Source organism: Tachyglossus aculeatus, chromosome 9 (assembly GCF_015852505.1).
Source record: "Tachyglossus aculeatus isolate mTacAcu1 chromosome 9, mTacAcu1.pri, whole genome shotgun sequence".
In the NCBI taxonomy this organism is placed as follows: domain Eukaryota; kingdom Metazoa; phylum Chordata; class Mammalia; order Monotremata; family Tachyglossidae; genus Tachyglossus; species Tachyglossus aculeatus.
Window position 1 is genome coordinate 62,535,432 of NC_052074.1, and position 58,235 is coordinate 62,593,666.

Here is a 58,235-nt window from a genome sequence, read left to right on the forward strand (position 1 = left end):
ACAGCACTGTACTAAGCGCTTGGGAAGTACAAGTTGGCAACATATAGAGACGGTCCCTACCCAACAGCGGGCTCAAATGATAATAATAATAATAATGGCACTTATTAAGCGCTTACTATGTGCAAAGCACTGTTCTAAGCGCTGGGGAAGTTACAATCAATCAATCATATTTATTGAGCGCTTACTATGTGCAGAGCACTGTACTAAGCGCTCGGGAAGTACAAATTGGCAACATATAGAGACAGTCCCTACCCAACATTGGGCTCACAGTCTAAAAGGGTATTTAGGTTGTCCCACAGCGGGCTCACAGTCTTTAATCCCCATTTTACAGATGAGGTAACTGAGGCCCAGAGAAGTTAAGTGACTTGCCCACGGTCACGCCGCTGACAATCGGCGGAGCCGGGATTTGAACCCCTAATGATAATAAAGGTAAGAGGAAAGCAGAGGCTTCTTGATGAGTAGCACTGTTTATTATTATAATGTACTGTCCCAAGCGCTCAGTACAGTGTTCTGCTCACAGTAAGCACTCAATAAATACGATGGAATGAACGACAAAGTCTACGGAGCACTGCCTGTCCTCTCTATGAAGCAGCATGGCCTAATGGTTAGAGCACAGGCCTGGCAGACAGAAGGACACGGTTTCGAAACCCTGCTCCGCCACTTGTCCGCTGTGTGACCGTGGACAAGTCACTTCACTTCTCTGTTACCTCATCTGTAAAATGGGTATTAAGGCTGTGAACCGGACGCAAGACGGGGACTATCCCCGACTCGATTTGCTTGTATTCCCCCTGCTACCCAGCACTTAGTACAGTGCCTGGCACATAGCAGCGTGGCTCAGTGGAAAGAGCACAGGCTTTGGAGTCAGAGGTCATGGGTTCGAATCCCGGTACCACCACAAGTCTGCTGTGTGACCTTGGGCAAGTCACTTCACTTCTCTGAGCCTCAGTTCCCTCATCTGTAAAAAATGGGGATCAAGACTGTGAGCCCCACGTGGGACAACTTGATCACACTGTATCCCCCCCAGCGCTTAGAACAGTGCGTTGCACATAGTAAGCGCTTAACAAATGACATCATTATTATTCTTTTAGACTGTGAGCCCACTGTTGGGTAGGGACTGTCTCTGTGTGTTGCCAATTTGCGCTTCCCAGGCGCTTAAGTGCAGTGCTCTGCACATAGTAAGCGCTCAATAAATACGATTGATGATGATGATATAGTAAGAGCTTCACAAATACCCCAATTATTATGATGATGATTATTAATATCTCTAAGGTGGTCTGGAGTTCATGTCCAGCGGTGGAAAGAGCCCGGGCTTTGGAGTCAGAGTTCACGGGTTCAAGCCCCGGCTCGGCCAATTGTCAGCTGTGCGACTTTGGGCGAGTCACTTCACTTCTCTGGGCCTCAGTTCCCTCGTCTGGAAAACGGGGATTAAGACTGGGAGCCCCCCGTGGGACAATCTGATCACCTTGTAACCTCCCCAGCGCTTAGAACAGTGCTTTGCACATAGTAGGCGCTTAATAAATGCCATCATTACGTCAATTTAGGGGCCACTCCCACCCCCCACCGCCCCTCAATGCCCCTCTCCGGGAGCTGGACTCTTTTAGACTGTGAGCCCACTGTTGGGTAGGGACTGTCTCTATACGTTGCCAACTTGTACTTCCCAAGCGCTTAGTACTGCGCTCTGCACACAGTAAGCGCTCAATAAATACGATTGATTGATTGAAAAGCTGCTGTTGTGTGCGGGGGATGGTCTCTGGTGCCTCAAAATCTTGTTCACCAGGCAAGGAGAGGCTCCTTTGGTCACGAGGCCCAAGTCTGCCCTGACACAAGCCCTTCGACACGCCTAACGTCACCACGGTGAGCAAAAACGACAGTTTTCGGTTATCCGAGCCCATTTTTCCCCCCCCGGTTACGGCCTCTGCACTCCGAAAGGAGTCACTATATTTAGTGATGGATTTTTTTGTGAACCAGGAAGTCGTCCTGAGTCATGAGTTATTGTTGTCGTTATGACCCAGTCCCAGTTAACATTCGAAAACTCAGTGCTCGTATTAACCATAGTCAGACTAGTTGTACAGAAAAGGCACAGCTGATTAAACATTCTTAACAGGGAGTCAAAGTTAACTTTTAACTCCCGCTGGAGCTGCTTTTCACCCAAGGCGGCAACTCCTTATGACCGAGACAAAACAGGCCCACGACGAAGGCTAATGAAAAACTGAGAATTCACGGCAGCGGTTTTCCCCAACCCACCCGAGTGGGGCTCGCCAATCCCAGTATTTCCGATTGGGAAAACGTTCCCAAAGTCACCGGCGTCTCAGCAGGATTTACGGCACCACGGGGATTACCGGCATTTAAATTCCGCCGAGGGTGAGCCTCGATACTGTTGGATCTCTTTCCCTGCATTTAAAACTAAGCAGGGATAATAATAAACGTCTTTTCCTTGAATTCAGGCAAAACACAGAAAGAACTTTTGATGCTTCCAATCGCTTAAAGATGGGCCCGAAGAAGCCCCAAGGCCCTAGTGCCCTGGGCTGTTTTCAGTCAGTCATACTTACTGAGCACTTACCATGGGCAGAGAGCATTGTACTAAGCGCTCGGGAGGGCGCAGTATAACAATTTTCAGCTTCATCCCCATTTTACAGATGAGGTCACTGAGGCACAGAGAAGCGACTGGGCCCAAAGTCACGCAGCTGACAGTTGGCGGAGCCGGGATTCGAACCCCTGACCTCTGACTCCAAAGCCCGGGCTCTTTCCACTGAGCCCCGCTGTATGCTTAATACAATAAAATACAAAATACAAAAACAATTGGAGTAGCGGCGTGGCTCAGGGGAAAGAGCCCGGGCTTTGGAGTCACGGGTCGTGGGTTCAAATCCCAACTCCGCCAACTGTCAGCTGTGCGACTTTGGGCAAGTCACTTCACTTCTCTGGGCCTCAGTTCCCTCATTGGTAAAATGGGGATTAAGATTGTGAGCCCCACGTGGGACAACCTGATCGCCTTGTATCCTCCCCAGCGCTGAGAACAGTGCTTTGCACAGAGTAAGCGTTTAACAAATTATTATTTAAAAAATCCCCCCAGAACAACAACAACAAAAATATATTCAGGAATATCTGCCTTATCTCTGGCCTTGCAACTGTTCCTAACTTCCCCTGCCAGGGTGACCCCACAGAGACCTCACTGGTAACATCCCCCCGGCACACGGTAAGCGCTTAAATACCACCATTATTATTCTCCCCTGCCTAATCCTGGGCCTTCCCAGTGACCATCGCGTCCTCTGGCCTGCTTCTTGCAGCTGCCTAAAATGGATTTCTGTTCCCTAGGCCAATTCCCTCCAGAGATGCCCGAAATGGATTCGGCAGGGCTCCAGCTGATGTCGGGACAGTGATGGACACTACGCAAAACAGTAGGGTCCCGGGGAGTGAGCACTTCATCCTAGAAACTTCCAGATTCTCCCCCGGCGTCTACGCGCAGGAAGAGTTTCGCTTCACCCACGGTGCTCCAAAAAAGCTAATTTACTAGGAAACCCTATTCAGCCGAAGCCAAACCTACCCTCAGGAAGGCTTACTTGAGGCCCAGAACGCTTGAGGCGAAAGTCAAGAGGCAGGCTGCTCCGATTTGACCTCCATTGAGCTAGCAGTTTATTTAAAGCGAGTTCACAGAGCGGGACTGAGTGAACGGACCCAGGCTCGACAGGGGCGATTACATTGTAAAAAAATTATAACTTTAGATCTCACGAAGAAGCACAAAAGAAAATGGTCCGTACTGTGGCTTTGCAATCGGGGAGTCTTTATTTACAACTCTGTTGGCGAAAAAGGAGACGGGAAGGTCTTAAAAAGGTTCAACAGAGGGTACCGAGGCAGGCGCTGGGAGTTTAAAGAACTGGCATCTTTCCTGTCCACCCAATCGACCGCCCACAGGAACGCCCCGCGTAGGTTCGGTTCCGTTTACGGAGTAGAGTGTTTCTATTTCACGCGATCTCTTTTTTTTTTTTAAGAAATACCGGAGACACCGAATCCACTCATTAAAGACGCAGCCTACGTCGAGGGATGCTTTCGATTTGTACCTGATAATAACACATGCCCAGTGAGACTCAGGAGCTGGGAAAAGCGGTTACACTTCCTACTTGAGTTGACACAGTCACAACAATCATTTCTGCGATGACCACCGTTTCTCAATTTATTGATGAGCTACTCTGAACTTACTATGAGGTGTAGCCAAGGTCGGACCCGAGGGGGATCGGGGTAACCATTCCTTTATTTTGTCTGTCTGTCGGAGACGATACGCCCTCCATACTCGGCACAGGAGACCGGGAACACCCTTTTAAGAATTCTAGATGAAATAAAAGAGGGAGTCGGCGTTCTTCCGTCGCCGACGAGTGGTCTTTCGGTCCGCCTCATTCTTCCAAGTCGAGTGTGTTCAGTTCTTCCTCAAGGTCGTCCAAATCCTCCCCCGTGAAAAGGTTTTCGTCCACGGGGACGGCATCCACGACTCCGTTCTCCCGGTCCTCTTCGTCCGCGCCCTCGTCCAAGTCGCTCTGCTCTCCGTTCTCCGCCCCGCCGCCGCCCGAAGCTTCGCTCAGCTTGTTTTCTGGCAACAGAAAGGGAAGGCCGATTCAGAACGGAGGAAAGGGCCGCCGCTCGACCGGATCGCCTCAGTGCCGCGGGTGCGCAGCTCCCCGCACTCGATGCCAGAGAGAGGGGCACGGTCCCTGCCCCTCAGGAATTTACCGGCTAACGGGGGAGGTCGAGGAGCCGACGGCCAGACGCGCGGACCTGGAGGGAGAAGCGCTGTTTCGGCCTTCGCGGCTCTAAACGGAGCGGAGGTTAAGCGGCCAAAGTTTTGGTGGGGCTGGGGTGGCGAGGGCGCCCGGCCGGAGAGATTTCACCCGTGCGGGTCTCCTGATTTGACCGGTGCCGCCTGCGCCATCCGTGGGCTCCGGAACCGTCCTGCCTTGGCCCGCATCAACTGTTTACCTGCTGCGGGCAGGGCGTGCGTCGTTTATATTGTTTTACTGTGCTTAGTACAGTGCTCTGCACGCTGAAAGCGCTCAATAAAACGGTTGTCTGACCCCGGTAACGGCCCTGAATCTCTTCAGGGCCACAGGTGGGTGAGGAGAGAGGGCAAAGGGGTGGAGGCCTTCCCAGACTGAGCCCTCTCCATCCCCCCAATCTTACCTCCTTCCCCTCCCCACAGCACCTGTATATATGTATATATGTTTGTACAGATTTATTACTCTATTTATTTATTTATTTTGCTTGTACATATCTACTCTATTTTATTTTGTTAGTATGTTTGGTTTTGTTCTCTGTCTCCCCCTTTTAGACTGCGAGCCCACTGTTGGGTAGGGACAGTCTCTATATGTTGCCAATTTGTACTTCCCAAGCGCTTAGTACAGTGCTCTGCACATAGTAAGTGCTCAATAAATACGATTGATGATGATGATGATGATGAAGAGCCCAAGACGGAGGAGGTGGACACTTTAGCTTTGCTGCCTGACCTGGCTACTTATGACGCTACCCTCTTGGTTACGCTGGGCAGCAGCACGGTGTAGTGGACGGAGCACGGCCTGCGGGTCAGAAGGTCACAAGTTCTAATCCCGACACCGCTACCTGTCTGTTACGGGACCTCGGGCAAGTCACTTCTCTTCTCTGGGCCTCAGTGACCTCATCTCTAAAATGGGGACTGAGACTGTGAGCCCCACCTGGGGCAGGGACTGTGTCCAACCCCATTTGCTCGTATCTGCCCCTTGCACAAACTAAGCGCTTAACAGATAGCACATTATTATCAATCAATCAATCAATCATATTTATTGAGCGCTTACTGTGTGCAGAGCACTGTACTAAGTGCTTGGGAAGTACAAGTTGGCAACATATAGAGACGGTCCCTACCCAACAGTGGGCTCACAGTCTAGACGGGGGAGACAGAGAACAAAACAAAACATATTAACAAAATAAAATAAATAGAATAGATATGTACAAGCAAAATAAATACATAAATAGAGTAATAAATATGTACAAACATATACATATATACAGGTGCTGTGGGGAAGGGAAGGAGGTAAGGCGGGGGGGTGGAGAAGGGGAGAGGAAGTGAAGTGATATTTACATTTGAGAGAAAACATCTAGACCTATAAGTTCTAGCTTTTATGTGAAATCCTCATCCCCCTCTCCATCCCCCCATCTTACCTCCTTCCCTTCCCCACAGCACCTGCATATATGTATATATGTTTGTACAGATTTATGACTCTATTTATTTATTTATTTTACTTGTACATATCTATTCTATTTATTTTATTTTGTTAGTATGTTTGGTTTTGTTCTCTGTCTCCCCCTTTTAGACTGTGAGCCCACTGTTGGGTAGGGACTGTCTCTATATGTTGCCAATTTGTACTTCCCAAGCGCTTAGTACAGTGCTCTGCACATAGTAAGCGCTCAATAAATACGATCGATGATGATGATGATGATCCGGAAGGTGTTTTTTTTTTTTAAAAATCTAGGAGCTAATGCTCAAAAATCACCGTAAGTCTCTATCTCTCTCTTCACTCTCGCATTTTACTACATCAAAAATGCATTTTTCAAAAGCAGTTTTCAGGCACCATCCGCTAAGGGCAGTTTTGCTGTTTTCGAAAATGGAATTTTTCTAATCTAACACCACTTCAGGTTGTTCAGAGAGGCACAATCCAATGGATTTTCTCCCTTCCCTACCTTGCTGCAATATGGACGTTCACCAAAGACGATGGTGAAACTCTGCCTGCTGGACAATAGGCCCCTCAGCCACTCGTGGAAGGTACTCTCCCCCTCTTCCTTCCCCCAGCTGCTCAGACAGCGTGCATGGGTTTTCATCATCATCATCGATCGTATTTATTGAGCGCTTACTACCAGCGCCAACGACTCTCGATCTTCCGGGTGAGAGCGGCGAACCCGCAAACCTCGTGCCAGTCGGGTGGGATCCCGCCACGGTGGAAGCGGCCCCCAGGGCTGCACGCAGTTCATCCGCCCCGTGACCGAACTCGCACCCACTTAATGAAGCCCATACGGGGGGGCCCGGAAAACCGGCGGCTTCTTTCATTCACTCAACTGCATTTACCGAGTGCTTACTGTGTGCAGAGTACAGTACTAAGCGCTTGGGAGAGTACGGCAAAAAACAGACTCGTTCCCTGCTCACGAAGTGCTGAAACTTGGTCATCATCATCAATTGTATTTATTGAGCGCTTACTGTGTGCACAGCACTGTACTAAGCACTCGGGAAGTACAAATTGGCAACATATAGAGACAGTCCCTGCCCAACAGTGGGCTCACAGTCTAAAAGGGGGAGACAGAGAACAAAACCAAGCATACTAACAAAATAAAATAAATAGGTCCTTCACAAAATAAAATAAATTGGTCCTTCACAATACTCCGGAGTCCTAAATTCACAGAGTCAGACTTGCGACCCGTCTACAACTATCGCTCAACAGGTAAATGACATAGGACTTAGTCAACCGCGTTTTTGCCAAGTACCTTCCTCTTTCCCTGTATATATGTATATATGGTTGTACATATTTATTACTCTATTTATTTATTTATTTTACTTGTACATTTCTTTCCTATTTATTTTATTTTGTTGGTATGTTTGGTTCTGTTCTCTGTCTCCCCCTTTTAGACTGTGAGCCCACTGTTGGGTAGGGACTGCCTCTATGTGTTGCCAATTTGTAATTCCCAAGCGCTTAGTACAGTGCTCTGCACATAGTAAGCGCTCAATAAATACGATTGATTGATTGATTGATTTCCTTGTAGTTGTCCGGAACTTTTATTGTTCCAAAATGCTCTCCTATCATCACCTCAATTTACCCTCACAGCATTCCTGTGAGGTAAAAAAGAGTCTGGCACTTTTATTCTACCAAAATGCTCTCCTGTCAATCACCTCAATTTACCCTCACAACATTCCTGGGAGGTGAAAAGTAGGCACCATCCCCATTTTGCACATGAGGACACTGAGGCACGGAGAGAGCGACCTCCCCAGCGTCAACCAGTAGGCCGGGGGCTGAGCTGGGACTGTGGGTCGGAGACATGCAACAGGCTGAAATTCTTTGTTTCTGATTTCTACCCCTTAGCCCCAGGAAGATCCAAAGAGATGTCTACTCCAGGTTCCCGGCAGCTCCAACTCTGCTCAAGGAGGAAGGAATAATAACCCCGATAGAGATGAAATGGCATTTAAGCGCTTACTGTGTGCCAAGCACTCTTCTAAGAGGTAGGGTAGATACAAAATAATCCTGCCCCACTTGAGACTCGCAGTTTACGTGGGAGGGAAAGCAGGCATTGAAGACCCCAAATTGCCTTGGATTCTCTAAGTATAAAACCTGGTTCTGATCGCTGGCTGTTTAGAATTGTCTGCACGCATAATTTTACAGTTTACTGGATTACCCAAGTCGCTGACGTCTTGGGGCCTCCCGCAGTCAGCAATACATCAAGAGTAAACGGATTATAATCATCACGGACGACTGTAGCTAATTTAGCAGCAACAAGGAGCTCAGCAAAGGAGAACACGCAGTGTCTCTCAAAGTTCTCCACTTTATAAAAGGCACAGACGTGTTTTTTGAATAACCAAAAGTGATCCGTCAGAGGTGGTCCCAGTGCTAAGTGGAACCACAGATTAAATGGTAACAATTGACTTTTGGAAGGTACTTAAAGATCCAGTCGCTTTAGTCAGCCTTCTAGTTTTCAAAATCGGCTAAGCAGCAGACTTACCATCCTTATCTGCCGAAGCGTAGGCGCTGAATCGCTCAAGGCTGGCCACGGTGATACCGGTCTCGTCTACGTCCTTCGGAATATACAGGCTCAAATCTATATCATTTATCCTCACCGTATCATCGACCTTTGGTAGAATAAAGAAAAAAACAAAGCAGAGCTCCATTACAAGCACAAAAATACAGGCCCCTAGATCAACATCTCCTTGTCTACCACACACACTGCCGAACTTCTAAACACAGCCACTTAAAAACACATAGTAGTCTTAAATTATAATTTCAAGTAATTTTCACAGGCTCAACCCTTCTGGCCCTTTTGAAAATGATCACATGTCCAAGTGACATTATTAGACATTATTATAATGACTGCTTTTGCAGAGAATACAGCAAGACCACAGGCCCAGGATTTTACAAGGACCCAACAGATGCGGCTGTGTTCTAGCTGGAACCGCAAATCGCTTCTCCACTTCCCGTACCAGGCCTTTCCTGCCCCGCCTGGGTTTTTGAAATCCCATTTCTTTTGTTCTGCTCCCCCGTCATTCTTCAATTTTTCCATTCTACCTGCCCCTATTGTTATTCCGTGATTAATAATGACAGCAACACAGCAACTTAATTGCCGTTATTGCTGTTATGGTACTTATGAAGTGCTTACTATTCATTCATTCATTCATTCATTCAATCGTATTTATTGAGCGCTTACTGTGTGCAGAGCACTGTACTAAGCGCTTGGGAAGTACAAGTTGGCAACATCTAGAGACGGTCCCTACCCAACAGTGGGCTCACAGTCTAGAAGGGGGAGACAGAGAACAAAACAAAACATATTAACAAAATAAAATAAATATATACAAATAAAATAGAGTAATAAATACATACAAACATATATACATATATACAGGTGCTGCGGGGAGGGGAAGGAGGTAAGGAGGGGGGGATGGAGAGGGGTTTCCAGCTAATTACTGGCTAATGTGGGTTTCCTGTACTCTTCAAAGTGCTTAATACAGTGTCCTGCACGCAGTAAGTGCTCAAAAGTAAGACTGATTGATTTTACATTGTGAGCTCCATGTTGCTCAGAAACCATGCCTGAATCAAAGTGCACAGTGCTTAGGACTGGGTTCTGTACATTTTTTTAATAGTACTGATTAAGCACTTATGTGCCAGGCGATGTACTAAGCGATGGGGAAAATACAAACTAATCTGGTTGGACGCAATGTCCCAGCGCTGTTCAGATACAGCTGTTAGATACAAGCCAATCAGGGTGGACACAGTCCTTTTCCCACAGGGGGCCAACAATTTAAGGAAGAGAAAGTAGGAATGAATCCCCATTTTACAGGTGAGGTAACTGAGGCCCAGGCTCAAAGTCACAAATCAGATCTTAGTGGTGGTAACTGTCAAGTGCTTATTGTTACGTGCCAAGCACTGTACTAAGTGCTGGGGTAGAGACGGGATAATCAGGACAGACGCGGTCCCTGCGGGACAAGGGTTTCAAAGCAGGGCGAGTTTCTGGAAATGGGGCTGGCTATGGAAAGCTCGCAAACCAACAAGACGCAGCCGCAAGCATCCTTCACCTCATCGCCACTCGCTCCTTGGGTATAATGAGTATCGTCCGCTTCTTCATCATCGTCATCCACCAGCTCGGGTCGGAACTCAAACACTTCTCGGCCGCTGATCTATCCACAAAAAGAGAACCAAGTTTCAACTGTGCCAGACTCTGTCATCCCTCAGAGGCACCTTATCTTGGTGACCCTCTCCATCCACAAATAACTTTCCACAGGGAATGGACATACCACCAACGCTTTGCCCGCCTTGAAGTCGGCTTTCCTCCTTTCCATGTCCTGTTCGGCTTTATCAATTTTTTCTTGTCTTTTCCTTTTCTTCCACGCGAGAAATGATTCTAGGGTAATTTTGGTGACGTTTGGTCCTAAAGCTGAACGCTGGTGAGAGAGAGGTTTAAAGGTTTCACGTGAGCCATCCGTCTCGTATCGTCACCCTCCTACGAATTCAACAGGGCCACGGTTCACTAGTGTTATCCTACTTGAAACTGAATTCTTTCGGCCCAAAGTCCCGGTTAACGAATCTTCATTAACTGGCGTGAATGTGTGACAGTGTCTTAAAACTGTTTCAAAAGTTTTGAGTATCAATGGCGACTTCAAAAAGTATTTGAATATGAGCGAAAATGTGAAACTTACAGTGCTATTACAGTGCATACAGTGCTAAAGCTTACAGTGCTACAGTGCTTACAGTGCCATGTATATATATATATATGTTTGTACACATTTCTTTATTTATTTTACTTGTACATATCTATTCTATTTATTTTATTTTGTTAGTATGTTTGGTTTTGTTCTCTATCTCCCCCTTTTAATAATAATAATGTTGGCATTTGTTAAGCGCTTACTATGTGCAAAGCACTGTTCTAAGCGCTTGGGGGGATCCAAAGTGATCAGGTTGTCCCACGTGGGGCTCACGGTCTTAATCCCCATTTTACAGATGAGGTAACTGAGGCTCAGAGAAGTTAAGTGACTTGCCCAAGGTCACACAGCAGACATGTGGTGGAGCCGGGATTCGAACCCATGACCTCCGACTCCAAAGCCCGTGCTCTTTCCACTGAGCCACACTGCTTCTCTTTTAGACTGTGAGCCCACTGTTGGGTAGGCACTGTCTCTATGTGTTGCCACTTTGTACATCCCAAGCGCTTAGTACAGTGCTCTGCACACAGTAAGCGCTCAATAAATACGATTGATGATGATGATGATGCTATTAAGCATTAACGGTAAGATGCAGCATTCCTAACATCTACACTGATTTCCTAATCCGCGGGATTAAAGCTACTGAGCGCATCCGCTTCCCGATTACGGCTTCCGGAGGGATTTGGCTTCTCTCTTTCCCAAAAGATAAATTCCTGTTGCCCCCAAGTGGCAGACGTTAAAAATTCCCAACTGGAGACTTCTCCCATCTTCCGTTGTTTTGGGGAAGAAAAAAGACGGTTACCTCTCTTTCTATGAGGTCCTCTAATGAAATCTCGTCTTCCTTCTCTTCCTTCTTTTTATCTTTCTTGAGCACAAAGCCAGGAGGTAGAGCGTGGCGGTACATGCATACGTCGCCGCCGCCGGGACACACCCAAAACCAGCCGTATTTGTTGTTTTCGATAGCATCAAGAAAATGTTTGCATACCTGGAGAGGGGGGGAAAAAAAAAGAAATCCACAGTTACCATCGGCTCTCATCCTAATCTCCGGGAAACGGAGCTAAACTCTCCCTGAGCGGTAGAGAATGCCCGCGGAGAGAGGATGGGAGTCGGCCTCGGGACTTGCGATAGGACGTCGTGGGCGGGGAATGTGTCTGCTTATTGTTGGGTCGTTGTCTTTCAAGCGCTCGGTACGGAGCTTTGCGCATAGTAAGCGCTCGGTAGGCAGGACTGACTGAAGGACGGATCAACTGGCCGTGGCGCGATGGGCATCTCCGGTGGCAGCGTGGGCAGGCTGCAGCCCAAACCGATCCGGGCTCGAGCGCCAGGCTGCCGATTTTGGGATCGTTCCCGGCCTCGACGACAATACCCGGGGCGGCCTCCTGCATGAAAGCCCCCCCGCCCCCCTGATAATGATAACAGAGACAATAACCACAATGGCTGTGGTACTTGTTGTCCGCTTACTAAGTGCCAAGCACTGTTCTAAGCGCTGGGGGTGGATGCAAGGTAATCAGGTTGTCCCACATAGGGCTAACACTCTGAATCCCCACTTTCCAGATGAGGCAACTGAGGCCCAGAAGTGAAGTGACTTGTCCAGGGTCACAGAGCAGACAAGTGTCGGAGCCGGAATTTGAACCCATGACCTTTTGACGCGCCTGCCCGTGCTCTATCCACTAGGCCACACTGCTTCTGCTCTTTCAGTGGCTACCAATCAATCTGCGCATCAGGCAGAAACTCCTCACCCTGGGCTTCAAGGCTGTCCATCCATCCCCTCGCCCCCTCCTACCTCACCTCCCTTCTCTCCTTCCACAGCCCAGCCCGCACCCTCCGCTCCTCCGCCGCTAATCTCCTCACCGTACCTCGTTCTCGCCTGTCCCGCCATCGACCCCCGGCCCACGTCATCCCCCGGGCCTGGAATGCCCTCCCTCTGCCCATCCGCCAAGCTCGCTCTCTTCCTCCCTTCAAGGCCCTACTGAGAGCTCACCTCCTCCAGGAGGCCTTCCTAGACTGAGCCCCTTCCTTCCTCTCCCCCTCTCCATCCCCTCATCTTACCCCCTTCCCTTCCCCACAGCACCTGTATATATGTATATATGCCTGTACATATTTATTACTCTACTTATTTATTTATTTTATTTTACTTGTACATATCTATTCTATTTATTTTATTTTGTTAGTATGTTTGGTTTTGTTCTCTGTCTCCCCCTTTTAGACTGTTAGCCCACTGTTGGGTAGGGACTGTCTCTATATGTTGCCAACTTGTACTTCCCAAGTGCGTAGTACAGTGCTCTGCACACAGTAAGCGCTCAATAAATACGATTGATGATGATGATGATTTCAGAACCCTACACTGAGGCAAACGCACAGCGCAGTGTGGGCTGGTAAGCTCTTAACAAATGCCAAAATTATTATTACAGCATTTTAAACCTCCTTCATCCTCCCCTTCAACCCAAGCACCACCAGGAGGTAAACCAAATAAGCAAATCTAACACTCTGTATCACTTTCTAGCACAGAACGGTCCTTGCCCTATGTGAGAAACTTTTAGCAGGGCTGAATTTAAACAGCGGAGAACCCATTAGATTCGAAATGACTCCGATGTCCTCCCGCCTCCCCCATTTCTTGTCCCTGATAACCTGCCCCACGTGGGGCAGGGACTGCGTCCAACTCGATTTGCTTGTACCTACTCCAGCGCTTAGTACAGTGCCTGGCACATAGTATACACACTTAAATATCATAATTACTATTACTATTTCCGCTGCTCCTTTTCAGTCCTTCTCCTCTTGCCCCTTCTTTAACTCTTCCGTTTTCCCAGCAGTTTTTCTGGGAAGATCTCCTGCCTCCTCTTGATATCCACCTCCTCCACCTGTGCCTCTGATCCCTCCTTCCGTACCTCACCAAATCGCTTGCCCCCTCCCTTATTTCCTCCTCGTCCAAAGCTTCAACTATTTCCTCTCCCACGGCTTCCCCTTCTGCTTTCAAACATGTTCATGCCTCCCCTAACCTAAAAAACCCTCTCTTGACCCCACAGCTCCCTGCAGTTATCACCCTATAATTCCTCACCACACTTCTTGAGCGAGTTGCCTCCTCTCCTCCAATTCTCTCCCTGACCCCCTCCAATATGGCTTCCAAATAATTTTGACATTTGTTAAGAGTTTACCAGCCCACACTGCGCTATGTGTTTGCCTCAGTGTAGGGTTCTGAAAAGACCATCCTCCCAATGGTCACCAAATGATCTCCTTCTTGCCAGATCCAAAGGCCCGTATTTCATCCCAATCCTCCTCGACCCTCAGCTGCCTTCGATACTTTGGACCACCCCCTTCTCCTGGAAACATTATCCAACCTCGGATTCCCCGACACTGTCCTCTCCTAGCTCTCCTAGCTCTCAGGCCGCTCATTCTCGGTCCCTCTCATGGGCTCCTCCAGTGTCTCTCACCCCCTTTCTTTCAATTGCATTTATTGAGTGCTTACTGTGTGCAGAGCACTGTACTAAGCGCTTTTAGGGGAGCCCCTCAAGGTACATTTCTAGGTCCCCTTCTATTCTCCATCTCCACCCACTCCCTTGATTCGCTCTCATGGGTTCAACTACCATCTCTAGGCAGAGGATTCCCAAATCTGCACCTCCAGCCCTGATCTCTCTCCTCTTCTGCAGTCTCATTACCTGACTTCACACCTCTCCTTGGATGCCCCGCTGACACCTCAACCTTAACACATCCACAACAAACCCCCCGCCCCACCATCTTCCCACCCAAACTGTCCTCTCCCTGACGTTCTCATCACGGAACCACATCCTCCCTGGCTCACAAGCTCCAGTCTCCGGCGTTGTCCTTGGCTCATCTCTCCCATTCAGCCCGCATTTTCATTCTGTCACCAACTACTGTCGGTTGAACCTTCACAACGGGGCTAAAATCCGCCCTTTCCTCTCCATCCAAACGGCTACCGTGTTATTCCAAGCGTTTATCCTATCGCACCTTGATTCCTGCAAGCCTCCTCACTAACCTGAACAGTGCTTTGCACATAGTAAGTACTTAACAAATGCCATTATTATTATTATAACCTCCCACCAGCTGTTCCTCCCCACGTCAGTCCATCCTTCCCAGCCCCACAGCACTTGTGCACATTTGAGTACCTATCTGTAATTTATTTATTTGTTTATTCATTCTAATGTCTGTCTCCCGCTCTGGACTGTAAGGTCGTTGTGGGCAGGGAAGGTGTCTGTTTATTGTTATAGTGTACTCCCCCAAGGGCTTAGTACAGTGCTTTGCACACAGTGAGCGCTCAATAAATACGACTGAACTTTGCTCTGCTGCCTGGATCATTTTTCTACCAAAGGGCTCAGTCCACATTTCCCCACTCGAGAACCTCCAGGGGTTGCCCATCTGCCTCTGCATCAACAGAAACCCCTTAACATCGGATTTAGAGCTCTCAATCCCTTTACCCCCTCCTACCTCACCTCGCTACTCTCCTGCTACAGTCTAGTCTGCAGACTTCCCTCCTCTAATGCCACGCTCTCACGTATCTCACCTTTAGCCTTCAACTCCTTTCCTCTTCACAGCCCACAGAAGATCCCTCCCTCCACCTTCAACATCTTATCAAAGGCCCATCTCCTCCGAGAGGCCTTCCCCGATTAGGCCCTCTTTTCCTCCTGTCCCGGCCCTCCTGCGTCACTCTTTCATTTGGATCACGTCGGGGTCGGTATACAGGAGCGCTTAGTACCGTGCTCTGCACACGGTAAGCGCTCAATAAATACGACTGAATTAATAAATGAATTTGTACCCTTGATTCACCTCTCCTCTCCCTCAGTCCCACGGTACTTGTGTACATATCCGTTATTTATTTATTTTATTTGTACATATCTATTCTATTTATTCTATTTTGTTAGGATGTTTGGTTTTCTTCTCTGTCTCCCCCCTTTTAGACTGTGAGCCCACTGTTGGGTAGGGACTGTCTCTATATGTTGCCAACTTGTACTTCCCAAGCGCTTAGTACAGTGCTCTGCACACAGTAAGCACTCAATAAATACAATTGATTGATTGATTGATTTATCTATTTCTATTGATGCCTGTCTCCCCTGCTAAAATGAAAGTTCATCCTCGACAGGGAACTTGTCTAACAACTCTGTTATACTGTACTCTCCCAAGTGTGTACATATTTACTATTCTGTTTATTTTGTTAATGATGTGCATCGTTTTATTTCTATTTATTCTGATGACTTGACACCTGTCCACATGTTTTGTTTTGTTGTCTGTCTCCCCCTTCTAGACTGTGAGCCCATTGTTGGGTAGGGACCGTCTCCATATGTTGCCAACTTGTACTTCCCAAGAGCTTAGTCCAGTGCTCTGCACACAGTAGGCGCTCAATAAATACGATTTAATGAATGAAAAGTGTTTCCAAGTACAGTGCTTTGCACACAAATAAGCATTCCGTAAAAACCACCAACTGATCGACTGATGGGCAGAACTGCTCAGTTTTTCAAAGCAGTTTTTTGGGAAACACTGCAGAACGATTCACTTCTAGACCCAATTTTGTTTTTTTTTTCAGTTAAAAACAAAACCGGGCAGACCCGTGAGGCTCAGGGGCTGTGTGGGACAAAGTTGGCATTAGCAGACCACCCAGCCCATAACAATGCCATGACTGTTATTATTTATTTAAGGGGAAAAGTCGAATATTTTTGTCTGCAGGACAGCACGCTACCAACTCAGATCCTGCATACACTTCTAAAGACAAAGGACATCGAAAGAATGAATGAATGAATAGTATTTGTTAAGCGCTCAACTATGTGCCAGACACTGTACAAAGCGCTGGGGTGGGTACAAGCAGACTGGGTTGGACACAATCCCTGCCCCACGTGGGGCTCACAGTCTCAATCCCCATTTTACAGATGAGGGAACTGAGGTCCAGAGAAGCGAAGCAGCTTGCCCAGCGTCACACAACAGATGAGCGGCACAGCTGGGACAGAGAACAGATTCTCAAGAACAAGAAATACTGAACTCCCTTTGAGCTCGTATTCCCAACCATGATAAATGAGGTTTAAAAAACTGCAGGGAAATGGAACCCCCTGCCCTTCCCATTCCGCTCCCACCAGAGCAAACAGAAATAAAGGTTTGGCCTGTAATCCAACCAAACACTTTTGTAGGAAGGCTTATTTCCCTCTTCCACATTTAACTCTTCCTAATGCTAATTAATAGTTACTGTGACCCAATGCAAGAAAAGGACATACTATTTGAGTTTTGGGTTTTTTCTTTTCCGCCTCACCATGCTTCTTGTTCACAACTTCTTCCAGCTTTTTCTCATCCCAATTCTCCATCGTATCTAGGTGGGAAGGACACAGGCAGGTGAAACAACATTACCACCCCGCAAATAACAGACATTTCCACAGATTCTATTTGGGCAAAGCTACCCTGGTCTAAAACAGAACGCTTTTTCCAAAACGCTTTAGATGAAATGGGGCACCGAACTCCCCCGCGTCCCTTATTACTTGCTGAGTTCCATCTATTCTATTTATTTTATTTTATTAGTATGTTTGGTTTTGTTCTCTGTCTCCCCCTTTTAGACTGTGAGCCCAATGTTGGGTAGGAACTGTCTCTATATGTTGCCAATTTGTACTTCCCAAGCGCTTAGTACAGTGCTCTGCACATAGTAAGCGCTCAATAAATACAATTGATGATGATGACAAGTGGGCTGTACTTTTATTTTCTTTGAAGGTATAAAATTGGAGGCCCAGAATCCTATCTTAAATGAGTACAAGAAAGACCAAGTGCTTCCTGGGCATTTCACACACAGATTTGGAGAAATCAAAATTTAAAACTCCCCACTAACTTTAAAATATTTCCATTTCATTACTAAAGTAAAAAAAAAAAAAAATCAAATGAAATATCCCAAACCACGCACCTGGAAAGGAAGAAGCTAGTACCCCTCCAGGTCTGGAAGTGACTAGGTAGTTTTAATTATCTCAAGCTACTTGCTGCCGATAAAAACTGACAAAGGATTAGAAAACATTAGCCAAAATGTGAAGACGCACCCTTTTCAAGCTCTTCGTCTCTTGCGTCGATGTAAACGCTCCGCTTTTCACATTTCCGCTCCAGAGACAAGTCATGGGAGAATTTGCACTTGTCTCCCTTCGTACACTGCCCTTGCTTGAAGAATGCACACACGACTGATTTAGGATCGGCACCTGTGTCACACGAAACGGCATTATCTCACTGAAGAGAATACGGTGCATTTGCAGGAGAGAATTTCCTAATATTTCAAAATATCCAGAGTGAGAGAGATCACAAAGGGGCCTTTGGAGAAATGGACCTCAAATTACCATTCGCATTTTCAGAAAAGAAACAAGGACAAGCCAAGATTATGTAGGTGAGGCCTTTTTTCCCATCTCTAAAGCGGGAAACAGTAGGGGGGGGCGATTATTTTTAATCATCAAAATGCAATGTTTAAGGTGGCATTTGTTCTCCCTGCCCTGAGGGATTTTGACAAATTTCGTATTGGAAAGGACAAAAAAACCCCCCCAAAAACCCAGTGTTACTAACTGTGATGGGAAAATTAGGAGGAAGAGAAAAAGTTCAGTTTTTGACAGAGGGGGACTGAGGTATCAGGAGGACTTCCACGGAGAGATGTCTGAAGGTGAGAGGAAATGGGTAATTGCAGAATTAGTGGGCTGAGGCCATTCATTCAATCGTATGTATTGAGTGTTTATTGGGTGCAAAGCACTGTATTAAGCACTTGGGAGACAATAAACAGACACATTTCCTGCCCACAACGAGCTTACAGTCTAGATCGGGAGACGGACATTAATATGAATTACACAGAATCATCCATAAAGAAGTAGCTGTTAGAGATGACCTAGTGGAAAGAGGACGGACCTGGGAGATGGAGGGCCTGGGTTCTAATCCTGGTTCTGCCAACGGCTTGCTGTGTGACCTTGGGCAAGTCACTTTACTTCTCGGTGTCTCAGTTCTCCTGTTCTCCCTCCTACTGTGAGCCCCCTAAATAACTTGTATCGTTTCCCAGTAATTGGCCCACAGTAAGCGCTTAACTAATACCATTAAAGAAAGAGATAGCAGCCAGACAGGAGAACACTGTGTCAGTGAAGCTGAGGTTAGGTGGTTTCTACGAGAAGCGGGTGGTCCACAGTGTCAGAGGTGATAATAATGATGATAGTTGCGATTACTGTGTGCAGAGCACCATGATTAGCACTTGGAAGAGAAGAACGATCGGAGACACGTTCCCTGCTTTAGAGGGGCTTGCAAGGGGGAGGCCGACAAAAATTCGACAGATAGCAGAAGCCGGAGGAAGAACACCTATTCGTCTAGAAGCAGCTGAAAAGGGAATGCAAGGGTAAATATAAAAATACATAAAGATTCGCACCCACACATGACGGCTGAGGATAAGGTCAAAGTACACAAACGCCAAGGGTGGACTGAGGAATCGAGGAAGGCAACTAGGAGGAAATGGGATTTTTGGAGAGCTGCAGTCTTTGCAGGATTGGAGGGGCGCAGCCCCAGGCCGGGGGAATGAGGCAGAGGTCGGGAGACCAGGGAGGAGACGGATATCTAGCTGCAATAAGACTGGCACTGGTTTTGAGGTGGGAGCGGATTTAACCTAAGTTAAGCAGCTCGGACGGGGCGGAGGTCTCCCACTGGTGTCCCCGGGAGTCAGGCTTCCAATCCTTCCGCCTCTTCCCATCGTAACCTGCAGCCGGGCCTCTCGGGAAGGGCTGTCCTTATCCCTACCCGATGGTTCCCTGGCTTTTCCCGGTCTTCGCGGTGGGGCGAGGGGGGGCTTTTAGCCAGGTCAGACCAAAGCGGGTCCCTGTCACTTGGAGTAAGCAGGCAGGGCTGGAGCCAGGGACCCGCTGGCATGGACGGCGGCATTCAGCTTGAGCAGGGGCTGGGCGAATCTCGGGTTTACCAAAAATAACCCCCCTCAAAAACCAATAACCGCCCCCCAACCTGAGTCGGGTGGAGATGGAAGGGAATCTAGTTGGGGGCCCTTGGGCACCAGGAGCGTCTCTAGGAATAGAGGGGAAGGAAAGAGCGGGTGGGGAGCGAGCAGCAGTTGAGCTGTGAAATACCTACAGGGCTCGGTTGTCCTGCCAGGATCCGTTTTGGGATGGAACCCGACTCGGCGCCATTCGGGCTACAGAAAAACATACCCCACTAGGCCACCGCTCCCAACACAGACGCATTTTCGAGGGACACGCTACGGACGTAGCCTGAGGTAGGCTTGTATGGCAGCCTAAGAGCTCGTCTGCATACTCAAGCGATGGCGGCAAAACGTAATTCCATACGCACGAACATTATAAGGGAGTTTTAGGGAGGAAATGGATCGCACAAAACGGGCAAATCCAAAGGATCAATGTTACCTTTACTGATTTTCTGAGCAGCAACGACAGGTTTGAAGAGCTCATTGAGCTCCTGTAGTTCTTTTTTCTTATCATCTTTCTTTAATTTCTTCTCCCCTTCACTCTGTGCAGCCTACGAAAATCCCAGAGTTGACATAGATTTAGAATTGATTTTAGATAAAGACCACGTACTAAACGTGCATGAACGTACAAAACGGTGGCCCGAAGTTACACAAGTACATTACTTCCAAACGATAATCAATTTTCCCAAAGGCCAGCTGTGTTTCCCGTCCCGTACCTTCCATCTTTTAATTTCCCACTGAAACCGCACTGGTAAATTACCTCATTCCTGCTTCTGTTCTGACATATTCCGCCGCCTCCGACCTTTAACGGTATGTGTTTGAAAAGACTCAGAGCATTTTGGAAAAAGCAAGCTAGAGGAATGTTGTCCACGGCGGCAAAACAGCCCCGAGAAACGCCGTTGGCCGTTCTTAGGCAGGGGGATGCTGGAGTCTGTTGTCAGGAAAGATGGAAGGCCTTGGGCAGACAGAGCACGGGCCTGGGCGTCAAAAGGACCTGGGGTTTTCTTTTTTGTTTTAATGGTAGCTCTTAAGCGCTTACTACGTGCCAAGCACCGTACTAACCCCTGGAGGTAGATACAAGATCAGCGGGCCGGACTCAGTCCCTGCCCAATGGGGGTCTAAGTACTGTGAATCCCCATTTAACAGATGAGGAAACTGAGGCCCAGAGTGCCTCAGGGAGAGGAGCAGGGAAGCCCGTTCCCCTGGGATTTGGGATCCGTCCATCACCAGGGTCAGCCGGACGAGGGGCCTCCTGGTCAGCTCTAGTTCCTGGCTCTGCTGTGTGACCTTGGGCGAGCCACTTGGTTTCTCCGGGCCTCAGTTCCCTCGTCTGTCAAATGGGGATTGAGACCGGGGAGCTCCAAATAGGACCCGGACCGGTCCAACTGGATGAGCTTGGCTCTATCCCAGCGCTTAGCATGGTGCCTGCCACATAGCAAGCGCTCAGCAAGTACCATCTAAAAAACCCCCCAAAAAGAACAACAAAACAGTACGTGCACGTGTGGCTTCTTGACCGTGTGAGGTGAGAGGGGGCTGCTCCCAGGGAATTCCCAGGACAGGGCGTTCCCTGACGGAATAAGGGCGCGGCTCAGGGGATCCACTCGGACCGGGAACGGGAACGTCCAAGAGGTCAGGGGTTGTGCAGATTCCACCGGAACCCCACGACCCGCCAGACCTCGGCGGTCTGCTACGCGTTTACCTGTCGCGGATTCTGCTGGCCAAACTTCACTTGGTGAGTCACCGCCTTGATGAACTTCTGCTGTTTGGCTCCTTTCTTATTCTTCAGACCAAAAGTTTTATCCTAAGGGAGAAAGATCGACCCGGTAAGGCAGGCGATTTCTTTAGATGAGCCCACTGTCCATTAAATACCGCCACAGCCCCCACCCGGCATCATTCCTGATCGAGGAGAGGCTTTTGACTCGAGCAAATGCCTCAGGAAGGTCCCTTGAGTGGTTCACTTCAACCGGCAACCCAAAGACCGAAGGGAATTTACACATCCCTTAGTATGACTGAATAAAGTTTCAAAATATCTGGTTGTCACACAATAGAAGCTTAGCTAAACGGGCCAGATTTTCGGTTTGCTCTTTTTTTCAGTACTAATAATAAAGATGGAGTTTGTTAAGCGCTTACTATGTGCAAAGCACTGTTCTAAGTGCTGGATTCAGAATCCGAATTTAGCCGGACACTATTCTTGGGAGTACAACGGTTATATGAAGTATAAAGGAAGAAAAAGAAAAGGCAGCACCAAAGTAATCCTCCCCTTGATACACCATTATCAATTCATATTCGTTGAGGAGATTCGGGTTGGGGCGTTACGGACATTTACTGATCACTTCCAAAGTGCCCACTTTATTTACTTATATTAATGTCTGCCTCCTCCTCTTGACTGTAAGCGCGTCGTGGGCAAGGTATATGTCTGTTTACTGTTACACAGTACTCTCCCAAGTGCTTACAGTGCTCTGCACACTGTACGTGCTCAATAAATATGGCTGAATGAATACTACATTGCTCTGCACACGGTAAGCGCTCAATAAATTAGAACAGTGCTTTGCACATAGTAAGCGCTTAATAAATGCCATTAAAAATAAATAAATACGACAATAATAGTACAGTGCTCTGCACAAAGTAAGCACTCGATAAATACAACTGAATGAATAGTAGTATTCTGCACACAGTAGGGGCTCAATAAATATGATTGACTGAATAATGTACTGAGCACTGGGAACAATGAAAGGACAATGAGCATGTCACCACCCCACTTCATTCGGTCGTATTTATTGAGCGCTTACTGTGTGCAGGGCATGGGACTAAGCACTTATCTCCAGGGCTTTCAATCTAGAGGGGGAAGAAAGAATAACGAGAGTCAAATCAGCCCAAACCGGGCAGAGGTAGCATTACTTGTAAAGTCTTCAAGGTCGGGGATGAAGTCTCCGTCTACGATCACACCCGATCCCGCTTCTGGCCCGTGGCTCTGCCCGCAAAAGGGGCTCAACAAATAAGGACCAAGGCTTATTTGGCTTAAGGAAGAAAAATCTTCCTCCTTGGATTAAACCACCACCACCGTCCCTTTGCTGCAAGTCTTGGGGCGGCGTTGAAGAGATGGAGGGGCGGCGTCGATTTCCCAGGGCTTATAGTACAGTGCTCTGCACACACGGGAAACCCTCACCAGGCACTATTAGCAGTACTCCCATGGGGACGGGCAGAGAGGGAAGGAAGAGGGGGAGAAGGGGTGGAAGAAGTGAGCCAGTCTGACCCCCAGGTGGGCAGGAGGCGTGCTCCATGCCCTATTGTCTGCTGTGTGACTCTGGAGAAGTCACATCACCTCTCTGTGCCTCAGCTGTACAATGGGGATCGAGAGTGTAAGCCCCATGTGGGACAGGGACTGTGTCCAACCTTATTGGCTGATATCCATCCCAGCACTTAGTACAGTGCCTGGCGCATAGTAAGCACCTAACAAATGCCATAATTACTATTATAAGTGGACGAATAATTACAATTATTGACTGATTGCATGCAGGACGCTCTGCCAAACACACCGTTCCTCTGGGTTTGAAACCTCAACCAGTAATCTTATTTTAAAATGCCCCTGTTGCCTTTAAAGACCCTCCGCTAATCCGACGACTCTTTAACCAGATGCCCACCTACGGCGAGGCTAGAAAACACCTGGAAATCAGTCCCACAATTGCAAGTGCTTTAAGAATGCAGTGCTCTAGACAGGATGAGTGTGAAACCGAATATCAATTTTCCCACTCGGCTGCCTTTGGAAGAGACAGGGTTGGAGCGGCAAGGATTTTATTTTTTGGCTCAGGATAAGACTGAGCCACATTCCTAGAAATCAGTTATTGCACGATGTGGTTGTGGTGTGGGAACGGATCCCGATGACCCGGGGGAGTGCTAGCCTCCCAGGTGGGGAGGGTCTCAAACAGAGGGTGCCCAGGGGGTCTCCCCCAAGATCCAGCTGACCCTGGCCTCCCTGCCACCGCCCTCCCAAGACAACTAAAACTGCTGCCCCTCTCCCAAGCTCTCCCTTTGAAGCCGGAAGGCCCCGGAAAAACTGGGGGACCAGGGCTGCAAGAGGCCAGAATCAAGAACCCTAAAACTAGCGTGGCAAGTCCCCGCTCCCCTCCACGCCGCCCACCCGGCCACCGCTGCTTACGCAGCCAGGCCTTGGGGGAGGCAGGGCTGAGAGGGAGGAAACAGAAGAGAGATAAGAAATTTGAAGGGTGGGAAGGAAGAAGAAACAGGGAAAGCGTTGTTCCAATCTGTGAAAGGTTGCGTGTGTGTTTCTCTCTCTCTCTCCCTCTTGCCCAAGGTGTAGAAAGGCGCAACGCCACTTAAATAGGCACATACCCAAATCAGGAGGACTAAAGAAGTGACAGGTGAAATCGTCCCCCTGAACGGGAGATGTGGGAGAACCACAACCTCATTTGTTCAGTTAGAGAAATGATCGTGGCCTGATTCAAAGCATCGGCTCCCTTTTGAATCTCCTCTGATCGGTCTGGCCAGGACCATGGAGTAGCTTCTGTATGAAGGTGGGTTGAAAGCACCAGCACCTTCAGGAGCAGGCCCAGAGGACACGATTACAGTCCTCTAGACTGTACGCTCATAGTGGGTAGGGAATCTATCTGTTTACTGTTGTGCGGTCCTCTCCCAAGAGCTCAGTACAGTGCTCTGCACACTGTAAGCGCTCAGGAAATACGATGGAATGGAATTGAACGGATTAGTCTACAAAACCCTGATGGTGGAAACACATAACTGCTGTTCATCAAGGCAAAAAAGAGGGAGGAGAGGACCTCCGCTCCAATTTGAGAAGAGCAGGTTCATCCCAAAGGGAAATAGTTCTTTCCCGGAGCACCTGATGAGCGTGTGGAATTAGCTACCCTAGGAACTTGTGCAGGCAGAAAATATTAGTAGACTCCAGAGGGGCTTGGATAGATTTCTGGATGAGGGGCCCGTAATGGGTTCCCGGAGTGAAAACATTAGGGATTTTGGATGATTCGCCTCGAACCGTGAGGATGGTGGTCTGGGAGAGCTGCCGTTAGTTTCCCCACACACGAGGAGGCCACTGTCGGAAACAAACTGATATGGTTTCTCCTCGCGGGGGAACGATGCTTGGGCTTCAGCTGGAGCAAGAACTTCTCCAAGGAGTAAAGGATGCCGCGGTTTGATCGGTGCCACCCCAGCCAGTCGGGGGCCAGAGTGCCGGGAGCGAGACAGGAGTAACAGCAGTAACCATCTTTACTAAGTGCTTAGTGTATGCAGAGCACTGTACTAAGCGCTTGGGAAGTGCAAGTTGCTGTACTAAGCACTAAGCAGGAGTTAGGCACGGGCCCTTGTCCCTCGGGGGGTAGCACACTGAGACACGTCCAGTTTACGTTCAGGCAGGGGCAGCGTGGCCCCCGTGGATAGGGCACAGGCCTGGGTTCTAATCCCGGCTCGGCCACTTGCTGGCTGTGTGACCTTGGGCGAGTCACTTTATCTTTCTATGCTTCTGTTCCCTCATCTGCAAAATGGGGATAGAGACTGTGAGCCTTATGTGGGTCAGGGCCTGTTTTCCAATGGATTAGTCGGTATCTACCTCGGTGCTTAGAACTGGACTTGGCATATAGTAAGCACTTAGATATTTAAAAAACAAAAAAAAAAAGAAAAGAGCCTTCTGTGGCCAAAGTGGAGAGGGTGCCACTAGAGAGTGCGGCGTGTGCCAATGATGTACCTAAGTGCGCCACAAGCCAGTAGGCAAACTGTCGTCTGTGCCGCCGGGTTTGGCCTGCTCCTTTTAGGGGATTCATCTGGGCCAGGTCTACATCGCAGAACCACCCGATCCAGGTCCGGCAGCCAGAACCGGGCCGAGGCTCCGGGGGTCCTGATTCTCAGAGGCCACGGTGGGTCAAATTGGACAGAAGACGCCGGTCTGACCCGGGAACCACCGATCTTAGGTTTCTAAATCTCCCGACACGAGATCGTCGGTGAAGGTCTGCAGCCCGAGGTTCCTCGGCCCCCGGGACTCTGGGATCTGGGCTTGGGGGGGAGCCCTGATGAATTGGGAGCCGAGTGAGCAAGGAGTCCGAGGACTATCCCCTTTCAGCTCGAAACCACTGCTGGTTTGGGGAAATTGTTGTTTTTCCCGAATCAGTTAAGCCACGAATTCCCTGTCAATCGGCTCCTTCCGCCACGGCCCTCCCCACGCCTTTCAAATGAGCAGTCCTTGGACCGGGGACCATGGCTTGCTTAATATCTTGGAAGCTTTCCCTAGTGTTTAGCGAAGCACTTTAACGAATGGCATAAACAGAAACGCCGGCTAGCCTGCCTTCTTTAAGTACTCATATGTTGCCCTGGGCATCAGAGATATTCAACAGCCATAGTTCTTGAATCCCACGGATCGACATCTCCTACTGGATCAAATCAAATGCTTGTCGCGTTTTTCAAGCACAAGGGCAAAAGCAAAAGACTAAACATTAAAAGACAATGGAAAAGTGAAGGAGGAGAGCCACCAATAAACTAACGGTAAGCATCATCTGTAAGAACATTAGCTACGAATCACCAAGTACTCTCCAGGAGCCTAATCCAAACCCAACAGCTTCTCAAATCATTTCGTAAGATATTCCGGGAGAAAATGGATGAGTTTAATTTTACTGTTCCATCTGTCAGGTTCCTTCTTATGAATTAAAGGATGACGCTCTCTCCTGGCGCATTTTCCTTGAGGGGTTTTGCTATGTACCGGGATGAAATCAGAGATGTGAATTCAGCCAGCTGAAAATTCTCAATGTTGTGACGGAAGGTGGAAAACTACTTGCACTTAAATTGAGTCTTCAAAACGAGATGAAAATGAAAACAATTCAACAGGGCAAAAACGTGTGATGCAACACATTCCGAAATAAAAATAGGACACAAAGGCAATAATCCTTCCTTCCACGTAGGTTTATCCCCTTTGTGATCTCGTGACACAGTTTAACTCATGAGCTGATGGGAAAGGGGCAATCCTGGCATTTCACTTCGGTATCTCTGCTCCCAACAAACCACTCCTACCCGCTGGGCTTTGTTTAGGAATCGTGGTCATTTGCTACGCGCTTTGTGCCAAGCACTGTGCTGTACACAATGCGGAGAGATCAGGCGGTCTTTGTCCCGCCTGTCTTCTGTCTTTAGGGTACTCACTACTCTCCCGAGCTTGGCACAAAGTAAGCTCTCAATTCTACTGAGAAGAGTGGGGATGACGGGGAGAAAAGAAAAAGAAAGCTTGTGAGGACCGGAGGAAAAAAAAACACTCCAGGCTCCCGTATAGGTGTTGATGAATCGCTAGAGGTTTACAAACAAATGTACCTTGAAATTGCCTTTTCGTCCCTTCAAAAATATTAAAGATACTGTCACATTCTTCCAAGCGCTTAGTCCAGTGCTCTGCACACAGAACGCCCCAACGAATACCACTGACGGGCTGATTAAGCTATCTCGAAAACTTCTTCCAATGAATCCTGAAGTCTTCTCCACGAGCCCTATATACCTGGCTTGATAAACAAACTATTTTAATCACCCTAACTGGCTCTTCCACCCTGGCGACGCCTCCGTAGTACATTATGAATGCGGAATAAAAGCCGACCGACGGGAGACGTATAATTAGCCCCAATGATACGGTGTCAACCCGAGGACGGGCACAACGCCCCTATAAGCGGGGGCACGGAAAGCTATAATAGGCGCTTTCACGGTGCCCGGTTTCTAGAGAGGGTAACCTTTGTGTGTGCGCAGAGATGGTGGGAGGCCCCGGCTGCTCGTTCTGAGTTGCAATCCTTCCTCCCGCGTGGGATCGTCCCCTTTGTGATCTCTAGGCCCGCTCTAACTCATTCATTCAGTCGTATTTATTGAGTGCTTACTGTGTGCAGAGCACCGGACTAACTCCTGAGCGATCCTCAGGGGGCTGCTGGAAGAAGGGCGATTCTACCACTCTGCTTCGGGATCTCAGCCCCCAACCAACCATGCGACCCGAGGGGCTTGGCTTAATCGCTGGGAGATTTGTGCAGCGCTATGCGCCGAGCACTGTGCTACTCACTGCCGCTTTCGCGGTGCCCAGTTTCCAGAGAGGGCGGCTTTTGTGGGCGCACAAAGTGGCTGGGACTGTGGGCGCCTACCCCGTCACACGAGGCCGCGGAATCTCCCCGTCGGCGGCGTCTCCGAGTAGCCCGCTGGGGAAGGGAGGAGCTGTTCGTTCATTCGATCGATCATATTTAATAATAATAATAATAATAATGTTGGTATTTGTTAAGCGCTTACTATGTGCAAAGCACTGTTCTAAGCGCTGGGGTAGATACAAAGTAATCAGGTCGTCCCACGAGGGGCTCACAGTCTTCATCCCCATTTTATTCATTCATTCATTTGTATTTATTGAGCGCTTACTGTGTGCAGAGCACTGTACGAAGTACTTGGAAGTACAAGTTGGCAACATATGGAGACGGTCCCTACCCAACAGCGGGCTCACAGTCTAGAAGGGGGAGACAGACAACAAAACCAAACATATTAACAAAATAAAATGAATAGAATAGTAAATATGTACAAGTAAAATAGAGTAATAAATATGTACAAACATATACCCACATATCCAGGTGCTGTGGGGAGGGGAAGAAGGTAAGGCGGAGGGGATGGGGAGGGGGAGAGGAAGGAGGGGGCTCAGTGTGGGAAGGCCTCCTGGAGGAGGAGAGCTCTCAGTAGGGCTTTGAAGGCAGGAAGAGAGCTAGAAGAATAATGATGGCGTTTTTATTAAGCCAATTATTTATTTTATTTATGTGCAAAGCACTGGTCTAAGCGCCGGGGAGGTTACAAGGTGATCAGGTTGTCCCATGGGGGGTTCCCAGTCTTCATCCCCATTTTACAGATGAGGTAACTGAGGCACAGAGAAGTGAAGTGACTTGCCCGAAGTCACGCAGTTGACAATTTTTAGACTGTGAGCCCACTGTTGGGTCGGGACTGTCTCTATATGTTGCCAACTTGTACTTCCCAAGGGCTTAGTCCAGTGCTCTGCACACAGTAAGCGCTCAATAAATACGACTGATTGATTGAATTGGCAGAACCAGGACTCTAACCCCTGACCTCTGACTCCAAAGCCCGGGTTCTTTCCACTGAGCCACACAGCTTCTCTATTCATTCAATCGTATTTATTGAGTGCTTATTGTGTGCAGAGCACTGTACTAAGTGCCTGGGAAGTACAAGTTGGCAACGATGAGGGAACTGAGGCCCAGAGAAGTGAAGTGACTTGCCCAAAGTCACACAGCTGACAAGTGGTGGGGCTGGGATTTGAACCCACGGCCTCTGACTCCAAAGCCCGGGCTCTTTCCACTGAGCCACACTGTTTCCCAATGCTTACCGTGTGCAGAGCACTGTACTAAACGCTTGGAAAAGTACGACAACAGACACGTTCCCTGCCTAACGGTAACTCCGTACATATTCATTCATTCATTCATTCATTCAATCGTATTTATTGAGCGCTTACTGTGTGCAGAGCACTGTACTAAGCGCTTGGGAAGTACAAGTTGGCAACATCTAGGGACAGTCCCTACCCAACAGTGGGCTTGCCTTTGATGGGTTTCACTCATTCATTCAATAGCATTTATTGAGTGCTTACCGTGTGCAGAGCACTGTACTAAGCGCTTCAGAGAGTACAATACAACAACAAACGTATTCCCTGCCTAACGGTAACACTGGCTACACACTGTGGGCCTCTGGCTTCGATGTGCTTCGCTCATTCATTCAATAAATCCTATTTATTGAGTGCTTACCGTGCAGAGCACTGAATTAAGCGCTTGGGAGAGTACAGAGGCAGCATGGCTTAGCGGAAAGAGCATGTGCCTGGGAGTCAAGAGGACGTGGGTTCTAATCCCGCCTCTGCCACTTGTCTGCTGTGCTACCCTGGAGAAGTCCCTTAACTTCTCTGGGCCTCAGTTCCCTCATCTGTCAAATGGGGATGAAGACTGAGCGCTCCCCTTCTAGACTGTGAGCCCGCTGCTGGGTAGGGACCGTCTCTATATGCTGCCAACTTGTACTTCCCAAGCGCTTAGTCCAGTGCTCTGCACACAGTAAGCGCTCAACAAATACAACTGAATGAATGAATGTGGGACGACCTGATCACCTCATATCTACCCCAGCGCTTAGAACAGTGCCTGCAGGTGCTTAACGAATACCAGCCTTATCACTATAATCAGAACAGTGCTTGGCACGCCGTAAGCGCTTAATAAATACCATCGTTATCCTTATTATTACAATTAGAAAAGTGCGTGGCACGTAGTGAGCGCTTAGCACATCCCATCGTTATTATTACGACTTATCACAATACAACAACAGTTTCGAAAACTTCCCCTAAAGCCCTGCCTGCCCTCCCGCAACCCCCCCGTGTCGTTTGTGAGCTCTGCACACAGCAAGCGCCCAAACTGCGAGCCTGCTGTGGGGCAGGGATTGTTTCTACCTGTTGCCGACGTGCAGTGTCCCAAGCGTTTAGTACAGTGCTCGGCACGCAGTAAGCGCTCAATCACTATGACGACTCAATGAATCAGTCAGTCAATGCCATCGACGGGCTGATGGACTGATCGGGGCCTGCACCCAAAGAGGCCGAGGCCCTGTCTGCCAAACTAGCCTTCTTCCTCCCTCCAAGGCTCTGCTGTAGAGAAGCAGCGTGGCTCCGTGGAAAGAGCCCGGGCTTTGGAATCAGAGGTCATGGGTTCAAATCCCGGTTCCGCCACTTGGCGGCTGTGTGACTTCGGGCAAGTCACTTCACTTCTCTGGGCCTCAGTTCCCTCATCTGGAAAATGGGGATAAAGACTGTGAGCCCCCCGTGGGACAACCTGATCACCTTGTAACCTCCCCAGCGCTCAGAACAGTGTTTTGCACATAGTCAGTGCTTAATAAGTGCCATCATTATTATTATTACTGAGAGCTCACCTCCTCCAGGTCTTCCCAGACTGAGCTCCCCCAGACTGAGCGCAAAGCGCTTAACAAACGCCATCATCATCATTATTATTATTATTATGCCAGTGCTTAGAATAGTGCTTGGCACAGAGTAAGCGCTTAATAATTATGATGATGATGATCATTAATGATACCATGATAATAATAAGAACTGAGCCCCCTTTCTCCTCTCCTCCTCCCCATCCCCCCGGCCCTACCTCCTTCCCCTCCCCACAGCACCTGTACAGATGCTTGTACAGATTTATTACTCTATTTTACTTGTACATATTTACAATTCACTTTATTTTGTTAATACGTTTTGTTTTGTTGTCTGCCTCCCCCTTCTAGACTGTGAGCCCGCTGTTGGGTAGGGACCGTCTCTATATGTTGCCCACTTGGACTTCCCAAGAGCTTAGTACAGTGCTCTGCACACAGTAAGCGCTCAATAAATACGATTGAATGAATAATGAAGTACTGACTATGTAGCCGATTGGTACTTTCCAGGCGCTTAGTCCAGTGCTGTGCACGCAGTAAGCGCCCAATCAATACGATTGAATGAATGAATAGGTACTATGCTGCTGACTTGTCCTTCCCAGGCGCTTAGTCCAGTGCTGTGCACACAGTAAGCGCTCAATAAATACGACTGAATAAATGAAGTACTGACTACGTAGCCAATTGGTACTTCCCAGGTGCTTAGCCCAGTGCTGTGCACGCAGTAAGCGCCCAATCAATACGATTGAATGAATGAATGAATGAATGAATAGGTACTGAGTACGTTGCCGACTTGGACTTCCCGGGCGCTTAGTCCAGTGCTGTGCACGCAGTAAGCGCCCAATCAATACGAATGAATGAATGAATAGGTACTGACTACGTTACCGACTTTGACTTCCCGGGCGCCTAGTCCAGTGCTGTGCACGCAGTAAGCGCCCAATCAATACGATTGAATGAATGAATAGGCACTGACTACGCTGCCGACTTGGACTTCCAAGGCGCTCAGTCCAGTGCTGTGCACACAGTAAGCGCCCAATAAATACGACTGAATGAATGGATGAATGAATAGGTACTGACTACGCTGCCGACTAGTCCTTCCCGGGTGCTCAGTCCAGTGCTGTGCACACAGTAAGCGCCCAATCAATACGAATGAATGAATGAATGAATGAATGAATGAATAGGTACTGACTACGTAGCCGACTGGTACTTCCCAGGCGCCTAATCCAGTGCTGTGCACGCAATAAGCGCCCAATCAATATGAATGAATAGGTACTGACTACGTAGCCGACTGGTACTTCCCAGGCGCCTAATCCAGTGCTGTGCACACAATAAGCGCCCAATCAATACGGTTGAATGAATGAATGAATAGGCACTGACTACGCTGCTGACTTGTCCTTCCCAGGCGCTTAGTCCAGTGCTGCGCACACAGTAAGTGCTCAATACGACTGAATGAATGAAGTACTGACTACGTAGCCGATTGGTACTTCCCAGGCGCTTAGCCCAGTGCTGTGCACGCAGTAAGCGCCCAATCAATACGATTGAATGAATAGGCACTAACTACACTGCCGACTTGGCCTTCCCAAGCGCTTAGTCCAGTGCTGTACACGCAGTAGGTGCCCAATCAATACGATTGAATGAATGAATGAATAGGCACTGACTACGTAGCTGATTGGTACTTCCCAGGCGCTTAGTCCAGTGCTGTGCACGCAGTAAGCGCCCAATCAATACAATTGAATGAATGAATAGGTACTGACTACGCTGCCGACTTGGACTTCCCGGGCGCTTAGTCCAGTGCTGTCCACGAAGTAAGCGCTCAATATATATGACTGAATGAATGAATGAAGTACTGACTAAGTAGCCGATTGGCACTTCACAGGCGCCTAGTCCAGTGCTGTGCACGCAGTAAGCGCCCAATCAATACGATTGAATGAATGAATGGGTACTGACTACGCCGCCAACTTGGACTTCCCAGGCGCTTAGTCCAGTGTTGTGTATGCAGTAAGCGCTCAATAAATACGATTGAATGAATAAATGAATGAAGTACTGACTACGTAGCCGATTGGTACTTCCCAGGCTCCTAGTCCGGTGCTGTGCACGCAGTAAGCACCCAATCAATACGATTGAATGAATGAATGAATGAATAGGTACTGAGTACGTTGCCGACTTGGACTTCCCGGGCGCTTAGTCCAGTGCTGTGCACGCAGTCAGCGCCCAATCAATACGACTGAATGAATAAATGAATGAAGTACTGACTACGTAGCCGATTGGTACTTCCCAGGCGCCGAGTCCAGTGCTGTGCACGCAGTAAGCGCCCAATCAATACAATTGAATGAATGAATAGGTACTGACTACGCTGCCAACTTGGACTTCCCAAGCGCTTAGTCCAGTGTTGTGTATGCACTAAGTGCTCAATAAATACGACTGAATGAATAAATAAATGAAGTACTGACTACGTAGCCGATTGGTACTTCCTAGGCTCCTAGTCCGGTGCTGTGCACGCAGTAAGCGCCCAATCAATACGATTGAATGAATGAACAGGTACTGACTACGTTACCAACTTGGCCTTCCCAAGTGCTTAGTCCAGTGCTCTGCACACAGTAAGCGCTCAACAAATACGATTGAATGAATGAATGAATGAATAGGTACTGACTACGCTGCTGACTTGGCCTTCCCGGGGTGCTCAGTCCAGTGCTGTGCACGCAGTAAGCGCCCAATCAATACGAATGAATGAATGAATGAATAGGTACTGACTATGCTGCCGACTTGGCCTTCCCGGGGCGCTCAGTCCAGTGCTGTGCACGCAGTAAGCGCCCAATCAATACGATTGAATGAATGAATAGGTACTGAGTACGTTGCCGACTTGGACTTCCCGGGCGCTCAGTCCAGTGCTGTGCACGCAGTAGGCGCCCAATCAATACCATTGAATGAATGAATGAATAGGTACTGAGTACGCTGCCGACTTGGACTTCCCGGGCGCATAGTTCAGTGCTGTGCACGCAGTAAGCGCCCAATCAATACGATTGAGTGAATGAATGAATGAATAGGCACTGACTACGCTGCCGACTTGGCCTTCCCAAGCGCTTAGTCCAGTGCTGTGCACACAGTAAGCGCCCAATCAATACGAATGGGTACTGACTACGTTACCGGCTTGGACTTCCTAAGCGCTTAGTCCAGTGCTGTGCACGCAGTAAGCGCCCAATCAATACGATTGAATGAATGAATGAATAGGTACTGACTACGTAGCCGATTGGTACTTCCCAGGCGCTTAGCCCAGTGCTGTGCACGCAGTAAGCGCCCAATCAATACGATTGAATGAATGAATGAATGAATAAGTACCGACTACATAGCCGACTGGTACTTCCCAGGCGCCTAGTCCAGTGCTGTGCACGCAGTAAGCGCCCAATCAATACGATTGAATGAATGAATGAATAGGCACTGACTACGCTGCCAACTTGTCCTTCCGGGGCGCTCAGTCCAGTGCTGAGCACGCGGTAAGCGCCCAATCAATACGAATGAATGAATGAATGAATGAATAGGCACTGACTACGCTGCCGACTTGGACTTCCGGGGCGCTTAGTCCAGTGCTGTGCGCACAGTAAGCGCCCAATCAATACGATTGATTGAATGAATGAATAGGTACTGACTACGCTGCCCACCTGTCCTTCCCAGGCGCTTAGTCCAGTGCTGTGCACACAGTAAGCGCTCAGTCAATACGATTGAATGAATGAATGAATAGGTACTGACTACGCTGCCCACCTGTCCTTCCCGGGCGCTTAGTCCAGTGCTGTGCACGCGGTAAGCGCCCAATCAATACGATTGAATGAATGAATGAATAGGTACTGACTACGCTGCCGACTTGGACTTCCCAAGCGCTTAGTCCAGTGCTGTGCACGCAGTAAGCGCCCAATCAATACGAATGAATGAATGAATGAAAGGTACTGACTACGTAGCCGATTGGTACTTCCCGGGCGCCTAGTCCAGTGCTGTGCACGCAGCAGGCGCCCAATCAATATCACTGAATGAATGAATGAATAGGTACTGACTACGTTGCCGATTGGTACTTCCCAGGTGCCTAGTCCAGTGCTGTGAACGCAGTAAGCGCCCAATCAACACGATTGAATGAATGAATGAATGAATAGGTACTGAGTACGTTACCGACTTGGCCGTCCCAAGTGCTTAGCCCAGTGCTGTGCACGCAGTAAGCGCCCAATCAATACGATTGAATGAATGAATGAATAGGTACTGACTACGTAGCCGAACGGTACTTCCCAGGCGCTTAGTCCAGTGCTGTGCACGCAGTAAGCTCCCAATCAATACGACTGAATGAATGAATGAATAGGTACTGACTACGTTACCGACTTGGCCGTCCCAAGAGCTTAGTCCAGTGCTCTGCACACAGTAAGCGCCCAATCAATACGATTGAATGAATGAATAGGCACTGACCTCGCTGCCGACTTGGACTTCCCGGGCGCTTAGACCAGTGCTGTGCACACAGTAAGCGCCCAATCAATACGACTGAATGAATAAATGAAGTACTGACTACGTAGCCCATTGGCACTTCCCAGGCGCCTAGTCCAGTGCTGTGCACGCAGTAAGAGCCCAATCAATATGATTGAATGAATGAATAGGTACTGACTACGCTGCCAACTTGGACTTCCCAGGCGCTTAGTCCAGTGTTGTGTATGCAGTAAGCGCTCAATAAATACGATTGAATGAATAAATGAATGAAGTACCGACTACGTTGCCGATTGGTACTTCCCAGGCACCTAGTCCAGTGCTGTGCACGCAGTAAGCACCCAATCAATACGATTGAATGAATGAATGAATGAATAGGTACTGACTACGCTGCCGACTTGGACTTCCGGGGTGCTTAGTCCAGTGCTCTGCACACAGTACGTGCCCAATCAACACGATTGAATGAATGAATGAATGAACAGGTACTGACTACGCTGCAGACTTGGACTTCCCAGGTGCTTAGTCCAGTGCTGTGCACGCAGCAAGTGCTCAATAAATAAGACTGAATGAATTAAATGAATGAAGTACTGACTACGTAGCCGATTGGTACTTCCCAGGCGCTTAGCCCAGTGCTGTGCAAGCAGTAAGCGCCCAATCAATACGACTGAATAAATAGGCACTGACTACGCTGCCGACTTGGACTTCCCAAGCGCTTAGTCCAGTGCTGTGCACGCAGTAGGTGCCCAATCAATATGATTGAATGAATGAATAAATAGGCACGGACTACGTAGCCGATTGGTACTTCTCAGGTGCCTAGCCCAGTGCTGTGCACACAGTAAGCGCCCAATCAATACGATTGACTGTCTCTATATGGACTGTATATGTTGCCAATTTGTACTGAACGAATAGGTACTGACTACGCTGCCGACTTGGACTTCCCGGGCGTTTAGTCCAGTGTTGTGTATGTGTATGTGTATGCAGTAAGCGCTCAATAAATACGATTGAATGAATAAATGAATGAAGTACTGACTACGTTGCCGATTGGCACTTCCCAGGCGCCTAGTCCAGTGCTGTGCACGCAGTAAGCGCCCAATCAATACGAATGAATGAATGAATAGGTACTGACTACGTTACCGACTTGGACTTCCCGGGCGCTTAGTCCATTGCTCTGCACACAGTAAGCGCTCAATCAATACGATTGAATGAATGAATGAATAGGTACTGACTACGCTGCCGACTTGGACTTCCCGGGCGCTCAGTCCAGTGCTGTGCACACAGTAAGCACTCAGTAAATATGATTGATTGAATGAATGAATGAATAGGTACTGACTATGTAGCCGATTGGTACTTCCCAGGCGCCTAGCCCAGTGCTGTGCACGCAGTAGGTGCCCAATCAATACGATTGAATGAATGAATGAATAGGCACTGACTACGCTGCTGACTTGTCCTTCCGGGGCGCTCAGTCCAGTGCTGAGCACGCAGTAAGCGCCCAATCAATACGAATGAATGAATGAATGAATAGGCACTGACTACGCCGCCGACATGGACTTCCGGGGCGCTCAGTCCAGTGCTGTGCATACAGTAAGCGCCCAATCAATACGATTGAATGAATGAATGAATATGTAGTGACTACGCTGCTGATTTGTCTTTCCCAGGCGCTTAGTCCAGTGCTGTGCACACAGTAAGCGCCCAGTCAATACGATTGAATGAATGAATGAGTAGGTACTGACTATGTAGCTGATTGGTACTTCCCCGGCGCCTAGTCCAGTGCTGTGCACGCAGTAGGCGCCCAATCAATACCATTGAATGAATGAATGAATAGGTACTGACTACGTAGCCGACTGGTATTTCCCAGGCGCCTAATCCAGTGCTGCGCACGCAGTAAGCGCCCAATCAACACGATTGAATGAATGAATGAATGAATAGGCACTGACTACGCTGCCGACTTGGCCTTCCCAGGCGCTTAGTCCAGTGCTGTGCACGCAGTAAGCGCCCAATCAATACGATTGAATGAATGAATGAATAGGTACTGACTACGTAGCCGATTGGTACTTCCCAGGCGCCTAATCCAGTGCTGCGCACGCAGTAGGCGCCCAATCAATACCATTGAATGAATGAATGAATGAATAGGCACTGACTACGCTGCCGACTTGTCCTTCCGGGGGCGCTCAGTCCAGTGCTGTGCACGCAGTAAGCGCCCAGTCAATACGATTGAATGAATGAATGAATAGGTACTGACTACGGTGCCGATTGGTACTTCCCAGGCGCCTAGTCCAGTGCTGTGAACGCAGTAAACGCCTAATTAATACGATTGAATGAATGAATGAATAGGCACTGACTACGCTGCCGACTTGGACTTCCCAGGCGCTCAGTCCAGTGCTGTGCACGCAGTAAGCGCCCAATCAATACGATTGAATGAATGAATGAATAGGTACTGACTACGTAGCCGATTGGTACTTCCCGGGCGCCTAGTCCAGTGCTGTGCACACAGTAGGCGCCCAATCAATACCATTGAATGAATGAATGAATAGGTACTGAGTACGCTGCTGACTTGGACTTCCCGGGGGCTTAGCCCAGTGCTGTGCACGCAGTAAGCGCCCAATCAATACGAATGAATGAATGAATGAATGGGTACTGACTACGTTACCGACTTGGACTTCCTAAGCGCTTTGTCCAGTGCTGTGCACGCAGTAAGCGCCCAATCAATACAAATGAATGAATAAATGAATGAATAGGCACTGACTACGTAGCCGATTGGTACTTCCCAGGCGCCTAGTCCATTGCTGTGCACGCAGTAAGCGCCCAATCAATACGATTGAATGAATGAATGAATAGGTACTGACTACACTGCCGACTTGTCCTTCCGGGGCGCTCAGTCCAGTGCTGTGCACGCAGTAAGCGCCCAACCAATACGAATGAATGAATGAATGGGTACTGACAACGTTCCCGACTTGGACTTCCTAAGCGCTTAGCCCAGTGCTGTGCACGCAGTAAGCGCCCAATCAATACGATTGAATGAATGAATGAATAGGTACTGACTACGTAGCCGATTGGTACTTCCCAGGCGCCTAGTCCAGTGCTGTGCACGCAGTAAGAGCCCAATCAACACGATTGAATGAATGAATGAATAGGCACTGACTACGCTGCCGACTTGTCCTTCCGGGGCGCTCAGTCCAGTGCTGAGCATGCAGTAAGCGCCCAATCAATACGAATGAATGAATGAATAGGCACTGACTACGCCGCCGACTTGGACTTCCGGGGCGCTTAGTCCAGTGCTGTGCACACAGTAAGCGCCCAATCAATACGATTGAATGAATGAATGGGTACTGACTACGCTCCTGATTTGTCCTTCCCGGGGCGCTCAGTCCAGTGGTGTGCACGCAGTAAGCGCCCAATCAATACGATTGAATGAATGAATGAATAGGCACTGACTACGCTGCCGACTTGGACTTCCGGGGCGCTTAGTCCAGTGCTGTGCACGCAGTAAGCGCCCAATCAATACGATTGATTGAATGAATGAATAGGTACTGACTACGCTGATTTGTCTTTCCCAGGCGCTTAGTCCAGTGCTGTGCACGCAGTAAGCGCTCAGTAAATACGATTGAATGAATGAATGAATAGGTACTGACTACGTAGCCGATTGGTACTTCCCGGGCGCCTAGTCCAGTGCTGCGCACGCAGTAAGCGCCCAATCAATACCATTGAATGAATGAATGAATGAATAGGCACTGACTACGCTGCCGACTTGTCCTTCCGGGGGCGCTCAGTCCAGTGCTGTGCACGCAGTAAGCGCCCAATCAATACGATTGAATGAATGAATGAATAGGTACTGACTACGTAGCCGACTGGTATTTCCCAGGCGCCTAATCCAGTGCTGCGCACGCAGTAAGCGCCCAATCAACACGATTGAATGAATGAATGAATGAATAGGCACTGACTACGCTGCCGACTTGGCCTTCCAAGGCGCTCAGTCCAGTGCTGCGCACGCGCTAAACGCCCCCTCGCCACGAATGAATGAATGAATGACTGACTGACTGACTGAGGGGGCTGAGGGAGGGAAGGCCTCCCGGAGGAGGTGAGGTGTGAGGAGGAGGGCTTGGAAGGGAGGAGGAGGGCACGGAGCGGATGCCCGGCTGATGGAGGGGGTCGGGGGTCGCAACTTTTACCTCAATAATCTTCTCCTTCTTCTTCTGCTCGGCCTTCTTGTTGGCGGCGGCGGCGGGGGCCGCCTTCTTGGGGGGCATAATGGCGGCCGGGCCGAGGGGGGGGGGGACGGGGGCCGCGCGCCTGCGCGCACGCGCGCTCGAGACCAACGCCAACTTCCGGCGCCGAAGGACCGTCGCGCGCACGCGCTCGAGACCAACGCCAACTTCCGGCGCCGAAGCGCGCGCGCGCGCGAGGCCGTAAAGCGTCGCTTCGCGACAGGTCGGAGGTCGCCCCCGCCCGGCGCGGGGCACCTTGGGGGCGCGAGGCGACGCCCAGGCCGGCCGACTGCGCACGCGCCGCCCGCCGGCCCCGCCCCCGGAAGGGCGCATGCGCAGAGCGGAGGTACCGTCACGTGGGTACAGTCAGTGCCTCGTTCTGCGTCTGCGCGCAGTAAGCGCTCAATAAATACAATCGAATCAATCAATTTATTGGGCGCTTACTGAGTGCAGGGCACTGTACTAAGCGCTTGGGAAATCCAAGTTGGCAACATTAGAGAGACAGTCCCTACCCAACAGTGGGCTCACAGTCTGGAGGAATGAACGAATGTTCAGTCAATGAGTTAATCAATCATCAATCGTATTTATTGAGCGCTTAAATGAGCTCAATAAATATGATTGATTGATTAATCGATCAATCAATCATCAATCGTATTTATTGAGCGCTTACTGTGTGCAGAGCACCGTACTAAGCGCTTGGGAAGTACAAGTTGGCAACATATAGAGATGGTCCCTACCCAACGGTGGGCTCACAGTCTGGAAGAATGAATGAATGTTCATTCAGTGAGTTAATCAATCATCAATCGTATTTATTGAGCGCTTACTGTGTGCAGAACACTGGACTAAGCGCTTGGGAAGTACAAGTTGGCAACATATAGAGATGGTCCCTACCCAACAGTGGGCTCACAGTCTGGAGGAATGAATGAATGTTCAGTCAATGAGTTAATCATCAATCGTATTTATTGAGCGCTTAAATGAGCTCAATAAATATGATTGATTGATTGATTAATCGATCAATCAATCATCAATCGTATTTATTGAGCGCTTACTGTGTGCAGAGCACCGTACTAAGCGCTTGGGAAGTACAAGTTGGCAACATATAGAGATGGTCCCTACCCAACGGTGGGCTCACAGTCTGGAAGAATGAATGAATGTTCATTCAATGAGTTAATCATCAATCGTATTTATTGAGCGCTTAAATGAGCTCAATAAATATGATTGATTGATTAATCGATCAATCAATCATCAATCGTATTTATTGAGCGCTTACTGTGTGCAGAGCACCGTACTAAGCGCTTGGGAAGTACGAGTTGGCAACATCTAGAGACGGTCCCTACCCAACAGTGGGCTCACAGTCTGGAAGAATGAATGAATGTTCATTCAATGAGTTAATCGATCAATCAATCATCAATCGTATTTATTGAGCGCTTACTATGTGCAGAGCACCGGACGAAGCACTTGGGAAGTACGAGTTGGCAACATATAGAGACAGTCCCTACCCAACAGTGGGCTCACAGTCTGGAAGAATGAATGAATGTTCATTCAATGAGTTAATCATCAATCGTATTTATTGAGCGCTTAAATGAGCTCAATAAATATGATTGATTGATTAATCGATCAATCAATCATCAATCGTATTTATTGAGCACTTACTGTGTGCAGAGCACCGTACTAAGCGCTTGGGAAGTACGAGTTGGCAACATATAAAGACGGTCCCTACCCAACAGTGGGCTCACAGTCTGGAAGAATGAATGAATGTTCATTCAATGAGTTGATCAATCAATCATCAATCGTATTTATTGGGCGCTTACTGTGTGCAGAGCACTGTACTAACCGCTTGGGAAGTACTAGTTGGCAACATAGAGAGACAGTCCCTACCCAACAGTGGGCTCACAGTCTGGAAGAATGAATGAATGTTCATTCAATGAGTTAATCAATCAATCAATCGTATTTATTGAGCGCTTACTGTGTGCAGAGCACCGGACGAAGCGCTTGGGAAGTACGAGTTGGCAACATAGAGAGACAGTCCCTACCCAACAGTGGGCTCACAGGCTGGAAGAATGAATGAATGTTCATTCAATGAGTTAATCAATCATCAATCGTATTTATTGAGCGCTTACTGTGTGCAGAGCACTGTACTAAGTGCTTGGGAAGTCCAAGTTGGCAACATATAGAGATGGTCCCTACCCAACAGTGGGCTCACAGTCTGGAAGAATGAATGAATGTTCATTCAGTGAGTTAATCAATCATCAATCGTATTTATTGAGCGCTTAAATGAGCTCAATAAATATGATTGATTGATTGATTGATTAAGCGATCAATCAATCATCAATCGTATTTCTTGAGCGCTTACTGTGTGCAGAGCACTGTACTAAGCGCTTGGGAAGTACAAGTCGGCAACATATAGAGACGGTCCCTACCCAACAGTGGGCTCACAATCTGGAAGAATGAATGAATGTTCATTCAATGAGTTAATCAATCAATCATCAATCATATTTATTGAGCGCTTACTGTGTGCAGAGCACTGGACTAAGCGCTTGGGAAGTACAAGTTGGCAACATAGAGAGACAGTCCCTACCCAACAGTGGGCTCACAGTCTGGAAGAATGAATGAATGGTCATTCAATGAGTTAATCGATCAATCAATCATCAATCGTATTTATTGAGCGCTCACTGTGTGCATAGCACTGGACGAAGCACTTGGGAAGTACGAGTTGGCAACATCTAGAGACAGTCCCTACCCAAGAGTGGGCTCACAGTCTGGAAGAATGAATGAATGTTCATTCAATGAGTTAATCATCATCGCCATCAATCATATTTATTGAGCGCTTACTGTGTGCAGAGCACCGGACGAAGCGCTTGGGAAGCACGAGTTGGCAGCATATAGAGACAGTCCCTACCCAACGGTGGGCTCACAGTCTAAAAGGGGGAGACGGAGAACAAAACCAAACATACTAACGAAATAAAATAAATAGACTAGATATGTACAAGTGAAATAAATAAATAAATAAATAAATAGAGTAATAAGGGTGTACAAACATATATACATATATACAGGTGCTGTGGAGAAGGGAAGGAGGTAAGGCGTTCGTTCATCTGCACACAGTAAGCACTCAATAAATACAATCGAATCAATCGTATTTATTGAGCGCTTACTGAGTGCAGAGCACTGTACTAAGCGCTTGGGAAGTACAAGTTGGCAACATAGAGAGACAGTCCCTACCCAACAGTGGGCTCACAGTCTGGAAGAATGAATGAATGTTTTCCTTAACATAGGGTTTGCCAATAATTATGGAATTGCATTATTAATTATACCTGTATATATGTATGTGTTTGTACATATTTATTACTCTATTTATTTTTCTTGTATATATACATTTACTATTCATTTTATTTGGTTAATATGTTTTGTTTTGTTGTCTGCCTCCCCCTTCTAGACTGTGAGCCCGCTGTTGCGTAGGGACCGTCTCTCTATGTTGCCAACTTGTACTTCCCAAGCGCTTAGTACAGTGCTCTGCACACAGTAAGCGCTCAATAAATACGACTGAATGAATGAGTAAATACCGCTGATTGATTAGGAAGCCAGTTTTCCTTAACATAGGGTTTGCCAATAATTATGGGATTGCATTATTAATTATGCCTGCATATATGTTTGTACATATTTATTACTCTATTTATTTTACTTGTACATATTTACTATTCATTTTATTTTGTTAATATGTTTTGTTTTGTTGTCTGCCTCCCCCTTCTAGACTGTGAGCCCACTGTTGGGTAGGGACCATCTCTAGATCATCATCATCATCAATCGTATTTATTGAGCGCTTACCGTGTGCAGAGCACTGGACTAAGTGCTTGGGAAGTGCAAGTTGGTAACATATAGAGACAGTCCCTACCCAGCAGTGGGCTCACAGTCTAGAAGGGGGAGACAGAGAACAAAACCAAACATACTAACAAAATAAAATAAATAGAATAGATATGTACAAGCAAAATAAATAAATAAATAAATAGAGTAATAAATATGTATATACATATATACAGGTGCTGTGGGGAAGGGAAGGAGGTAAGATGGGGGGGATGGAGAGGGAGACGAGGGGGAAATGTTGCCAACTTGGACTTCCCAAGCACTTAGTGCTCTGCACACAGTAAGCGCTCAATAAATACGATTGATTGATTGACTGATCGATATTAAAAGCAAAACAAAAAGTAGAGCCAGTCACCTTAACGGCTTTGTTTCTGACCTTCTTTCTTACAGTGGACATCTTTAAAAACGAGGAATCCAGCGATGTCTGACACTGCGACAGTTTCAGCGTCTCCGAAGTGACGTAGGGCGGCGTTTCCCCCCCCCAAAGTGCCATCTCGCAGTTGATCAGTCGCCAATCGCCATTTATAATTCATGCTTTTTCACACACTGAGCCCAGCGGGGTTGCTGGGTTCGAGCTTATTAGCACTTATTAAAAACACAATGGGATATTACTTGGAAAAGTGAAATCGTTTAGTTTTTATTTGGCAATCTGCAGATCTTTATTGGGTTTTTGAAAAAGGAAAAGAGATCAAATGAAGTATTCCCCATTTTAATATCTTGTAACTGTTATCTTTATGGCCTCTTAGTGTGAAAATTCAGAAATGGGCCCCTTTCCATTAAGCACTTGCTTCCCTTTCCCGTCTTTCGCTCCCTACTTCCTTCAGTGAGCCCCCAACAGAAGACCCGAAATGATTCCCCTCCCCATTCCCCTCCCTAACCTCCTTCTCCTCCCCACAGCACCTGTATATATATGTACATATTTATTACTCTATTTTACTTGTGCATATTTATTCTATTTATTTTATTTTGTTAATATGTTTTGTTTTGTTGTCTGTCTCCCCCTTCTAGACTGTGAGCCCGCTGTTGGGTAGGGACCGTCTCTATATGTTGCCAACTTGTACTTCCCAAGTGCTTAGTACAGTGCTCTGCACTCTGTAAGCGCTCAATAAATACGATTGAATGAATGAATGACCGGAATTCCTGGTCGGATGCGACTTTCCCACACCTGTGGCTGCTAGCACATGGAAAGCAGCTGGCGGGAACTATCCAAAAGTCTGTTTTGAGAAGCAGTGCGGTCTGGTGGGCGAGCCCGGGCCTGGGAATCAGAAGGACCTGGATTCAAATCCTGGCTCCGCTGTGATATCGACTGTGGACCGGTCGCTTCACCTCTCTGGGCCTCAATTTACCTCATCCGTAAAATGGGGGATTAAGACTGTGAGCCCCATGGAGGAGGTGGACTGTCCCCAACCTGATTAGCTTGCATCTACCCAGTGCTTAGTGCAGTGCTTGACAGCGTGGCTCAGTGGAAAGAGCCCGGGCTTTGGAGTCAGTGGTCAGGGGGTTCAAATCCCGGCTCCGCCAACTGCCAGCTGTGTGACTTTGGGCAAGTCACAACTTCTCTGGGCCTCAGTTACCTCATCTGTAAAATGGGGATGAAGACTGTGAGCCCCACGTGGGACAACCTAATCACCTTGTAAACTCCCCAGTCCTTAGTTTGCACATAGTAAGCACTTAATAAATGCCATTATTATTATTATTATTATTATTATTATTATTATTGTCTGCCCTCGCCTCTCTCCTATGTCGCTGCTGCCCAGAATGGGTGAGTTTTGCCTTGTAGCAAATTGCCTTCCACTCGCTAGCCACTTCCCAAGCTAGGAAGGGAATGGGTAGGCCTCTCCCTCCCGTAGCCGAGACTGGGAGAATTCTGGCAACTCTCCAGGTGCCGTCCCGAGAGGATTTTCTGTGCTGCAACTTAACCTTAACCTTGCGCAGACGTCTCCTTTCCCAACTTTCCCATCCGCAAAGAACGAGATAAATAGGGACAGAAAGAAACAGAATCATGAGCTCTCAACTAGATAAGCAGGAAAAAAAAACCAGGAGCGGAGAATCATCCGCTGGACTCCATCAGAAATGGGAAGCGGAAGTATTAGCGTGGCTCAGTGGAAAGAGAGGTCATGGGTTCAAATCCTGATGGGTTTTCTGTGCCGTAACAACCTTTCAAGGCCCTGCTGAGAGCTCACCTCCTCCAGGAGGCCTTCCCAGACTGAGCCCCCTCCTTCCTCTCCCCCTCATCCCCCCCTCCATCCCACCGCCTTACCTCCTTCCCTTCCCCACAGCACCTGTATATATGTATATATGTTTGTACATATTTATTACTCTATTTATTTAGTTATTTTACTTGTACATATCTATTCTATTTATTTTATTTTGTTAATATGTTTGGTTTTGTTCTCTGGCTCCCCCTTCTAGACTGTGAGCCCACTGTTGGGTAGGGACTGTCTCCATATGTTGCCAACTTGTACTTCCCAAGCGCTTAGTACAGTGCTCTGCACACAGTAAGTGCTCAATAAATATGATTGATTGATTGATAGACATCTCCTTTCCCAACTTTCCCATCCGCAAAGAACGAGATAAATAGGGACAGAAAGAAACAGAGAATCATGTGCTCTCAACTAGATAAGCGGAAAAAAAAAATCCAGGAGCGGAGAATCATCCGTTGGACTCCATCAGAAATGGGAAGCAGAAGTATTAGTGTGGCTCAGTGGAAAGAGCCCGGGCTTTGAAGTTAGAGGTCATGGGTTCAAATCCTGAGAGGGTTTTCTGTGCTGTAACTTAACCTTAACCTTGCATAGACGTCTCCTTTCCCAACTTTCCCATCCGCAAAGAACGAGATAAATAGGGACAGAGAGAAACAGAGAATCATGCGCTCTCAACTAGATAAGCAGAAAAAAAAAAAACAACCAGGAGCGGACAATCATCCGTTGGACTCCATCAGAAGTGGGAAGCAGAAGTAGTAGTGTGGCTCAGTGGAAAGAGCCCGGGCTTTGGAGTCAGAGGTCACGGGTTCAAATCCCAGCTCCGCCAGTTGTCAGCTGTGTGACTGGGCAAGTCACAACTTCTCTGTGTCTGTTACCTCATCTGTAAAATGGGGATTAAGACTTTGAGCCCCACATGGAACAAATTGATCACCTTGTATCCCCCCAGCGCTTAGAACAGTGCGCTGCACATAGTAAGCGCTTAACAAATACCATCATTATTATTAGAACAACGACAGAGATGAGGCCTCTCGGCTGCTTTCCTCTCCTGCCATTACCACCGAATGGTGGGAAAAGACACGCCCCGCTCACCCCGGACTATAATAGACTCCACTTTCCGACTGTAGGGCGGTGAGGTGGAGCTCGCTTTTATTCATTCAGTTCAGGTGTATTTATTGAGTCGTACTTATATATTGCTTATTTATCGGCACCTGGGGTCAAAGGCAAGGGCTGGTCTTTGGATGGCGAGAAGAAATCATTCCAGGAAATGCTGTGCAGGAAGAACTGGTGGGACATAACAAAGTGGGGTGGCCTAATGGATAGAGCACGGGCCTATCCCGAGCACAAGTCAGAAGGAACTGGGTTCTACCCCTTGTCCGGTGAGTGACCTTGGACAAGTCACTTCACTTCTCTGCACCTCAGTTACCTAATTTGTCAACTGGGGACTAAGACTGTGAGTCCCGTGTGGGAAGGGGACTGTGTCCAACCAGATAAAATTGTATCTACCCCACTGCTTAGTACAGTGCCTGGCACACAGTAAGTGCTTCACAAATGCCAAAAGAAAAAAAAAAAAGAGTGGAAATTGAGAGGCGAAAGAGAGGGAGGAGTCAAGTATGATGCCCAGGTTGTGCCAATTTGTACTTCCCAAGCGCTTAGTACAGTGCTCTGCACACAGTAAGTGCTCAATAAATATGATTGATTGATTGACAGGGAGGTTGGTAGCGTTGCCAACTTGACACTGTGATAGGAAAGAATAATATGTGTGTGTGTGCATGGATAATAATAATAATGGTGGCACTTATTAAGCACTTATCATGTACCGAGCACTGTACTAAGCCTTGGGATAACTTCAAGATAATCAGATTGGACATAATGCCTATCCTGACTATCAGCCTCCTTTCTGACCTCCCAACCTCCTCCCTCTCCCCACTTCAGTCTGTACTTCACTCTGCTGGCCGGATTATCTTTCTACAAAAACGCTCTGGGCATGTCACCCCCCCATCCTCAAAAATCTCCGGTGGTTGCCTATCAACCTCTGTATCAGAGAAAATCTCCTCACTATTGCCCTTCTTACCTCACCTCCTTTCTCTCCTCCTACAACCCAGTCCGCACCCTCCGCTCCTCTGCCGCTCACCTCCTCACTGGGCCTCGTTCTCGCCCGTCCCGCCGTCGACCCCCGGCCCACGTCCTTCCCCAGGCCTGGAATGCCCTCCCTTCACACATCCATCAAACTAGCTTTCTTCCTCTCTTCAAAGCCCTACTGAAGGCTCACCTCTTCCAAGAGGCCTTCCCAGCACTTAGTACAGTGCTTTGCACATCAATCAATCAATCAATCAATCAATCGTATTTATTGAGTGCTTACTGTGTGCAGAGCACTGTACTAAGCACTTGGGAAGTCCAAGTTGGCAACATTTAGAGACGGTCCCTACCCAACAGTGGGCTCACAGTCTAGAAGGCGGAGACAGGGAACAAAACAAAACATATTAACAAAATAAAATAAATAGAATAGATATGTGCAAGTAAAATAAATCATAAGCGCTTAATAAATGTCATTATTATTATTATTATTATTATTCCCAGACTAAGCCCCCGCTTTTTTCAGCTCCCCCTCTCTTCCACATCACATCAACTCTCTCCCTTTGCTCTTCCCCCTCCTCCCCACCCCGCAGCACTTATGTATATACATATATCTACAATTCTATTTATTTATATTGATGCCTATTTTCTTGTTTTGACATCTGTCTCTCTCCCCCCGCCCCACCAGACCGTAAATCCATTGTGGGCAGGGGTTGTCTCTCTTTATTGTACTTTCCAAGTGCTTAGTACAGTGCTCTGCACACAGAAAGCACTCAATAAATATGATTGATTGAATTAATGAAGGGGGAGGGAAGTTCCAGGCTGGAGACAAGACGTGGGTGAGGATCAGCGGTGAGATGGATGCGATCGAGGTTCAGTAAGTAGGTTGGTTTTAGGGAAGTGGAGTGGGCGAGCTGGGTTGTAGTAAGAAATCAGAGAGGTAAGGTAGGAGGGGGCAAGGTGATAGAGTGCTTTAATCAATCAATCAATCAATCGTATTTATTAAGCGCTTACTGTATGCAGAGCACTGTACTAAGCGCTTGGGAAATACAAGTTCGCAACATATAGAGACAGTCCCTACCCAACAGTGGGCTCACAGTCTAGAAGGGGGAGACAGAGAACAAAACCAAACAAACAAAATAAAATAAATAGAATAGATATGTACAAGTAAAATAAATAGAGTAATAAATATGTACAAACATATATACATATATACAGGCTTTAATGGTGGTGGTAAGAACTTTGTTTGCCACGGAGGTGGTTGGGCAACCCCTGGAGGTTCTTGAAGAGTGAGGAGCCATCGACTGAATGGATTTGTAGAAAAATGATTCGGGCAGCAGATGGATTGGAGTGGGGAGAGACCGGAGGGAGGGAGGTCAACAGGGAGGCTGATGCAGTAGACAAGAAGGGGTAGGATGGGTCTCATTTAAGCGCTTAGTACAGTGCTCTGCACACAGTAAGCGCTCAATAAATACGATTGATTTTTTCCAAACTCCTCCCCCACGGGACCCTCACTTCAACTTCTCCCCTTTGCACAAAATGAAAAGTTGGCCTCCTGCCATTAGATCTCTACTGCACAAAGGCACTTGCTTTCTCTCTATAGAAGTCCCAGATTTACCCCCTGAAAAATATGTCCTTCCTCTAGGAGTTATCCAAGTAGAAAATATTTCTCTTGCTAGTTCTGAAGATATGAAAAGACTGTTTAAAAAAATCTTGAAGGCAGAAGTGAAAGCATTTCTGGCAAACAGTCCTCCGATAACCCAAGAGATGGCAGTCACCCCTTTCTGAGAAACGGACTTTTTAGTGATGTGACAGCAAAGCCATCCCACTAATAAACTCACCTGATTTTAATAGCATTAACACAGGGGTCATCATTTAAAGAGTGGACACGGTATTGAGACTGGAAGCACACATACTTCACAGTTCACTGGTACCTCAACTATTCAATCAACCGATCATCATCATCAATCGTATTTATTGAGCGCTTACTATGTGCAGAACACTGTACTAGCACTTAGTACTGTGTTCAGAGCACTGTACTAAGTGCTTAAGCGATCAATGGTAGTTATTCCATTTATTTTATTTTGTTAATATGTTTTGTTTTGTTCTCTGTCTCCCTCTTCTAGACTGTGAGCCCACTGTTAGGTAGGGACTGTCTCTATATGTTGCCAACTTGGACTTCTCAAGCGCTTAGTACAGTGCTCTGCACACAGTAAGCGCTCAATAAATACGATTGAATGAATGAATGAATGGTATTTATTGAGCACTTACCACGTGCAGAGCACTGGACTAAGCACTTGAGAGACTACAATGCAACCAAATTACCAGACACGTTCCCTACCCATAAGGAGCTTACAGTTTGGGTGGGGTGGGAGGGGGACAGACGGTAAAATAAGTTATTTATAATGTATAATTTGAAATTTAAAGATATATACCTAAGTGGTGTGGAGTTGAGGCAACCGAACAGTTCTTAGAGTATTGCATAGGACACAAACAATGGACTACAAGTTTTGTTTTGTTGTTTGTCTCCCCTTCCTAGACTGTGAGCCCGTTGTTGGGTAGGGACCATCTCTATGTTGCCAACTTGTACTTCCCAAGCACTTAGTACAGTGCTCGGCACACAGAAAGCGCTCAATAAATACGATTGAATGAGTGAATGCTTATATTTTCCCATTTGCAATCCTATTGCCATCAGGGTAATGTTTTTTTTTTCCTGAATTCAAACATTCCCAGTGATAGAGAGTTATGTGTAATGTGTTAATGAAACACTTAATTGTGGGAAGGTACTCTCGGCTGTGAGCTCCTTGTGGGCAGGGAATGCTTCTGTTTATTGTTATATTGTACTTGCCTCAGCACTTAGTAATAATAATAATAATTGTGGTATTTGTTAAATGCTTACTATGTGTCAGGAACTGTACTAAGCGCTGTGGTAGACTGTGGTAGACTTTTAGACTGTGAGCCCACTGTTGGGTAGGGACTGTCTCTATATGTTGCCAACTTGTACTTGCCAAGCGCTTAGTACAGTGCTCTGCACACAGTAAGCGCTCAATAAATACGATTGATGATGGTAGATAAGAGCTAATTGGTTGGACACAGTCCCTGTCCCACATGGGGCTCACAGTCTCAGTCCCCACTTTACAGATGAAGTAACTGAGGCCCAGAGAATAATAATAATAATGATGGCATTTATTAAGTGCTTACTATGTGCAAAACACTGTTCTATGCACTGGTGAGGTTACAAGGTGATCAGGTTGTCCCACAGCAGGCTCACAGTCTTAATCTCCATTTTCCAGATGAGGTAACTGAGGCACAGAGAACTTCAGTGACTTGCCCAAAGCCACACAGCTGACAATTGGCGGAGCCGGGATTTGAACCCGTGACCTCTGACTCCAAAGCCCGGGCTCTTTCCACCGAGCCACGCTGCTTCTCAAGTGAAGTGACTAGCCCAAAGCACACAGCATCATCAATCGTATTTATTGAGCGCTTACTGTGTGCAGAGCACTGTACTAAGCGCTTGGGAAGTACAAGTTGGCAACGTATAGAGACAGTCCCTACCCAACAGTGGGCTCACAGTCTAACAGCAGACAAGTGACGGTGGCAGGATTAGAACCCGTGACCTTCTATCGCCCAGTCCCGCGCTCCGTCCGCTATGCCACGCTGCTCTCTAAGCGCTGGCCTGGAAATGAGCAAATTGGGTGGGAAACGGTCTCTGCACACAGGAAGCGCTCAATAAATATGATAGACCGCCGGACAAAGCTGGCTGTTTTTCATTCAGTCAATCATCTTTATTGAGCGCTTACTATGCGCAGAGCAGGTGCGGCTGCATGTTCGCCCTCGCCCTGAGACGCCCAAGGAGGGGGCCCTGACAGTTCATTGGGACCCCGGAGAACAAGGCGTCGGGAGAAGTGTCACGCGGCTGCAACAGGCCTCACGGGACAAGGAGCAAAGGCCCAAAGTTAGCAAAGTTAGAGACGGAGACGGACGGACACGGCTCAAGTTTCCAGAATAATAATGATTTTGGTATTTGTTAAGCGCTTACTAAGTGCAAAGCACTGTTCTAAGCGCTCAGTGAGGTCTCCTCAGGTCTCCTACCGCAAGCCAGCCCGCACACTTCGCTCCTCTAATGGCAATCTTCTCACTGTGCCTCCTTCTCGTCTATCTCGCCGCCGACCTCGCCGCCTGGAATGCCCTCCCTCCCCACACATCCGACGGACAATTGCTCTCCCACTGCTCAAAGCCTTATTCATCATCATCAATCTAATCTCCTCACCGTACCTCGCTCTCGCCTGTCCCGCCATCGACCCCCGGCCCACGTCATCCCCCGGGCCTGGAATGGCCTCCCTCTGCCCATCCGCCAAGCTAGCTCTCTTCCTCCCTTCAAGGCCCTGCTGAGAGCTCACCTCCTCCAGGAGGCCTTCCCAGACTGAGCCCCTTCCTTCCTCTCCCCCTCGTCCCCCTCTCCATCCCCCCATCTTACCTCCTTCCCTTCCCCACAGCACCTGTATATATGGTTGTACATATTTATTACTCTATTTATTTATTTGCTTATTTATTTTACTTGTACATTTCTATCCTATTTATTTTATTTTGTTGGTATGTTTGGTTCTGTTCTCTGTCTCCCCCTTTTAGACTGTGAGCCCACTGTTGGGTAGGGACTGTCTCTATGTGTTGCCAATTTGTACTTCCCAAGCGCTTAGTACAGTGCTCTGCACATAGTAAGTGCTCAATAAATACGATTGATTGATTGATTGATCAATCATATTTATTGAGCGCTTACTGTGTGCAGAGCACTGTACTAAGCGCTTGCCTTATTGAAGGCTTTATGTTGCCAACTTGTACTTCCAACTATTATGTTGCCAACTTGTACTTCCCAAGCGCTTAGTACAGTCCTCTGCACACAGTAAGCGCTCAATAAATACGATTGATTGATTGATTGAAGGCCCATCTCCTCCAAGAGGCCTTCCCCCATTAAACCCTCCTTTCCTCTTCTCCCCCTCCCTTCTGAATCACACTCTTTATTCATCCCCCGTCCCAGCCCCACAGCACTTATTTCCATATCTGTCATTTTTATTTATTCATGTTAATGTCTGTTTCCCCTCCCCTAGACTGTAAGGTCATTGTGGGCAGGGAATGTGTCTATTTTTCTATTGCACTCTCCCAAGTGCTGAGCACCGTGCTCTGAACACAGTAAGTGCTCAATAAATGACAATAATAATAATAATAATGGTATTTGCTAAGCACTTACTATGTTCCAAGCACTGTTCCAAGCGCTGGGGCAGAGTGTTGTTTGGTTGTCTGTCTCCCCCTTCTAGACTGTGAGCCCGCTATTGGGTAGGGACCGTCTCTATATGTTGCCAACTTGTACTTCCCAAGCGCTTAGTACAGTGCTCTGCACACAGTAAGCGCTAAATAAATACGATTGAATGAATGAATATTATTATTAATTATATTAATTAATTATACTAATTAATATTAATATAATAGTATTGATTTTATTATTGTTATTACAGTGCTCAATTACACAGTAAGTGCTCAATGAATATGACTGATGCAGCAGACAAGATTAGAACCCAGGTCCTTCTGCACTTCCTGTCTGAGCTGAATCTGGTTTCAAGATTTATCATTTGTTCTTTCAGACTTAAAAAAGGGAGGTTATTCTAAAACATTACATGTAGGTGGAAAGCCCAGCGCTTAGACTAGGGCTTTGCACATAGTAAGCGCTTAATAAATGCCATTATAATTATTATTATTATCAACATCATGGGAGGGAGAGAGGCTATGCAGATAAAAGCCGTAGATAAACTTCTCTGGTCTCAATCTCCGGGCACCTCTGAAGGATAGAGTCTAGTCAGTAGTGAACACGCGTTTCTGATAATAAAAAGGAGCAGTGCTTCTGTAATAGGATTTATATTTTGAGCCATATTGCTGAAATTTACTGGCAAAACAGCAGCAGAGACAAGATTCAGTGGAAGAATAGCTTTTTATTTGCTCAGCGCCGAAGTATTAATCACAGTAGGAATAGTAGTAGTGCAAAGGCTACTACTGATAATTATCGGTTGCTTACAGAGTTCAATACACAGTGCAGAAATTGGGGAAATAAACCAGAAGCATAAGGTACCCAAAAGGAGCGTGCTCTTTATCTGGGACAGCGTGAGATCACTCTCCTGCCCTTCCTAATGTTTTCTCTCCAATACGCTCGTGGTGTGAAAAAAGGCTTAAAGCAAGGAGTCGAAATTAAGCCAGGAAGCTCTTAAGAGCTTAGACATTTCTATCTATTCCGGCCCTCTCCTAACAAAATCCAGGAGGATTTAGCCTGCGTCGAAGTGGAGAACCGGATCGCGGTATTTCGGACGCACGAGCTATCTGAAGGTTTGTTCGGAAGCTTCTCACACCATGAGCTCTGCACTATGTTTAGAAATAAAAGGGACGTGGATAATTCTTGCAGTGAATTTCTCTAATCCCTGCCAATGTGAATTCGATGTATCCATACATCAGGGGAAAAATACTGCTACATTCTCCCCTTAAATGTGCATTTCTGAGGGACTTTTCACTTAACCGACAGTTTTATATCCCCGGGAGTCCAAGTCAGGGGATTAGAGTTCATAAATCTATTTCAATTCTCACTTAGTTTTGGCTCAACATTGAAGAAAACAGCACTTATAAAAGTTTGACTCCCCTAAATGTGATTTCAAGAGGCCTTCCCGTACTAAGCCCCCTTTTTCCTCTCCTCCTCTCCATCCCTCCGGCCCTACCTCCTTCCCCTCCCCACAGCACCTGTATATATGTTTGGACAGATTTATTACTCTATTTATTTTACTTGTACACATTTACTATTCTATTTATTTTGTTAATGATGTGCATCGAGCTTTAATTCTATTTGTCCTGCCGACTTGACACCCGTCCACGTGTTTTGTTTTGTTGTCTGTCTCCCCCTTCTAGACTGTGAGCCCGTTGTTGGGCAGGGACCATCTCTATACGTTGCCGACTTGTACTTCCCAAGCGCTTAGTACAGTGCTCTGCACACAGTAAGCGCTCAATACGATTAAATGAATGAATGAATGTGGGTTTTTTTAATCATTTTAGTATTTGTTAAGCACTTACTATGTGCTGAGCACTGTTCTCAGCACTAAGGTAGATAGAAGGACCTGGGTTCTAATCCCTGCTCCGTCACTTGTCTGCTGGGTGATTTGGTCAGGTCGCTTCACTTCTCTGGGCCTCAGTTCCCTCATCTGTAAAATGGGGATTAAGACTGTGAGCCCCATGTAAGACCGGGATTGAGTCCAACCTGATTAGCTTTTAGTGGAAAGAGCCCGGGCTTGGGAGCCAGAGGACATGGGTTCTAATCCCAGCTCCACCACCTGTCTGCTGTGTGACCTTGGGTAAACCACTTAATTTCTCTGTGCCTCAATTCCCTCATCTGTAAAATGGCCCATGTGGGACAGCCTGATTACCTTGTATCTACCCCAGCGCTCAGAGCAAGGCTTGGCACATAGTAACAAATACCATAATAATAATTATTATTATCATTATTAAGATAATATTTCACAGAAGAGGGGTCCCTTGTATGTGTGCACACCTGCTTGGGTTAAGGCAGAGTGGCTTAGTGGAAAGAGCCCCGGCTTGGGTGTCAGAGGACATGGGTTCTAATCCCAGCTCCATCACTCGTCTGATGTGTGACCTTGGGCAAGTCACTTAACTTCTCTGCGCCTCGGTTACCTCATCTGTAAAATGGGGATTAAAAGTGAGCCCCACATGGGACAACCTGATTACCTTCTACGAGAAGCAGCGTGGCTCAGTGGAAAGAGCACAGGCTTTGGAGTCAGAGGTCAGGGGTTCAAATCCCGGCTCTGCCAACTGTCAGCTGTGTGACTTTGGGCAAGTCACTTAACTTCTCTGTGCCTCAGTTACCTCATCTGGAAAATGGGGATTAAAACTGTGAGCCCCCAGTGGGACAACCTGATCACCTTGTAACCTGGGGACAGCGCTTAGAACAGTGTTTTGCACATAGTAAGCCCTTAACAAATACCATTATTATTATTATTATTCTATCTACCCCAGTGCTTAAGAATAGTGCTTGGCACATAGTAAGCACTTAGCAAATACCATAGTTATTATTATTATTTAAGCGCTTAGTACAGTGCTCTGCACACAGAAAGTGCTCAATAAATACAACTGAATGAATTTTTTTTATGGCATTTGTTAGGGGCTTACTATGTGCCAGGCACCCTTCTAGACTGTGAGCCCACTGTTGGGTAGGGACCGTCTCTGTATGTTACCAACTTGTACTTCCCAAGCGCTTAGTACAGTGCTCTGCACACAGGCAGCACTCAATAAATATGATTGAATGAATGAAAGGCACTGTACAAAGCCCTGGGGTACATATAAGATGATAATCAGATTGGAAACGATGTCCTACATGGGGCTCACAGTCAATCAATCAATCAATCATTTATTGAGCACTTACTGTGTGCAGAGCACTGTACTAAGCGCTTGGGAAGTACAAGTTGGCAACATATAGAGACGGTCCCTACCCAACAGTGGGCTCCCAGTCTAATTTCCATGTTAGAGATGAGGTAACTGAGGCCTAGACAAGTGAAGTGACTTGTCCAAGGTCACACAGCGGACAAGTGGCGGAGCTGGGATTAGAACCCAGGTCCTTCAGATGCCCAGGCCTGCGCTCTTTCCATCAGGCCATGTTGCTTCTCTCAGTGGTATTGTGGAGAGGCTGACTGGATATGGTGTGCGGGGCAGACACCGGGGGTGGGCACACTTAATAATAATAATAATAATAATAATGGTATTTGTTAAGCGCTTACTATGTGCAAAGCAAAGCTTCAAGAACACATGAATGTTCTCACAGATAATGTTAGCTGTGATCATGAATTGCCTCAGCTACTGTCTGTGCTCCCCATGGGGAGCAATGCCATTTTTTGCTGGAGCCCTGGAGTGTTAGTGCAATGCAAAGACCTTATCCCAGTTAAGATCCTAAAATCCCAAGAATAACAAAATGGACCTCAAAAATGACTTTAGGTTGTGGTTGCTGTAATCAATGCCAACGGCATTTTCATCACACACAAAGGACTGGTTACTATTGTCCAAGGAAGAAAGGCACAAGGTAGATGAGACCTAGAGAATAAGTCCTCTTTGGAATGGCTACAGGAATCAGGATTGTTTGGAGTGGAAGCAATCCATTGGGGGGGATACAAGGTAATCAGGTTGTCCCACGTCGGGCTCACCATCTCAATCCCCATTTTACAGATGAGGTAACTGAGGCACGGAGAAGTGAAGTGACTGGCCCAAAGTCACACAGCTGATAAGTGGCAGAGCCAGGATTCGAACCCATGACCTATGACTCCCAAGCCCGGGCTCTTTCCACTGAGCCACGCGGTACAGGTGAGCCGACAGAAGCCCAGGGCTCAGGACTCCCTCAGAGCTGGGAGTTCGTCCCTCAGCTCTGCAGAGGTTGGAATCAGGCTCACTTCTTGTTCATCATCTGGGGGAATCCCTCAGTTCCTTGAGACTGCAAACTCGTTGTAGTGCTGTATTGTACTCCCAAGTGCTTAGTACACTGCTCCATACATAGAAAACACTCAGTAAATACTATGGAACGAACGACTGGGACGGTGAGCTGACTTCAGTTCGACCCAGCGAAGAGGGGCTTCACCGGGACCCGATTTTAGGAGAGGAAATAATTGATCCCATCAGGAGATGAAGAATATAAACAGCAATGAGATAAACATTTATATAAACATATTGATATAACATTTATATAAACAGTTATATAAACATATTTATATAAACATATTTAAACATATTTAAACACGTATTTATTACTCTATTTATTTATTTTACTTGTACATATCTATCCTATTTATTTTATTTTGTTAGTATGTTTGGTTTTGTTCTCTGTCTCCCCCTTTTAAACTGTGAGCCCACTGTTGGGTAGGGACTGTCTGTATATGTTGCCAATTTGTACTTCCCAAGCGCTTAGTACAGTGCTCTGCACATAGTAAGCGCTCAATAAATACGATTGATGATGATGATGATAAACGGTGCTGACAGGCCAGAGGGCCAGCTGATGGAATGCCTTCACGTCAATTTGATAGGGATAATAATACTGATCGTAATAATAACACTAATGATCATGGTTAAACCCACACAATGTGTCATGCGTTGTGCAGGAGATGATACAAGATCATTCATTCATTTGTTCAGTTGCATTGATTGAGCGTTTACTATGGGCAGAGCACTAAGTGTTGGGAGGGTGGAAAATAACAATAAACAGACATTTCTTGCCTATCATGAGTTTGCAGTCTAGTGGACAAGCAATCAGATCAGACACAATCACTGTCCCACATGGAGCTCACAGTCTGACAGAGGAAGGAAAGGTCGTTCGTCCGATATGAGGAGGGAGAGAGGGCATTCTAGGCCAGAGACATGATGTGAGTGGGAGGTCGGTGGCGAGATAGATGATATCGAGGTACTGTGAGAAGGTTATCATTAGAGGAGCAAAGCGTATGGGCTGGATTGAGAGTGATGAGGGTGAAATAGGAGGGGGCGATGTGATTGATTGCTTTAAAGCCAATAGTGAGGAGATTTTGTTTGATGTGGAGATGGATGTGCAACCACCAAAATTACCTGAGAAATGGGGAAACACGGTCTGAACCTTTTTGAGGGAAATGATCCGGGCAGCAGAGTGAAGTATGGACTGG

At 47.4% G+C, this 58,235-nt stretch overlaps 1 protein-coding gene across 1 annotated transcript; it reads right to left on the reverse strand.

Annotated features, from left to right (window-relative positions):
- Positions 1–3,606: 3,606 nt before the first annotated feature.
- On the reverse strand, positions 3,607–39,721 carry ZC3H15 (zinc finger CCCH-type containing 15). Its single transcript, XM_038750902.1, has 10 exons — positions 39,353–39,721; positions 21,520–21,621; positions 20,260–20,371; positions 17,917–18,069; positions 17,116–17,207; positions 11,706–11,888; positions 10,502–10,648; positions 10,283–10,384; positions 8,719–8,845; positions 3,607–4,579 (listed from the first exon to the last, which is right to left on the reverse strand). Exons 1-10 carry the CDS (start codon positions 39,719–39,721, stop codon positions 4,386–4,388), a joined length of 1,581 nt encoding a protein of 526 aa, XP_038606830.1. The 3' UTR covers positions 3,607–4,385.
- Between the last annotated feature and the right edge of the window lie 18,514 nt (positions 39,722–58,235).

Coding starts and splice junctions, on each gene's coding strand:
- ZC3H15 (XM_038750902.1), bottom strand. CDS start 39,721: ATGCGCCCTTCCGGGGGCGGGGCCGGCGGGCGGCGCGTGCGCAGTCGG. Junction 17,208..17,916: donor AGACGAAGAGCTTGAAAAGG/GTGCGTCTTCAC, acceptor CTTCCCACCTAG/ATACGATGGAGAATTGGGAT. Junction 10,385..10,501: donor AGGCGGGCAAAGCGTTGGTG/GTATGTCCATTC, acceptor TTTTGTGGATAG/ATCAGCGGCCGAGAAGTGTT.